Consider the following 60,948-nt stretch of genomic DNA (forward strand, 5'->3'; position numbering starts at 1 on the left):
AATTATTCCAGTTTGGGTCAGCAATCTGTTGAAACTCCTCCAGGAAATGCCTTACCACTCTACATAGATTTCAACACGGATTACAATGATGAAAGACAGATGCTGGACATTATGTATTCTGCCATAACCCACTGAATGGACTGGGAGAGAATGTAATCTACAATGTAAACTATTATCCATGCGGTGCAGCAGTGCTTCAGAGTGTGTTCACCTAGTGCAATCAATGTGCGACTAAGATGAAAGAGGTTGATGATGTGGGAGAAGTAGGGAAATGGACTGTGGGGAAGGTGGGAACCTCATATTTTTTAATGTAACATATTTTGTGATCTATGTATCTTTTTTAAAAAGACTATTAAAATTAAAATAAAATAAATAAATAATATATAAATTTAAATTGATAATATAAATGGTAAACATTTAAAATTACACATATGTTGGAATTAAAATAGTCATTTTCCAAAAACGGGAAACGTGTCTAGAAAAGTGCAGATGTTTGAAATTAAAGATTCAGTTTTAACAGTGCATTTATTTTGTGAAAATTCAGCAAACTGAATAAATATATATAATATACTCTTCAGTGTAAGTTACATTTTGCTTCAGTTATTTTTATTGTGATGTGAGAGTAAGGAGATTATAGGATGATTTAGTAAATATAAAGATTTTCACTCACATACCATTTAACATTTGAGACAAAATGTGTAGAGAAAGGAGACATTTTAATTAAAGAAATGGAAATGCCATGTATTTTGTCAAGCAAAAAATTTCAAAACATGCAACCCAGTCCTGCCCCCAGGGTATATATCCCATAGCATATGAACATCTATATTGCTTATTTCAGTGAGGATATGCTAATCATCAAACACAATTCTTATCTACAGTAGTGCAATGTATGATTTAAAGTTTTTCTTCATCTGATTTAAGTGCATATCTGAAGTTAGGGCATTTCTCAGTCCATGAAATGATCATAGATTTACAATTTCTGGCACTGAGGCTTTCAGCTGTAATCACAGGTACTTTCTCTGCTCCATAGGAAATACCAATTTTATGACTTCCCTTCCAAAGAATGTTTTCTGAGCCCTCATCATTTCTTTATTCCTCAGAATGTTGATAAAGAGGTTCAACAAGGGCATGACCACAGTGTACGTCACTGATGCTGTTGCACTTGGGTGTGCATTTGGCGATGTAGTAGAGCTAACATACACACCTAGGAGTATACCATAGAATGAGAAGACCCCTGAGTGGTGAGATGCACAGGTGGAAAAAGCTTAATACTTCCCCTCAACTGATAAAATTGCATATAAAGAGGAAAAATATTAGAGTTATAGAAAATGTTACCAGTGATAGTATGCAAACCCAGCAGCCCACCTGTAAAATGCATCGTTATTTCATTGAGGAAGGTATCAGAACAGGAAAGTTAAATGATCTGATCAACATCAAAGAAAAAGATGGGGATTTCTAAGTGTTTATGAAAGGATATTTGCAACACCATTACGTTTTTGATAAGGAATGCAGGACACTTATGGTCCAGGATCCCAGAACCAGCAGTCTACAGATCTGGGGGTATATGATGGATGTGTAGTTCAAGGGAAGACAGATGGCCATGAAGTAGTCATACTCCATCACAGCTGGAAGGAAGACCTCCAGCCCCCAAAGAGCACAAAGAGTATATCTGGGTGAGACAGCCAGCATAGCTTATGCCTCATATCTCTGCCACTGTGTTCACAATCATCTTTGGCATGGTGGTGGTTGTTAAACAGATGTCTCTAATGAGAGCCCCTTATGCTTTTTTATGGTTTTTTAATGTTTTTTAATATAATGTTCTTCATGATCTATTAACTGTAATTAAAAAAAGGTGTTAAAAAAGGACAGGTTGGAGATTGAAGAAGTACATAGACTTGTGAAAGTGGATGTCAATGATAGTGGCCAATATCATGAGCAGGTTCCCAAGCATGGTGACAAGGTACATGGACATCCAAAGATGAAGGACTACAGTTCTGGTTCCTCTAGAAATACATAAAGGAGAAATTCAGAAATTCCTGTATTATTTCCTGGTTCCGTACACTTGATGTTACTAACTGGAAAGAGAAAAATAAAATGTCTAATTTTCAAACAAACAACCATTACTTCCCTTCATGTAATTTATATTTTTGAGTCAGGAAATTAATTTCTGGCTTTGTTTATAAAATCTAAACAAAGAGTGCCATCTCTGATTAGCAGTTGCTTCCTCTCTTTCAAAATATTCCCCAATCTGTCATGCATTGTAAATTTTTTTATGGAAATTCATTCATTTACCTGTGGAATAAATATTCAGTCTACCTCTGCTGCAAGCACTTGACTAGTCAATGGTAATATTATGCAGAAAATAAAATTTACCTCCAATCTGATGATGGAGAAAGAAAATAAAATCATGTACATATAATGTGCCATGTGGTGACAAACGATAAAATGAAATGAAATCTATTAAAAGTGAGAGCTTCATAAGGGTACTCGATGTTAATGCAAGGCTGGCTGTGGAGGAAACATTTTAAAAGACCTCAGGACAGAAGGTAGAAACCAAAAGGATATTATACCTTTATGACCACCAGAATGAGTATCCATGGCAAAGGCCTGGGCAAAGGACTTCACTAGATGTTCCTATTCAACAAGGTACACAGAGTGACAGGGGAAGAGAAAAATGGAGGGGTTTGAGAGATGTTTTCAGAGAAGTTTAAGAACAAAGTGTTTACTCAATTTTGAAATTACAAGACATAGGTAGTCCCTTATCTATGGGTTATACTTCTTTCATTTTATTAAGTTGGTTGCAAAGGTGTATTAGTCAAGGTTCTGCAGAGGATTGAAACTAGCAGGATATTAGATAGATAGATGATAGATAGATAGACATGATATATAGAATTTAAATACATACATATGTAAATACTAAGAGATTTATAATAGGTTATGGGTTCCTAGCTCATATTTAAAACTATCTCCTTCTACACATTCCATAGTCACTGTGCTCTCCATAAGCACCTCACCTAGTCATGACTATTCTCCTTGTTAGAGATCCAATTCTTCAATCCAGATAGTGTTGTCAGCCTGGTTTGGGTTGTTGCAGTTTCCATTGACTTTAACCACAGAGAATATTGTATTAAGAAGTGTTCTATAATCAGGATCATAACTGAGTCTTCTAAAGGCCATTCCACCATTCTATCAATTCAGCTGCTTCATGATGAATGGGAATTTGTTAAGACCAGTGAATTCCATGACCATATGCCCACTCCCATATTTCATTTGTTGTGAAGTGGGTTCCTTCATCACATGTGATGCTGGATGGAATACCATGATGTTAGATAAGGTATTCTGCAAGACTACAGATGGTAGTTTCACAGAATCATGGCATGCATAGAAGACAAGTCCATATCCAGAATACAGATTTATCCCTTTAATAAAAAAATAAATAAACAAACTTTGTCCCTCCCATAATGAATGCAATCCAGTGTACAAAACTTTCCACCAATATCAGACCCATCACATGCAGTTATGGTGCCATATCAGAGATTGATTGTTGTGTCCTGCTGCTGGCAGATTTGGCACTAAGCTATTGTTTAGCTTAGTATGCCTTGTTGAGTGGAAGTCCATGTTGCCAACTCCTTGCATAACCTCCATTCTTACCACCATGCTCAGTTTGTTCATGAACCCAAGGGGTAATGACAAAACAAGTCATCTTGTGCACAGATCTTTAAATCTCTCCTCTGCTAAAGCAAAATTCTGGTAAGCAATCACATGGGAGACAAATATCTTCCTGTTTTTGACTACTCAGAAAGGTCTATCAACATTCTTCTTCCCTAAATATCTTTGTCACCACTTTTACTATCATCTTCCTTCCAAATCCCAGATCATCCACTAGACACAGCTCAGGAATCATTATACAAATAATACATGACTGGACATTTCTCCTTCCAAACAGAATGAGAAATCAGGAGCACTGCTTGAAGTTCTGCCCCACTGTTAGTATTTCCCTTCACCAGTGTCCTTCAGGGTTGACCAAAAAAGGATCTGTAGTGTGGAGAATTTCCCACTTATGGGTGTTACCTGTATATCAGGCAGAACCATATCAAAAGAAGACCAAAATTTTCCTTTTGTAATTGGTCATAGCGATTTCCACTTGAGGCAATTGCTGTTGTCTTGGAAACAAAATTAAATGAGGCAGGAATTGTGGTCATGGACATTTGGGTGGCTTTCCCCTACAACTTATTTGTGTCATTAGGGCCTGCATGAGCCATATCTCATATACTCCAGTCCCATTTTGTGATGAAGTACTGCTATGCACACACAAATTTATGGGATCAGAAAACTTCTAGCTGTAAAGGATGTGTTGGTAACTTGTTGGCCCATGGTTAATTGAGTGTTCAGCCTCTACTAAGGTTCAGAAGCAGGGAAAAAGGTGTTTCTCGAAAGGAAAGTCATTACCTACAGAGGATAAGAGGGACTTTAAGCAAATTCCTTGAGGTCAATATTGTGATTCTACAATAGGGTAATGCTAACGGCCTTTCTCTTTGCCCCAAAAATTTGGGGCACCAATGGATCACGTGATCCAAGTTGCTGAGGAACTAGCTCAGCATCCTGAAATTTTACAGGCCCTTTTCTTGTCTAAATCATCACTCAAAACTAACAGCTTTTAGGTCATTTTAATAAACACACTGGAATACTCTCAGAAATGAGGAATATATTGCCTCCAGAATCCAAAGAGGGCAAAAAGGTGTTATGTTTCATTTTTCTGTTGTAGGAATAGCCATATGCAACAATGTATCCTTCACCACAGAAGGGATATATTAACATGCCCCATAGCAACTGGACACCAAAAAATTTCATTGAAGTGTAAGGTCTGTTAATTTTTATTGGGAGAGCTGGGGCAAGGTGGCGTCTGAATGAGTGCACCTCATAATCCTTCCTTCAAAAAAGAGGCTGAGTAAAGTTGGAATTCTTCTGGAGTGAGATGTTTCTGGGACTTGCAAGGTAGGTGTATGGATGTCGATTTGGAGAGAGTGTGACAGAATTAGTGCTTGCTAAATGTAGAATTGTGGGTTTCTAGCACAGAGGTCAAAAGTTGTTAGGAGATGGGACTCTTCCCCCCTAGGGGTGGCCACCACAGTTTTCCCTAAAAAGTGTCAATTGTGCAGTGACTTTCCCAAGCCCCGTGTTCCCCAGATGCATGGTAGCCACGTCCGTGTCCACTTAGCCCCCATTGCCCACATACCTTGAATCCACAATATCTCAGACTTCCCTTTCCCCAAACCAGCATTCCTGAGGTACTGGATTATGCTAGCCCTCTGGTTTTGAACTGACTCCGTGAGTGTGAGGGATTTGATGGGAGGGGCAGAATGGCCAAATGAGTGTGGGTTCAATTTTCTGGTCTCCCCCAATATTCTTTTAGGGTTTGGAGGAGCATACCAGTTGGCTTGGGGAGAATCTGGGATGAAAGGAGAGGTGAATCTGCTGAGAAAGGCCAAATACCTAAACACTCTGGGATAGGAAACTTGGTCTGGGAGAAGGTGGAGTCAGAAAATCTATTATCCCACCCCTAACATACCTAAGGGAGAGGGACTGTAGAATGTACTTTCCAAGCTTCCAATACCATATTTGGGGGTCCTGATGAGGTGCGGGTGATCTCTTTCTGGAAATAAAAAGGCATTGTTTTCTGTGGTAAGCTGGTTTACCAAGGACCCACTCCTACCAGACTGCTTATACAGATTTCCTGCTGCCCTGGGAGAGAAGGAAGTGAGGAAGGGAAAAAGGGGGAATATCAGATTCCTAAGCATTTTATTTAATTGCAAAGAGGATTCCTTGATTGAAACATTGGTCTTTATTTGGTGGTTTGTCTTCTTGTTTTTCCTTCCTATTTATCCCCCCAAGTCCCTTTTCTTTTCTTTTTATCTCATTTTCTTTTCCTTGCTTGCTCCCCCCTTTTTTATACCCCCTCTTTTTTCTTTCTTTCTCTTCTTTATTATTATTATTGTTTTTACATTAGGTGCTGCAGGGTGTGTTTCACACTTGCTGTGTTTCCTCATCCTCCATTTCCTCTATTCTGTGTGTATTGATTTTGGCCACCAACACTAATCCCTTTGCTCTATGTTTTTCTATCCTCCATCATTTATTGTTTCTCTTACATTTCACCTATTTTTTTTGACCCCCAATTTTTCAGACTTTATATTTCTAATATCTTTATTCTGTTTTCTGTCTTTCATTCATCTTTGTATTATTGTCTTTTCTTTTCTCTTTCCCTCTCTCCTTGTGGGAGAAGATGGAACCAAGGGTATCGGGAATGAAAGATAAAGAAAGACTGGGTTCAGGGGATCTGCGAGCATTGAAGCCTCAAGCTCATCAGACAAGTTTATTAATCTCAGGGGCTTCTTTATATACCCTAAGCAATTGTGAGAACCAGCAAATATTCTAGCTAACTATTCCCATTACCTCATTCTAAATAACACAGTGCACAGTGGATAAGATAGTTACCAAAGCTCATAATAGTCTATTATATTATTGAAGCAAATATACTCATTAATCTTGTTGCCCAGGTTACTTGAAATATCAAGTCTGGGTTCTGCTGGAATGTTATGTTTCCCAGAGAGATTAGCCACCTGCATATACATCTCCAGGGACAGCATGACCCAGTGGTCAGAAAGTAACTTGCTTCCATGGAAACAACATGCCTTTGTTTCCCACATATCCCCCTTTTTGTTTTAGTCAGGGTGACAGAGCCTGTTTTAGGTTACCATCCTTTGAGAGTCTTACCCATCATTGACTACCAGCCAAGCACTCTGACCATGGGGAATTATATCAGGGTTTTTAGCAAGTACCAAATTATTAGCTTGTCCCATCACGTCGACATGGTGCAGTCTTTGGCATATTTCTTGTCCCAGACAAACAACCACAATAAGCAACAAGATTAATACACAAAGTCCTATTCCGAATGCTGATAAAAAATGCTGAGACTTCCACCAATCTACTGGATTAAACTTATTAATATGAGAAATGAAATCATTAAAGATATCCTTATCGTCAGCTACATAATTCTGATTATGAGACATTTCTAATATCTTTTTCTGTAATTCTTCTATTTCTAATGACTTATTACTTTTATGACCTATTAAATGATTTTAATCTTTTCCTAATCAAATATAGAATTATTATAAGCAAGTGGAGTAATACAAAAGTTACTTTCATTCCAATCACATTTCAATCCCCTTAAGTTTAAATTATACAATTGATCTCCAATATGCAAAACTGCTTATTCTAAATTATTAACTCTACAGTTTAATTCTCCATCAATATATTCTTGACTATGCCATAAGTCACTAGCATTCTTATGCCATTCATGCACGTATTGTTGAGTCTGCACCATCTCATGCAAGGCCAAAGTAGCTGTAGTGGCAGCTGCAAGGACACCAATCAGTCCTAAGATGCCAGCTATTATCAGTCCCACAAATTGCTTCAAGCGCTTCAGGATTTCTCGAGTCATATGGAACAGCAGTTGGTTCTCAGGAGACGATTGCCAAATTCGGTTCAGTCACACTGGGATCCACACTCCCTGCCGTCTTCGAGCCATTGTAATGAAATCTCCATTCTGTAAAATGTTCTCAGACAAATAAGTATGCAAGGCCCTACTTTTATAAAATAGAGCACTCTTGGTTATAGTTAATTTTCCAACCACAAACACATAAGGATCTCTTACACATGCCTGAAGATGATGAATTTGATTTAAATGCAGATATTGACCATTCTTACTATTATTCCCAATCCATTCTATAGTAGGAGCTATTCCTAGAAAAACTTTCCACAAATTCTTCTGTTTGTGCATAGATGTAATATTACACCATGGAGACAGGATCCATTTTCCTTTCTATTTTCCAAATACTATTATTTTTAGTAAAAATTATTTTTTGTTGTCCTTTACTGTTTAGACTATGCCAAATAAATCTTTCATTATATTCAATGTGACTCCCATAGGGGCACTTTCCCACACTATTCCATAGGAACCATTAAAAATGACAGATCCTCTTCCTATATGGCACTGTTGCCATCCTTCTTTATCCCTACTGTCTTTTTTGCAGACAATCATAAGTAGGATTTTTGGTCATGAATAAATTGGAAGAGGGAAATAAAGTCACAATAAACTGAGTATTATTATTTTTGAAGATAGTTATGGCCCGATTTTTAACATACATACAGGAAGGATGGTTACTCATGCATAAGGGTTGATAATCAAATGGTAATACGAGATTATCGATTCTTTGTCCTTCTTCATAGGGTTTAATTGGCAATCGATCATCAATTGATCCAGGGAATATATAGGTTTTATTCAGATATATATGAAAGAATAGATCTTTCCAGGTTAACCCTTTAAGTAATGGGGGGTTAGGTATATAGGCCCAATAAGTGTAATTACCGGCAGCTTCCTCATTACTTACAATCACCATCATCAGAAGTTGCAGGAGACCCCATCTCTTCATTCTGGGATTTAATCCTCTTTGCAGGTAGCCAAATTTGTTCTCCATTTTCTGAAATGGTAAGAACATAGCTTCGCCCCCTTACTTTAATCCTGCCTTTTTTCCATTCATTGCTTAAAATATCTTTCCAGAATATTGGTTGATCTTCATTTCCTGCGTCCACTGTAGATATTTGACATTTTCCAAAGTGACATTCCGCAGGTGTCAATGAATTATAAACATTAAGAAAATTTAAAGTAAATAAAGCTTTTGCTAATTGATCTTTTGGTGTTATAATACCATCATCTCCCCCTTTTTGTTTTAAAAGCATAGTTTTTAGGGTATGATGGCTGCATTCAACTATGGCTTGACCTGTAGGAGTATAAGGAATGCTGGTAACATATTCAATACCATATTTTGAACAGAAAGATTCAAAGGATTTATTAATATAAGAATATCCATTATCAGTTTTAATTTTCAGAGGGCATTCCATTACAGCAAAAGCAGACCAGAGGTGTGAGTGAACATGATGAAACCATTCTCCACTTTGAACAGTAGCCCACAAAAAATGAGAATAAGTGTCAATATAAACAAGAACATATTGTAGTTTACCAAAGGATGGAACATGAGTAACATCCATTTGCCATAATTGATTAGGAGTCAGGCCTCTGGGATTAGTTCCAGCCTGAAAAGGCACCACTGGTAGTGGTCCACAAGTAGGACAAGTGTGAATAATTTCTTGTGCCTGTAGTCTTGTTAACTTTTGATATTTTTTTTTCAGGCCTTTAGCATTAATGTGAGTTAAAGCATGGTAATCATGAGCACTTTGTAAAGACCCTACTAATAAATCAGCCCGAGCATTATTTGCTGTCATAGGACTAGGCAAAGAAGTATGAGAGCATATATGAGTAATGTAAATAGGTCTTAACCTAAAGAGATGTTGCAAGTCAGTGAAAAGTTGAGATAACTAATTAGTAGCAAAGATATGAGCTGTTTCAATATGCTTGACAGTAAGACATACATATTCAGAGTCAGAGACTATGTTCAAGGGCTCTCAAAACATTTGTAAAACCTTAATGATGGCTGAAAGCTCTGTGCATTGAGCAGATGAATAAGGAGTTTGCCAAATCTGTTATTTTTGAGAAATAATGTATGCTGCTTTTTTATTACTATTACTAACAGTAAATACTGTACAAGATGGTTGGGCTATGCACATAACCCTAAAAAGCACTGCAAATGTTTACTGTTGGGTTTTTTACAGATAGAGGAATGCAGCTGGCTTGATTTGTCTAAGAAGACACTAAAGAAAGTCTTAGCAAGTTTTAAAACAAAGTGATAGCAATACAGCTGGACATTAACTTTATGCAACATACTAGCAGTGTTTGGGATTGCTGCATACTACAGTGTTGTTACTTTAATCTATGACAAGAGGTTGTTTCTGTGACACACACTCTTTTATAATAATTAAAACCATAATTAACCACATTGTACTTTTCTTTTTAATATTATGTTGAAATACTGGTAACTTTATACACTTTTAAGCATTTATAGAAAACTTTTACTCATACAACTTTAATTAACAGAGAGTTAAAGGAAAGAAAAAACTTGGTAATTCTATAACACTTCAAAACACCCCCCATTCAACCCACAACATATTAAATGAACTTAATTATAAAAGAACAAATCTCCCACAATTAGCTTGGAACAAAAGGCCACCTTCCAGGATTTGATTCTGAGAAAGCAATCCCCAACATTATGCTCCTTTAAAAGAGATAAAACTTTTCCTTCTTGGAACACCGAGGAAATGATGAGGTTAAAGCACAAGAAGCTATTTTGATAAACAGACTTTCTTTGTATACTGATTATTCAGGAAACTTTTACCAAAACAGATTAATGATTTGAGAGGCTTTGAGAAAGAACAAAATTTTAATTTTGCATTAGTATACTACTTGATAATAAAGCTTTTAAAATTTTATAGACCCATGAAATCTTATTCAACTTTAACCATAAAAATTCCTTTTCCATGAAACTTCTTCACTTTCAGTATTCACTCAGGTTTTGTTCCATATTTTACTCTTTCTTAATAACCAATCATTTTATCTTGGGACAAATCCATTTCCTGTTTCTTTAATAATAAAAACACATTTCATATAGCCTACATACGAAGTTATCAAGCAAACTTCTTATAACATAATACCGTCAACACTAAACAAGCTTGTTAAAATAATAAACTTTACTTTACTTTAAATACTTAGTAGCATGCAATATCAGAAAGAGTTTCCTAGAAGCAAGTTGTCAAGGGAGGCTGGCTGCAGCCAAGCTTTTCTGTTATAAAATTACCTTTTATTATTATTATTATTATTATTATTATTATTATTAATTCAGGTTTGTTTAATAATTTCCTTTTGGAATTAGCCACTTAAACACTTTAATTTAAACAATGCTTCATAAGACCTTTTATAATTATTTATAACCATATAGACTATAATTATATTATTTTAAGACACATTTTACTTTTACAGAACACATTTCTTTACTTAAAGTTACCACAAAACTTTCTATAATTTGCCACATGCATTTAAGTTCCAAGAGTTTATGAAAATTAGTCATCCTACTTTAGGACAAAACACAACTTTTTGCAAAAACGTATTAAATTTCAGTTAGCATTCTCACAAACTTTCAACCTTTTTAATATTCATTTAAGTTTTACATCCTTCATATTATCCTGTGAAGAAAAATAAGCTATTCATTTCAATCTAGGCAAGAACAACTTTTTATAAAAAGACTTAGAGTAATTTTGTTAATCAAGACTTACAATGTTTATCATAGTAGAGATTTTATTAGCATTTAAACTTATGTATTAATATAAGCACTTATTTAATTTTTGGCCATTTGAATAGAGCTCTTTTATGAATTTTTATAAATTTATATTACCATCCAGAGGTATCAAAGTATACACTGACATTGAACGAACAGACAAACACAGAACAATCACAACACAGTACCAGAAACATACAGTTTACAATTAACTCATAATTCTTACTTTCTTGGTATAGCTGTTTTTAAGTTCTTATTAAGGTTTCTTCTGGAATCCATGTTGCCTGTAACATGCAAGCTTGTGCTTGGAAACATTTTTATTAGTTATCAGCGAGCAGTTAAGATAACTTGAGACAGACCATTAACACACATTTTTGGATTATTACTCTGTAAGACTATACTGAGACTTGAAGTTCAGGAGTAAACTATTGATTTAAAACTGAAAATTCTTTTTTAAACCTTGATAAAAATTTTGTACTAATTTTAATATCTTGGTTAAATAAGCCCAATTAGAATTAGCATGGAAATAAAACAGAACACCAATGTTGCCATGTTTTTCTCTTTTTTCAGTGGCTTAACTCTATTAACCCCCACTAGCCCACAGCTACATTGTCATGTAGACAGTAGGGGGTTTGCAGAGGTGCTGCCAGAACAGTTTCCTTATCTTAGTTAACACTTTAACAGAGAGTTTTCTTACAAGCCTGATTTCACTAACAAGGACTTTATTTAGTATCTTTGCCCATTTTAAATCTTTCAATAGTTTAAAAGTTTTTGGCTCAGGATGAAACTTGACACCCCCTTGCAGATTCTTTGAATCTGGTGGTATCTAATGTAATGTTACTGGGAAAGCAGATAATAATTTTTTAACATAAGGCAAAGCATCGGTAACATCTGAAAGCATTTCTAATTTAGGCTTAGTAACAGAAGGCAATTCAGTAGGTGCAGAGAGTAGTACTGGCTACACAGAAGATATTTCTTTAAGACACTTCACTGAGCTTTTATTGATGAAAGGGTTAATATCAGGATGAGGGGAAAAAACATGATGGTTCCCCATTCGCCTCAACCTCCTGTTTTTGTTCCAATTTACTTTCTTTCATTTTAAATTTACTTATGGGCTTAGAATATATAGTAATTTCATTTTTCTCTCCTTCTTCAGATCTAAGGCAGGATCTAAGGCAGCAGCAATTTGCTGGCACAAAGCCCACACAGATAAAGGAATGGACTCCCCTCTTTGATATACTCTTCCTAAAGCTTTCATTACACATTTCCACTGTTTCAAATTTAAAACATTAAGCCCCTGAAGCTGAAACCAGTAACAATGTTTCTGAACTAAGGCAAAAAGCTCAAGTAAATTTGCTGTTTTTATTGTGACGCCAACCATATGTAAAAGCATTTTTAAAACTTGTGAATATTCTTCCCAGCGTTCTGGCTGATTACCCATACCCTGATGCTAGTGGAAACAATATTAAAATGTATTTATACACGGCAATGCCAAACCCGTGTTACTACTTTTGAAGCTCTTATCTTAAAGAAAGCTTTTCTGTTTCCGAGTTCCCAATACTGTTGTGGAAGAATTTCTGCTAAAGTTATTGCCTCGGGCCCCATGTTTTAGGTGCCACTTGTGGGAGAAGATGGACCCGAGGGTATCAGGAATGAAAGATAAAGAAAGACTGGGTTCAGGGGATCTGTGAGTGTGGCCGCCGCTGCGGTACCGCAGGCGGGTCGCCGCCGAGCGGGCGGGTCGCTGCCGCGCGGGCGGGTCGCTGCCAGGAGTCGGGCCAAGCCCATGGCCGGACTGGGGCGGCAGCGGGCGGCTCAAGGCTTGGTGGGGACGCGCGGTTCGATGGAAGAAGAACCACGGAGACAAGGTCTATGCGCAGGTCTGATTTTATTAGGGAAGTACATGGGGTTTTATAGTCTCGAGGGGGCGGGGAGGTTGTGGGAGGGGCATGTCCGTGGGGCAGCTGAGGATTGGCTGCAGAGGCAAGGGCGGGCCTGCGGTGCCGGGGCGGATGCGGGATGAGGGCGATTGGAATGAGGCGGGGAGAACAGCAATCGGCTGGGAGGGGGAAGATAACAGTGGCTGGGAGGAGGGGTGGAGGGAGGCAGCAGCGTAAGCTGCTGCTGAGAAGGACCACAATACAGAGAGGTTACGAAGAACAGTCGGGTAAAGTATAGGGAAGCGTAGAGCAGGGTGGGAGCAGGGGACAATTGCTCCCTTTTTCGAAAATAAGGGACATTGATGGCTTTGAAGAAAGCGCAGGTTTTACAGGATTGACATTTTGTGGGGAGGAAAGATGGGGGGGTGAGAGGGGAAATAGGAGAGAAAGGAACGAGGGGGGGCTACCAGCAGGGGGCGTGGGGGGCACAAGGGGGGCGTGAGCAGAGGGGAGGGTGGCTGAAACGCCCGATTCCCCATGCAGAGGGCAGAGAACCCGTACCCGCAGCTCGAGGTGGCCACGATGGGCCCTATCAATGGCCGCCTCTTGCCACCCTCGTGAGCCACACCTGGACGTGCCGGGCTTCCTCGGGAAGGGGAGAACTTTGGGAGCTAAATGTGGGAGGTGCAACACTGGGAGGGATGGGGGCGCCGAGTGGCGCGTGGACGTGGAGGGTTGGGCTCTGAGGTGGCTAGGCGTTGGTAGTGGACTTGAACGAAGGAGGAAAAGACACTGTTAGCTTGGTCTTTAGCAAGGCGAATGATTCGCTGAATGGCCCAGGGACCGATGGTAAGGCCTAGGACGAGGAGTAAGACTGGGGTCAGTAGAGGCAGGAGGTATGGGAGGAGGGGCTGCAGGAAGCCCCAAGAGCCAGCGGCCTGGGCTCGCTCACGTTGGGGTTGGTTAAGGCCTTTCTCGAGTTCTTTTAGGCTGGAGTCTACTAAGCCGGTGTAGTTGGCATAGACGCAGCATTCTTCTCCTAGAGCTGCGCACAGGCCACCTTCTTTGAGGAGGAGGAGGTCAAGGCCTCGACGGTTCTGTAGAACAACTTCAGAGAGGGAATTGAGAGAGTCTTTAAGATACTTGACTGCATCTCGGAGGTAGATGATGTCAGTATTGACTGCCTGTCTGAGGTTTTGGAGGGCGGAGGTTTGAGTGGCGAGGGCCGCGACACCAGTGGCGGCTCCAGCTGCAGCTAAGAGGGAAGTGACAGTGAGCACAGCAGTGATAGGTTTGCGTTTGTGAAGATAGATAGCTTCTTGGGTGTGATCGAAGGCTTCAAAGAAATGTCTTGGGGTGTGATAGATGACTCGGGGCATAAGGAGAATGAGGACACACGTCTCATTGGTCGTATTGAAGGTAGCAACAGATAGGCATGGGGTGAGTCCAGTAGAGGAGCAGAGCCACTGGGTGGTGTTTAGGGGGACTAAGTATTTGGTGGAGGCATTGGGGAAGGTATAGTTGGAGCAAACGGGAAGGTCAGGAGTGGGGGTTGAGAGGGAGTGGACGCATAGGCCTTTGGAAGAGATGTGTGTGAGAGTAAGTGGGACATGGGTGGACTTATTCCAATTGCAGGAAGAAGGGGCATCGTCGTCAGAGGAATTGAAGAGTGGTGAGGGGATTGCGAGTGGATCGTAAAGGGGGAGGCTGGGGGAAAGACACAGCCAGCAGGAGTGGGTGAGGTTAGGGTGGGAGGCGTTGAGGGAGGAATAGGAGGCATTTAGGAGTTTGAAGTAGGGGCTGGAGTGGAGGAGAGGGTGCGGCTGCATACGGGGAGCGGGGGGGGATTAAGGCCTGTAGAGGGTATGGCAGTAACCAAGGTGGAAGAGGTATTGGGAGGAGCGGACGGGGATGGAAGACGGACAGCGGGCGTGGGGGGAGGGTTAAGAATTTGGTTGGGACCAATAGCTGAGGGTGGGGTGGAGACGGGGCGCTTTTGGATCTCAAACAGAGCTCCGTAATCGTAGTTGTCCATATACAACCGGAGCCCATAGGGGCGGGCGGACAGCCAGGTATCGTCATGTGGGTTTTTAACAGTCAGCCAGATGAGGTCCCAACGGGTGCTATTGGCGATTCGGAAGGAAAGATTTGGGTCTCTGTTGGGGGCACCAGACCAACCATAGGCCATGGTTTCACATCCCCAGGAGGGGCAGTAGAAGTGCGATGGATCATTACAGCCTCGAGCGCTGGCAGGGCAGATATAAAAGCCAGTGATGGCGTTATTGTAGGGCCCTGAAAGACCATCAGTTTGTCGGTCGTTGGCAGCGCCGGAACAGTGTAGGGTGATAACGCCGCAAGTGGGGGCGCCCGGAGAGCCAGTGTTGGAGAATCCGGGCTGCTTGCACCGATAGTAGTAGGTGAGACCTGCAAGGGGGCAAATGTGCGAGAAAAAGGAGGGGGCAACACTGGTAACATTATAGGCAAGAATGCGTTTTTCTGGGAATGTTTGGAGGGTCCAGTTGAATGGCTGGTGGGAAGTGGAGCTCTGAGCAGAGGAGGCTAAAGACAGCATGAGGATAAGGAGATGAATGAGGTGGGGGAGGGTGGGGGGACAGGGGGTGTGGGCAGCGTGGGCTCGATGGAGGAGCTGGAGAACTTGCTGTTCGACGGGGTCATCATCTTCAAGGGAGAGGCGGCTCAGGCGACGGGCAAGGAAGCGGCGCCGACGCCGCTCGCGGCGAGAGAGAGCTGGCGTGGTCCCTACGGGTGATGGCGCAGGAAGGGCAGACTCAGGCGGGCTCGACTGGGCAACTGGAGGCATCATCTGCAATGACAAAAGGAGAAAAACCTCACGGGGGGGTGAGGTGCGGAGAGGGGGCCATCATTACAGCAGGGGGGAGTTATCAGGGGGAAGGGGGTCGGGAGGTGGAAGGTCGGCAGGGCCGTGTGGGGTGAAGGACTTAACAAGGCGAGCAGGGATCCAGACAGGCTGGGGTGCGGATTCCGGGAAGACACAGGCAAATCCTCGCCCTTGGGTGAGAAGGGGCGCTGGTCCGGTCCACTTGCTAGTGAGCGGGTCGCGCCAGAGGACGAGAGGGGCTGGAGTGGGCTGGTAAGAGGGCCCCCAGTGCTTGTGGACGGGCAAAAGCCCCTCAGAGTCAAAGGTCATCAGGTTGTGCTGGATGAGCACCTGCGTGACTGTTTCACGTGGGGTGAGACAGGGTTGAGTCTCTCTAGTCTTCTGGATGAGGGTCTTGAGGGTTTGGTGAATTCTTTCAACAAGTCCTTGGCCTTGTGGGTTGTACGGGATGCCGAAGTGGTGGGTGATGTTGTAGAGCTTCACAAACTCGGCAAAGGCGGCGCTGCGATAGGCGGGGCCATTATCTGTCTTTATGTCCCAGGGGACTCCCATAAAGAGGATGGCCTCCCGGAGCGCTTGAGTGGCATACTTGGCAGACTCTCCTGGGAGGGCGACAGCGTAGCAGAGGTGTGAAAACGTATCGATGGCAACATGAAGGAACTTCCATCGGCCAAAGGAAGTGACATGAGTGACATCTAATTGCCATCTAGAGTTGGGCCGCAATCCGCGCGGGTTGACACCCTGGGGCTGGAGTGGCCCCAGGGGCAGCAAAGGTGCGCAGGAGCGGCATGCACGCACCAGATGTTTACATGTCTTGATGGGAAGTTCTGGGAGGAGTCGATGGAGGGCGGGCGCACCAAGATGGAAGTGTGTATTACACCAAAAACATATAGGGGATGACAGACTAATAATGAAAACCATAAGACAAAACATAGGATAACTAAAAAATTTAGAAAACTGTACAACCTAAAGTATGGACCACATAGTAAGCACAAATGTTACCTTGTTTGAAAACTATAGTTTCGGAATCTGTACATCAGTTTCAGGAAATATGATATGAATAAGTTAAAAGATTATTGCTGTGGAAGGGAAAAGGTTTTATGGTGGATCTGGGGAAATACTGTATATTGTATATATGAATTTTGGTGATCTAAGACTCTTCTGAAGCTGACATTATGTTGGGATTCACTTTACGGGAAGTTTTGGCTCACAGAGTGGTTCAACAATGGCAGCGGAGGAATACTGATATGGGATGTTATTGACAGGATATATATGGTTGACAGGGAGTTATACAGGGCATATGCCCAGGGTATATGGTAATGTCTATATATACTCATAGTGGAAACAATTAATAACAACAGCTAGGGGGGTACTGGGCTCCTGGCTGGGGGGTCACTGTTGTGGGCCCTGGGAGAGCAGCGGCAATCCTCCAGGTGCAACGGCAGGAACCAGGAAGGAAGGAGGGCCCAACAGTGGGCTCTTGATACTAATGGCTACACTTTTGAGCCTATGCACCTGCAATAAGAACAAGGCCTAGAGTAGCATTGTGCCTGGGGGTTTCCTCCTGACAGCCTTCATGTTACTCAAATGTGGCCACTCTCACAGCCAAACTCAGCATGTAGATGTGATGCATTCCCCCCAGCGTGGGACACGACACCCGGGGATGAGCCTCCCTGGCACCGAGGGATCACTACCACATACCAGCTGAAGAAGCAACTAGAAAATGACCTTGAATTAAAGATTCAATGCAGAACAGCAGAATATACCTGTCTACATATAATAACATGACTTCGGGAAGTGGTTTGACCTAATGTAAGGGGGAAATGGAAAGGAGAAATGAGATTATAAGGCTGTGAGTCTCTAAAAAAGAGTCTGGAAGTTGTCAGAAGGAATACCCCTATGTATAACTGAACAGAGTCTAAGAGACAGATAAGGTGGATACAACCCCAGGTATTGGTTCTTTTGAGGGATAAAGAGACCCACGGGTTCTATGGTCATGGCAGAAGGGGTTCACTGCCATGACAGATGGCCCTTCTTTGGAGCTGGTGTTTCTGCATGATGGAAATGGACTCAGAGGGGATCTCTTTTCACAAGACTTGCATGCTACTTTATTGGAATTGTAGTTGGTGCTGAGTTTAAGATATATGTAGGGGATTTGAATCTCTGGACTGATAATATGACACCCAGGCCCAGAGCCTCAACAGACTTCAGCTCCTACACTTTGACTTATTGGACTTACCCCACTCAGCTAACATGGAGTTGAAGAAGGTCAACCACCACAACATGGAGCCTAGAGTGTCTACAACTAGAAGCAGGAAGAGTGCATCCAGTACCCATATGCAATCTAAGCCCTCACTTGACATAGGTGTGCAATGGACACAACCAATCCAATGTCCACAGAGAAAATGTGGAATGGGTGTGGGAACGGTAGCCATGGGGGCTGCTGGGTGTGGGGAATGGGAGGAAGAGATGAGATGTGGAGGCGTTTTCGGGACGTGGAGTTGTCCTGGATAGTGCTTCACGGACAATTACGGGACACTGTAGATCCCCCCAGGGCCCACTGGATGGAACGTGAGAGAGTCTGGGCTATGATGTGGACCATTGACTATGGGGTGCAGTGATGCTCAGAGATGAACTTACCAGGTGTAATGGATGTATCACGATGATGGGAGAGAGTGTTGCTGTGGGGGGAGTGGGGGGCGAGGGCGGTGGGGTTGAATGGGACCTCATATATTTTTTTTTATTGTAATTAAAAATAATAATAATAAATAAATATTAAAAAAAAAAAAAGATGGAAGCGTGCATGCAAGGTCTTTGCCTGGTTGATAATGTCTCCTACGGCAGCTGCGGGGCTGAGGGCATTGATGGAAGCACCTTGGGCGGCCTGGTCAGCGAGATAGTTGCCGTGAGCCAAGGGGCCTGGGAGGCCTGAGTGGCTCCTAACATGGGCAATGAACCAGGGTCGTCGCCGCCTCTCTAAGAGGAGTTGAAGGTCAGCTAAGGCCAGGTTGATGTCCCGGTTGCCGATGCTAGCAGGCGGCAGGAAGGCCACGAAGGCAAGGATACGAGAGACCTGCAGGCAGTAGAGACTGTCCGTGAAGATATTTACTGGCTGGTCCTGGAGGTTTTGGAGAGCCAGAGTGACGGCTTTCAATTCGGCCACTTGGACAGAGCTGCTATGTTGGCGGGTGTGGCAGAGGGGTTGTGTGGAGTTGGGCTTGTAGAATATTATAGTAAGGCAGTGTTTGGAGGCATCGGTGAAGGCGATGGCGGCGTTGGGGAGCGGCTTGGAGGACGGGAACGGGAAATGGTCAGGAGCTGTGATGGGGAGCGTGCTGAGGCCTTGTATGAGGCGGTGCTGGGGGAAGTGATTATCGAATGGGCTGGGGAATAGGAGGAACAGTGCCTGCATATATATGGAGTCCTTTAGCAAGTGAGTGACCTGCTGAGTTGTAAGGGGCCAAATGATGACATCTGGATGACGCCCGTAATGGTGGGTGGAGCGCTCAACAAGGGCGATGGCGAGCTGCGCGAACAGGATGGATTGGGGGGTGATTTTGCGAAGCTTGCTTTTGGCTAAATGGACCCACAGGAGTGGACCGTCCTGCCAGATGAGGCCAGTGGGGGTTCCACGGGTGGGAAGGACGAGTCCTGCAAATGGCTTGTCTGGGTCTATTCGTTGGAGCAAGCAGTCCATTAGGGCAGAGTTGACACAGCCCAGGGCGCACTCCGCTTCATATGACAGGGTGACCCTCTTTGTGGGTGCCTGTGACGGTGGGCCAGTGGTCTGAAGGAGCTGGAACAGAGGCTGCAGCTGATGTGTGGTGACTGGCAGCGACGGGCGCAGCCAGTTGAGCTGGCCACAAAGCTGTTGGAGATCATGGAGCGTCATGGTTTTGGGGACGTTTATAAGCAGCGCCATGGGCGTGATTGTCTCCGAGATTTCAAAGCCCAAGAATTGAAACGGCGGGTGGAAAACGGCTTTCTCTATGTTGATCTGAAGACCGATATCTTCCAGATTGGAGAGAAGACTGGCAACTATAGCTTGTAGTTTTGGCTCGCTCGGATGGGCTACAAGGATGTCATCCATGTAATGCACGATAGTGGCCTCGGGGGTTAAGGGCTCAATAGCAGTAGCCACAAACAGCTGGCAGATGGCAGGGCTGTTCTTCATACCTTGGGGGAGGACTTTCCACTGATATCGTTTGGCAGGCCAGTGGTGGTTGGGCCGGGGAACAGTAAAGGCGAACCGTGGGTGGTCATCCGTGTGCAGGGGGACAGAAAAGAAGCAGTCCTTGATGTCGAGGACTGCCACATACCAATCTCGCGGGAAGGCTGACGGGTGAGGCATGCCGGGCTGAGGGGAGCCCATGGGTTTGATGTGCTTGTTAACCTCTCGCAGGTCATGGAGGAGGCGTGGCTTGCCAGATTGTTTGATGATGAAAAAAATGGGAGTATTGTATGGACTGGTGGAGGGCTCAACATGGCCAGCACGGAGCTGCTCTTCCACGAGGTCCTGAAGAATAGCTAGTTTCGGGGCAGTCATAGGCCATTGCTCCACCCAAATGGGTTCCTCTGTGTCCCATTGCAGAGGAACGGGTGCTGGAGGTTGAACGCGAGCAACGGCCAAAACTTTTGGGGGGGCAGTGATGGCTGCGAAGTAAAAAGAACGGCTCCTGACTGGTGAAGAATGTCGCGCCCCCAAAGGACTTGCTTGATATCCCTGAGAACCAGGGGACGGAAGAACCCTGACCGTCCATTGGTGTCATGCCAGGCAAGATCTTCAGCCGCCTGTTGCGAGGAGGACTGGCCTGTGGCGCCTATGACGACGGGTCCGGCTGTGAGTGGGAAGTCACAAGCTTGGGAGAGTGGGATGCAGGAGATTTCGGCGCTGGTGTCAAGAAGGCCTTCCATCCACTTTCCATTGACTTTGATGGTGAGGCGCGGCTGTGAAGCGGGCGACATGGGAACGGTCCAGTGGATGCCTACGGGCGGGGCGGCGAGGGGCGACTGGAGCCTCTTGGTGGCGGGGCTGAGGCTTGCCCCGCTGCCCGTTTAAAGGCTGTCTCGGAACACGGCAGTCGCGAGCCCAATGATACCCTTTTCCGCAGCGTGGGCAGGGGGTGGGGGGCGGCCGGGCGGCAGGAACAGGGCGCGGTGGTGGCACCATAGGCTGGACTACGGGTTGCAGCGGAGCCAGAAGGTTGGGGCACTCACGAGCGAAGTGGCCCAATTCGCTGCAGTGGAAGCAGGTGTTGGTTGTTTGGACTGCCGCAATGATAGCCGCTGCAAGCGCAGATGTTTGCCCAGAAACCCCGGAGCATGCGAGGACCCAGTCTTGGAGCGGCTTGTCACGAAGGGGACGAATGATGGCTTTGCAAGCTGGGTTAGCCCCCTCCTGCAGGATGTCCTTAACGAAGGACTCGCGGGCTGCATTGCCGACAACTCGCCTCTCTGCAGCGGCCTGCACACGAGCTACGAACTCGTTAAACGGCTCCTCGGGTTTTTGGAAAAGCTTCACGAGGGGCTCTGGGGCGGCCGCGGCGCATGAACGGAAGGCTCGGAAAACACAGTCACGGAGCTGGAGGAAAAACCCAGGTGGGGTGGCAGTGTAGGCGCTGGGATCGCCGTAAGGGCCGAACCCAAGAAATGCGTTTGCAGGGTAATGCACACCCTGACGTGCGTTGTCAGCAATCTGATTGTCGATTAGGACACCGAGATGGGCTCGCCAGTCAATGAATTGTCCGGGGGAGAGAACCGCTCGGGCTAGAGAGATCCAGTCGTAAGGGATGCAGCGAGGGATGGTCATACGCTTGAGAATGTCTTGGGCATGAGGGCTGGCAAGGCCATCCTCTTTTATCGCGTTGCGGAGCATCTGGATGTCTTTGGGAGAAAAGGGGACCCATGCTTGTGGGTTCTGCGGAGTGCGAGCAGGATTGAGGGGGAACATCTGAGCCAGAGGCGGAGTGGGAGGGGTGAGAAACGCGGTGTCGTACGCTGGCGGAGGAGGATTCACGATGCTCCCGCTATTGCTGGGGCAGGCGGGAGGTGAAGTGGGCCACGGAGGTGAGGCATCGGCGGTGCCACTGGGTGCCAGCCAGGAGGGCGCGGCTGCAACTGTGTTTCTGATTGGCCAAGATGGTGGCACGGAGACGTCACGTCTGACATCACTTCCGGCTTCGGGCCAAGATGGAGGAGTGGCCGCATCACTTCCAGGTACAGGCCAAGATGGCGCCAGAGGCTCTGCCGGTTTAGCCGAAAATGGCGGCCGGCAGGCATCCGGGACGGGACCGGATGGCGACGAGACAGGAAGAGGCGGGTAAGGGCGGGAAGAGGGCGCCGAGGAAGAAGAAGGAGGAGGTGCGCCATGTTGGCATTGTTTGCAGGGCGCGGTGGGGGGGGAGAAGGCGGAGGGTCGCCATGTTGGTTGGGGTCTGGATCGGAGGCTGTGGGGGGATTCAGCTCGAGCGCGGCCTGGAGCTGGGCGGACAGAGAACGAGCATCGTCGTCTCCATCAGGATCGCAGGTGAGAGGGTGGCTAGGCTCACAGGCGAGAGCGGAGGCAGGGGAGGGCACACCTTTGAGACAGGCGCGAATAGCGACGAGGGTCGGGATAAGGCCGGGGGGAAACTGCTTGTGATCGTGCTCCATAGCGGACGTCACCCGCTGAATTAAACGTTCGTAGGTCTCTGGGCTCCAGAGAGCACAGGTGACGAGCCAAGGGTTAAAGGGTAGGAGAAGGTCCCAATACCGCTGTAGCTGACGGAGCGAGACCTTCACGTGGTGAGTTTCTAAAAGGGCCGCGAGTAAACGTACTTGAGGGACTTGGCGGGATGAGAGAGAGGCTCCCATTGTGACGGGGGGTTCAGGAGGGGGGTAGACTCGCTGTCGCTGAGGGCCGGGTTAGGTTTACGGATGGGCTGGGACGGCGGAGAGGAAGGGAACAGCGCCAGAGAGTCCCTACCTTGAGCGGCGGCACGGGAGGACGGCGATGGGTCCCGTGCGGGGGGTCGAGCGGCTGGCCGGCCAAACAGGAATGCAAAGGTATCACTCCACCGCATACGGAAGGGAGCGGGGGTCCCTGTTTGGGCGCCACCTGTGGCCGCTGCTGCGGTACCGCGGGCGGGTCGCCGCCAAGCGGTCGGGTCGCTGCCGCGCGGGCGGGTCGCTGCCAGGAGTTGGGCCAAGCCCACGGCCGGACTGGGGGGGCAGTGGGCGGCTCAAGTCTTGGTGGGGACGCGCGGTTTGATGGAAGAAGAACCACGGAGACAAGGTCTATGCGCAGGTCTGATTTTATTAGGGAAGTACATGGGGTTTTATAGTCTCGAGGGGGCGGGGAGGTTGTGGGAGGGGCATGTCCGTGGGGCAGCTGAGGATTGGCTGCAGAGGCAAGGGCGGGCCTGCGGTGCCGGGGCGGATGCGGGATGAGGGCGATTGGAATGAAGCGGGGAGAACAGCAATCGGCTGGGAGGGGGAAGATAACAGTGGCTGGGAGGAGGGGCGGAGGGAGGCAGCAGCGTAAGCTGCTGCTGAGAAGGACCACAATACAGAGAGGTTACGAAGAACAGTCGGGTAAAGTATAGGGAAGCGTAGAGCAGGGTGGGAGCATGGGACATGCGAGCATTGAAGCCTCAAGCTCATCAGACAAGTTTATTAATCTCAGGGGCTTCTTTATATACCCCGAGCAATTGTGAGAACCAGCAACTATTCTAGTTAACTATTCCCATTACCTCATTCTAAATAACACAGTGCACAGTGGATAACATAGTTACCAAAACTCATAATGTTCTATTATATTATTAAAGCAAATATACTCATTAATCTTGTTGCCCAGGTTATTTGAAATATCAAGTCTGGATTCTGCTGGAATGTTATCCTTCCCAGAGAGATTAGCCACCTGCACATACATCTCCAGGGGCAGCATGACCCAGTGGTCAGAAAGTAACTTGCTTCCATGGAAACAATATGCCTTTGTTTCCCACATCTCCTGAAAGCACTGACCTTATGATTCATACTATTTTCCTTTCTATATTCAGTTTACTGTTTCATTATAGATACTCTACTTTACTTAACTGTTATAACTCTACACAGCTTACATGACTCTAATATCCATTCTCTTAGATCCCCTATGGTTCCTCTGTTAACATTTACTATCAATACTACTATTATACATTTTCTTTTCTTACTCCTTTTGATTTCTCTGTACTTATTATTTTCCTTCAAGTGTACTTTGCCAACAAGGAAATAGAATAAGAAGAAAAAAGGGCAAGGAAAGTCTTAACATGTATGCAAAAACAACAACTAAATAAACCCCAAGACTAGACAAAGAAGCTAAGGAACTGATTAAGCCCATCAAGATGAAATGATGATCATACAGCGAAAAAAAATTACAAACCAAACCAATAATCAGGAAACCATGTCCCAATCCAATGAACAAACTAAAAACCAGGAGGAGGAGTAGAAAATTGAGCAAGTAATTAAAGCTCTCAAAACATATATTAAGTACCAATTTGATGAAGTGAAGGAAGAGATTAAGAATATGAAGAAAACATTTGAACAGAATAGAGAAGAAATTGCAATCATACAAAAAGAGGTAATGGATATGATGGTGATGAACAGCACAATCCAAGAAATCAAAAATACACTCTAAGCAAATAATAGCAGATTAGAAGAGGCAGAGAAAAGAATTAGTGATGTGGAGGACAGTACATCTGAGCTCAAAGAGATAGCAGAACTAATCGACAAAAAGATAGAAAAAATCCAGCTGGGAATTAGGGACCTGAATGAAAATGCAAAATGCCCAAATATATGCATTATAAGCATCCCAGAAGGAGAAGAGGAGGGAAAGGGGACCAAAGGGGTTGTAGAAGAAATAATGGTTGAAAACTTCCCAAATATAATAAGGAAGATGGGTGTGCATGTTCAGGAAGCATGATGCACCCCAAACAGCATAAATCTCAACAGGCCTACACCAAGACATATGCTTGTTAAATTATTGAATGCTCAAGACAAAGAGAAAATACTAAAAGCAGCAGGAGAAAAGGGAACCATCACTTACAATGGATTCTCTATAAGATTAAGTACTCATTTCTCATCTGAAACAATGCAGACAAGAACTCTGTGGTATGACACAGTCAATTTACTAAAAGAAGAAAGAATCCAACCATGAATACTCTATCCAGCTAAGCTGGCATTCAAAATGATGGAAAGGTCAAAATATTCACAGATAAAAAGAAACTAAGAGAGAATGCCAACATGAATCCTGCCCTTCAAGAAAGTTTAAAGGGAGTTCTGCAGTAAGAAAGAAAACAAACATACAAACAAACAACAGGATAGGCAGAGTTGGAGGAGAGTGTAAGAACAAATAAAAGACAAAAAGAGAAAAAAAATGAAACAAATATGGCAGTCACAAATCAAAAGAAAATATGGCTAATATAAATAATCCCTTGAAAATAATAACACTGAATGTCAATGGATTAAATTCACCTGTCAAGAGACTCAGACTGGAAGATTGGATAAGGAAACATGATGCATCTACATGCTATCCACAAGAAACATATCTTAGAGGGATTGAAGGGATTGAAAGTGAAAGGTTGGAAAACAATTTACAAGGAATCAATAACCAAAAAAGGACAGGAGTAGCTATATTAATATCAGGCAAAATAGACTTTAAGTGCAAAATATTGTGAGTGACAAAGATGAACACTACATATAAGTGAAAGGAATAATCTTTCAAGAAGACATAACAATCATAAACACTTATACTCCTAACAAGGGCACCTCCAAACACATGAGGCAAACACTGGAAAAACTAAGTGAAGGAATAGATGCTTCTACAATTATAGTGGGGGTCTTTAATACACGACTACCAATGTTGGACAGAACATCTCAAAAGAGAATCAATAAAGCAACAAAAAATTTGGACAGTATATTAGGGGAGCTGGACCTAATAGACATGTACAGAACATTACACCCAAATATAGCAGGAAATACATATTTCTCAAGTGCACATGGATCATTCTCCAAGATAGACCTCATGCTAGGCCACAGAAAAAGTCTCAATGAATTCAGAAAGATTGAAATCATACAAAATTATTTCACTGACCACAGAGGAATGAAGCTGGAAATCTGCAAGGGCCAGAGACCCAGATTTGGCAACAACATTTGACAGTTAAACAGCACACCCATAGAGTGGGTCAAGGAGGAAATCTCAAAAGAAATCAATAACTACATTGCAACTGATGAAAATAATAACACAACATATCAAAACATGGCATGCTGCAAAAGCAGTAGTGAGAGGGAAATTTATAGCCATAAATTCATATATCAAAAAAGAAGAAAGAGCTAACATTGAAGAACAAACTCACACTTGGAAGAATTAGTAAAAGCAACAACAACAACAAAATAACCCTGAAGGAAGAATAAAGAAAGAAAAACAAAGATCAGAGCAGAACTAAATAAAACAGAAAATAAGAAAGCACTTGAAAAAATAAAACCAAGAGCTGGATCAATAAAATTTTCAAACCCTTAACTAGACTACCAAAGGAAAAATGAGGGAAGATGCAAATACACACAATAAGAAATGAAAAAGGAGATATCATGACTGAACCCACAGAAATAAAGATGATCATAAGAGGATACTTTGAAAAACTATATACCAACAAGGACAATTTAGAGGAAATGGACAAATTCCTAGAACACACAAAAGCAGCCTACATCCACAAAGAAAGAAATTGGTGATCTCAGCAAACCAATCACAACTAAAGACATGAAATCATTCATTAAAAACCTCCCAAATAAGAAGAGCCCTTAGGCATGGGGTTTCTCAGGTGAATTCTACCAAACATTCCAGGAAGAACTAACACCAAACATGTGTAATCTCTTCCAAAAAATCAAAACTGAAGGAACATTCCCTAACTCCTTCAACGATGCCAACATTTCTCTAGTATCTAAGCCAAACAAAGACACCACAATAAAAAAATAAATTAGAGACCAGTCACTCTAATGATCATAGACCCGAAAATCCTCAACAAAATACTTGCTAGTTGTATTCAACAACATATTAAATGAATTATACACCATGACCAAGTGAGATTCCTTCCTTGTATGCAAGGATCATTCAACATAAGAAAATCAATTAATGAAATACACCATATAAAAAGAGGGAAGAAAAAAATAAAATTATCATATCTATAGATGCAGAAAAAGCTTTTGAAAAAATACAGCACCCTTTCTTGATAAAAACACTGTAAAAGATTGGAATAGAAGAAACTTTATGAATATGATAAAGGGTATATATGAAAAACCCACAACTAACATCATTTACAATGGTGAAATGCGGTCACCCCTCGGGCTGAAGTGTGGTTTGCTGGCCTGGCAGGGGAGCGGCCGCGGTAGGCCTAATTCCACTGCCCCCATAATAGGGTGGCTGGTCGGACTCACCGCCACCCCTGAAGGAAGCTCGGCATGGGCGCAGAGTGCCCTCGGGTCTCCCCTTCTCGGCAGCCATGCTTCCGCGGCCGCCCCTCCTCCCAGATGGCGCCACCCGATGCCTTGTGGGGCGGCACCCTTCTTCTTCCTTCTCCCTGTGCAGGCGCAGGGTGGAAAATTCCAGTCTGCCCTTTTTCCCTCCCCCGACAGCAGCAACAGCCAGGCGTGGGTGGAGAAATCCAGTCTGCCCTTTTCCCCTCCCCCGACAGCAACAGTCAGGTGTGGGCGGAAAAATCCAGCCCGCCCTTTTCCCTTCCCCCGACAGCAGCAACAGCCAGGCGTGGGCAGGAAACTCAAGTCTGCCCTCCACCCCAGCAACAGCAGCCACCAATCCCTAAACCCTGCCCCTTCCCCCAGCAACAGCGACAGCCAGTCCCTAACCACCACCCCTCCCCTGTCCAGTACCGCCCACTGACTTTTCGCCGGCAACCAATGAGAACAGGGCATGGCTTCGACCAATCAGCCTTCCCCAGCCCCTATAAAACTGTTGCCTCTCCCTCAGTAAAGTGGACTTGCGTGTTTACCTTGTCTCCGCGGCAGTTCTTCTGCCATGCGCCCTCCAGTCCTGAGAGCCCCCGACAAGGGCCTGGCCTCCCTTGTCCCCAGTTCATCGCCTGCTTCTCCGTGTGACCCCTTCGTCGCCTGCTTCTCCGGGCGACCCCTTCGTCGCCGGCTTCGCCGGGCGACCCCATCAGCTGAACCGCGCAACCCCTTGTGAGACTGATCCCTCGTCTGCTGCCGGACCGACCCCTCGTCCCAAGTGGGACCGACCCTTCGTCCCAAGCGGGACCGACCCCTCGTCCAGAGCTGGACCGACCCCTCATCCGCAGCCAGACCCCACCTCTACCGACCGAGCAAGCCGCCGCAGTGAAATTCTAAAATCTTTCAATCTTGTGGGAAGCTGCCTCCGGCACCGGTGTTGTATTGGCAATCTTGTTACTAAGCTCTATTGTTAGATACTAACCCCGGCTAAGTTTCTGTTTCCCCACCCTCGCTGTAGTAATTAAGTTTCTATCCTCATGCCATTCAGACGGTTGTTTTGAAATGTCCGCGAAAAGACTTCGTGACGTGGACCAATCAGATCTGTGGCGTGAAACCTCATTCATCCCTGTCTATAAATACACTTGATTGACCATCAATAAACGAGACTTGATCAGAATCCTGTCTTGTCTCCATTCTTTGTGTCTCTTGTCCCTTTTCATTCCCAGTCCCTCCCTCAGGTCTTGGTTCAACTGATCCGCTGGTCGGGTCACCCTCTAAGACCCGGACCAAGACAAGTATGCCCAGTATCACCACTGCAGCTTAACAAAGTCTTAGAAATACTTGTTTGAGCACTGAGGCAAGAACCCGATATAAAATGCATCCAAATTGGAAAAGAAGAAGTCAAAAGTTCATTATTTGCAGATGACATGATCCTATACATAGAAATTCCTGAGAAGTATAAAAAAAAGTTTGTAGAACTCATAAATGAATTCAGTAAAGTTGCAGGTTACAAGATCAATGCGCAAAAATCAGTACCCTTTCTGTATACCAACAATGAGCAATCTCAGGAGGAAATCAAGAAATAGATTTTTTAGATTTACAATGGTAAATCTAAAAAAATCAAATACCTAGGAATAAATTTCACTAAAGATGTAAAAAACTTTTACATAGAAAATGACATAAAACTTGTTCAAGGAAATCAAAAAAGACCTAAATAAATGGAAGAATATTCCCTGTTCATGGATAGGAAGACTAAATATTATTAAGATACTTATCCTATCAAAACTGATCTACACATTCAATGCAGACCCAATAAAAATCAATACAACATTATTTAATGGACTAGAAAAACTAACTGTGAAATGTATTTGGGAAGGAAAGAGGCCCCAAATAGCCAAAGACACATTGAAAAAGAAAAATGAAATTGGAGGAATCAAGTTACCTGGTTTCAAAGCATACTACAAAGCTACAGTAGTGAAAACAGCAAGATATTGGCACAGGGATAGACATAATGACCAATGGAACTGAACTGAGAGTTCAAATATAGATCCTCATATATACAGTCATATGATATTTGACAAGGCCACCAAATCCACTCAACTGGGAGAGAATGGCCTCTTCAACAAATGGTGCCTAGAGAACTGGATATCCATATGTAAAAGAAAGGAAGAGGATTACAAAATCACAACTTATACAAAAATCAACTCAAGATGGATCAAAGACCTAAATATAAGAGCCAGGACCCTAAAGATTGTGGAAAGCAATGTTGGACAGCATCTACAAGAACTTATAATAGGAAATGGCTTCATGAAATTCACACCAAAGCATGAGCAGGAAAAGAACAAATAGATATAGGGAACCTCCTCAACATTAAAGCCTTCTGCACTTCAAAGAAGTTTGTCAATAAAGTGATAAAGGAGCCTACACAATGGGAGAAAATATTTGATAACCATATATTTGATAGGAGACTTATATCATGCACATATAAAGAACTCCTATATCTCAAAAAGAAAAAGACAACCCATTTAAAGATTGAGAAAAAGACTTGAACAGACACTTCTCCAAAGAAGAAATACAAATGGCTGCAAAGCATATGAATAAATGCTCAAAATCACTTGCTATTAGGGAAATGCAAATCAAAAGTACAATGAGAAACTATCTTATTCCCATAAGACTGGAAACTAGGAAAAAAATAAACCAGAAGACTACAAGTGCTGGAGAGGATGCAGTGGAAAGGGAACACTCATCTAACTCTGGTGGGACTGTAAATGTTCCAGACATTCTGGAGGACAGTTTGGCAGTTTCTCAAAAACCTAGATATACATTTGCTATATGACCCAGCAATTCCACTGCTGGGTATATACCCATTATAATTGAAAATAAGGACACAACCAGATATATGGACACCAGTGTTCATAGCAGCACTATTCACTATTTCCAAAAGTTGGAATCAACCCAAATGTCCATCAACAGATAAATGGATAAATAAAATGTGGTATATACATACAATGGAATACTACCCAGCTCTAAGAAAGAATACAGTACAAACATATATGATAACATGGATGAATCTTGAAGAACTTATGTTGAGTGAAGCAAAGTAGTCATTGAAGGACAAATACTACACAAAATTTCTGATATGAAACAAGAAAATCAGGCTGTCTCGAGAGCTTGATAAAAGATTATAGGCTTAAAGGAAGTTGCAGGGTAGAGGAAGGTTGTGACCTGACACCTACATATGTGAATTCTATGATAAGCTGAGGTAAGTATTTTTACAGGGAAGGGAGAAAATTGGTCTTGGGGATAGCTTTGGGTGGGGTTTTGCAGGCTTCAGGGGGGCGAGGGAAGGGAGATGCATCAGATGGCCCAAAAAATTGGGGGGAAATTGAGTGGAATACTTGGACATAGGATATTATCAGGTATATGTTTGAAACCATAATGTTGAGAAAACTGTTTCGAAAATATAATAAGGAAGATTACATGCTTAAGATGCTTAAGGGGGAGCATCTGACACAAGGCATACTTCTAAGGAGTGTGTAATTGCTCATTTTGTTATAGTGGGTTATATCATTGGATGGAGACCCATAAAATGAAAATGGAGGTATACCCACATCTTGGGGAGGACTGATGTTCTCAAATAGAGGGTACTTACCAAATCCAATGGATGTGTCATGATGATGGGAACGAGTGTTGTTGGGGGGGGAGGGGGGGGGGTGGGGGAGTGGGGTTGAATGGGACCTCACATATATATTTTTGATGTAATATTATTACAAAGTCAATAAAAAAAAAATAGAGGGAAATGTATCTCTCAAGAGGAATGGAGCCTCCCAATGGGTTAGGAGAGTCAAGCATGTCAAGCCCTCAACATTGTTGCAAGTATCTCTGAATATGGTTCTTCAAGTAATGGAGATTGACTGTCACTGTGGGCCCTGAGGGGAGGGGGAAAGAAGTATTGAATAGATGGAATCAGTGTGACTGTGGGGCAATAGAAGTATTCCACAAGATCATGCAATAATGGATATAGGACATGTTAAATTACACCAAAAATGTATAAAACTCTACAGGCTAAAAATTAAATCATAATGTAAAACATAAGGTAAATAAAATCTTAGAAAATTCTATAGTCTAAACTATAAACCATAATGTAAACCAAAGTGGAACCATGTTTGAAAGATATTATTTCAATATCTGTTCATGAGCTGCAACAAATATAATATGAACATGTAAAAAGATCATTGCTAGGGAAGGGACAAAGTGTTTCATGTTGGATATGTGGGAGTACCTTATATTGTATATATGAATTACTGTGATCTCAAACTTTTGTGAAGACAATCTTAATAATTAGAAAAAAGAAAGAAAAGAAAGAATGTAGATGCTGAGGAAGAAATAGAAGAAATTGCCTTGCCATTTTACATACAGGGCAACACTTATTGCCATCATGAAAGAAAAAAACATCAAAAGTGAAGCTTTTTCTTTTTTTTCATTTTTTGATACCCCAATTTATTTTTCCTTTATTGAACTTTTATAAATTAGTATGTTTTCTATATCTAATGTTTAAACACATCACTATATTCCATTTTTCTATTCATGGAACCTGGACATATATTAGGCTTCATTTTTTAAGAAGTTTTGAACCACAGAGAGGTTCAACTATCACAGGAGAAGAACACTGGTGTGGGGTGTTATTGAGAGGGGTCACATGGTTGGCAGGGAGTTCTCCAGAGCATGTATACAGGGTACATAAAAATGTTTGGATACCCTCATAGTAGTTACAGTTAAAAATGAAAACTGAGGGAGTGCTGAGTTCCTAGCTAGGGGAGCTCTATCATATTTCCCAATGGAACAGCAACAATCCCCAAGTGCAATGGCAAAGACCAATAAAGATGGATGGTCTGACAATGAGTGCTTGATACTGATGACTATGCTTATGAGCCTGTGTGCCTGAAATATGAACTAGGCCTAGAGCTGCAGCATGCCTAAGAGTTACCTCCTGAGAGCCTCCATTTTTTGCAAATGTAGACACTATCTAAGTCAAACTCAGCATGTAAATGGATTACCTTCTCCCTAGAATGAGGCATGACTCCTGGGGATGAGTCTCCCTGGAACTGAGAGATTACTACCAAGCCCTACCTGATGATGTAATTAGTAAAAGACCTTGAATAAAAGGTTCAACTCAGACCTTCAGAATGTCTCAGCCTACATGTAGTATCAGGTGTTAAAAACTGCTTTTTGACCTTGAATAAAAGGGGGAAATGGAAAGGACAAATGAGTTTATATGGCTTTGAGTCTCCAAGAAAGAGTTGAGAGGTCATCAAAGGGATCACACTTATGCATGCCTCAGCAGGGTCCTAGAGACAGCCAAAATAGGTACTAGTCCAGCTATTGGTTCTTCTGAGGACTACAGAGACCCACAGGTTGTGTGGTCATGGTACATGGGTCTGGAGTTCAGTGCCATTGCAGATGTCCATACTTTGGAGCTGTTTACCTGATACTTTGCAGCTACCCATGTAGAGAAAACAGAGGAGCTGAGCCCAAAATAACCCAGGAAGCATGAAACTTTACAGATTTCGGCAGCCATCTTACTCCAACAAGTGAAAATAGACTTTGGTAAAGGAAATAACTTATACTTTATGGCCTGGTATCTACTCCTATGCTCCTACTCTAAATAAATACCAGTTATAAAAACTAACCTTTTTCTGGTATTTTGCATCAGCACACCTTTGGCTGATTAATACACCCCAAAAGAAAAAGTAAAATAAAGTAAACCAAAAGGGCAATATTATAAAATACTAATCATAATTAAACATTTATGTATTATTTATAAAACACTAATGATGATTAATCATAAAGTCAAAGGAAGCATGTGGTACTCAGGACAGGGCTCACCTGAGGCAGTTTTCTAAGGAATGTGTGAGTGTTCATCTTGCCATAGTTTATTATGTCAGTGGTTTGAGACCCACAAAATGAGGGGCAAGGTTGTGGGCTTCCATCATGACAAAGCCTGCTATGTTCTCAAATAGTGGGCACGAGTCTCTGTAGAGCATAGGTGGGGTCTAATAGGGAAGGGCAAAGCATTCTGTCAAGCCCACAGTGTTGTTGCAAGTAACAATGAATTTTTTCAAACAAGGAGTGAAGCCTGACTGTTGCCATGGGTCCTGAAGGAAATGGGAGGGAGTAATAGAATAGATGGAAGAGGGGACATTCTGGGGATGAGGGAAGTGTTCTAGGTGATACTGCTATGATGGATACAGGCCATGTCGAACTGCGTCAAAATTTATACAAGTGTGTGGTTCAAAACCTAAACCATAATGTAAACCATTGACCATGGTTGGTAGCTATGTTTCAGGATTAATACTTCAATTGTCACAAATGAATCAGCCACATATAAAAAGTTATTAATAGGGAAAGGGGGAAAAGGGGAGGATATTGTTTATATGGGATTCCCCTGTATTTGGTACATAACTTTTCAGTAACCTAAATCTTCTTTGAGGACAGAATGAAAAAATAAAAGATAAAAAAGTAAGCAACTGGGATAATATATGAAAGACAATGTTATTGTACATATAGGACAACAGCTGTTACAGTGATGAAAGGGAAAAAGTAAAAAAATATATAATATTTTAAAATTATCTTTATTATCCAAAATGTTTAAAATTATTTTTGGGGAAACGGACTTGGCCCAGTGGTTAGGGCGTCTGTCTACCACATGGGAGGTCTGTGGTTCAAACCCTGGGCCTCCTTGACCCGTGGTGAGCTGGCCCATGCGCAGTGCTGATGCGCGCAAGGAGTGCCGTGCCACACAAGGGTGTCCCCCGCCTACCGAAGCCCCATGCGCAAGGAGTGCCCATTAAGGAGAGCCACCCAGCGCCAAAAGAAAGCGCAGCCTGCCCAGGAATGGCGCCGCCCACACTTCCCATGCCAAGGACGACAACAGAAGCTGACAAAGAAACAAGACGCAGCAAATACACACCAAGAGCAGACAACCGGGGGAGGGGGGGGAATAAATAAATAAATAAATCTTTTAAGAAATATATTTTTGTATTTTATTTCTTATTTTTAAACTATCATTACTATTTTTTTCTTATTAATTATATTTGGTTATTTTATTGGCTTCATTTTGATGAAGTTTTTGATTGTGGAAGGATTACAACTGTGGCAGAGGAGTCCATCAGTGTGAATTGTCAGGGATGGGGGATACATGGAAGGATGCACACCTGAGCATATACATAAGGCATATAAATGTGTTCAAATGTTCATGGGCCATTTTCATGGTGGGTGTACATTCATACAATAACTGAAGGAATATCAAATCCCCATCCTAGAGGGTTCTGGCCCATTATCTAATAGATCAGCAAGAATACTCCAGGTACATGCTCACTGACTATTGAAGGAAGATGGTCCGTTAATGGGCCCTTGGTTTTGATGACTGCATATGAACCTGTTCTCATGAAATTGAATCTTAGCCCAGTATTATAGTGTGCCTAAGAATCGCCTCCTGGGAGCCTCCTTGTTGCTCAAATGTGTCCATTCTCTAAACTAAATTCAGCATATAAATTCTTTACCTTCCCCAATTGTGGAACATGTTTCCCTGATATGATCCTTCCTGGCAATGAGGGATTACTGCCAAGCACCAACTAGCAATATAACTATTAAAAGACCTTAATCAAAAGGGAGAAAATATAAAGATGAATGAGTTTATATGGCTGAGACTTCAAAGTGAATTGGGAGAGATTTTGAGAGTCCACACTTATGAACATCTCAGCAGGATCTCTTTCACTGACAAAGTAAATACTAGCCCAAATAGTGGGGCTCCTGAGTGCTCCGGAGACATCCAGAAACTAGTCAGGGCAAGTAGCTCAGGAGTTTTGTGCCTTGTCAGTGTGTCTTACTTTGGAATTTATGCTCCCCAGAGTGACAGAGTTGGACTCAGTTTTGGTTTCCCTACACAGGGCCCTTCTGTCCTTCTATTCAAGCCTATTATTAGTATTAGAGTTGGTAAATGTACATCCAAGAGACTTAAATCTTTGGACTCTATATGTGCCAGCTAGGCCTTGAATTTCAATGGATTTACAATACCTACACTTCACTTCATTGGTCTCACCCAGGACAACTAACATGTAGGTGATGTTAGACAACTACCATACCAAGGTACCAAGAAAGTCAACAACTGCAAGGAAGAGTGTCCCAACCATTGGTCCTGTGAGATGACATCCCCCTCTCAAGTACTGGTGGAGTCGACAGCATGATCCCAGAATTCTCAAGTTTGGTGAATTGACTATGGACTAAAGTAGACTTACTGATATTCTACTGTAGACTTATGATTCAAACAATAGAAGAAAGTGTATCATTGATGTGGAGGCAGTGGCTACTGTAGGTTCTGATGGCAGAGCAAGGGAAATACATGTGTACTACAGGAGCATTTTTGTGACTTGGAAATTTGCTGAATGACTTAGCAACAACAGACAAAAGTTATCATAATTCTTGACATAACCTAGAGAGTTGGGTGGGTGAGGGTGTATATTAAAATGTGAATTTTACTACACTTAATGGCAATGCTCCCAAAAGTTTTCTTCACTTATCAATGTACCTCAGTAATGAAGGATATTGTCAATGCAGGAAAATGTGGGCAGTGTGGGGAGCGTTTGGGCATTTGGGAATCCCCTATATTTTATGTGACATTTGTATGATATTATTATTTTCAAAAAAATAAAATAAATTAAATTTTAAAAATAAAATTGATTGCAGTGATAAATGCACAACTCTTTGTTTATACCAAAAGCAATTGAATGTACACTTTGTATGTATTGTATGCTATGAGATTACTGCTTAATAAAATTGGTTTCTAAAAAAAGCACTACAATCCATTTCACCAGATAGGTAGACATGAGTGTTTATAATGACATGGAGGCTTGTGCAGTAACAACTTTCCTTATGTAAATCAGAACACTCCATTGAAAGAGGTATGATAGCCAGAATTTCAACCTCCTGTGTGTAGTTATATTTAATTAAGAATATACATTAGAAATTGATAAATGTAGAACTATGTGATTATACTAAATACCATTAATTGCACACTCTGGATGGATTGTATATTTTATTAAGAGTTATCAAGAAATTTGATTTTTTTTCAGAAAATAATATAAAATAGAGATATGAACATACAAGTGATAAAGTACTGCCTGATAGAGGAAAAACATAGGTTGCAACTTGTCACCTCTTTAAATTTTATGACAGTTTTGAACAAGGGCAGATAATCTAATCAGAGGAAATAAGGAGTCATAGTCATATGAGACAATGGAAGATTTCAAGCAGGAACAGGAAGAGGATCCAATAAAATAATTCAGAAAATGAAACTCATTCTTCTACACCATTGAAAAACTCATTATATATGTACATGAAGCTTGCATACTTCAAGGAGAACACTTTCATTATCAAAAACAAAATATTTCTAAAGTAACACAATATATGATTTAAAATGTTACCTCATCATATTTCAGGTTATCTTGACACTAGGCAGGTCCACATGCACTTTCTAAACAAAGAAATGAAATGTATTGCTCTGAGGGTTAGAGAGCTGCTAAAACCAATCTTTCAGCTGCTGTAAGACAAATGACACTTCAAGCCTTTCCTCCTTTTTTTTTTTCAGAGCCCCCTTTATGTCTTTATTCCTCAGACTGTAGATGAAGGGGTTCAGCATGGGTGTGACCACAGTGTACATAACCGCAGCTGGTGCACCTGAATGTGTTTTGTCTGAAGCAGCAGGACTGAGGTACACTCCTATGGTTGTACAATAAAATAAGAAGACTACTGAGAGGTGAGATGCACAGGTGGAAAGTGCTTTATACTTCCCATGAGCTGATGAGATTGCACGTACAGATGAAACAATCTTAGAGTAGGAGAAAATTATCACAGCTAGGGGAACCCCACCCATCACTCCGGCTATTAAATACATTGCCAAGTAATTGAAAAAAGTGTCAGAACAGGCAAGTTGGAGCATCTGACGAAATTCACAGAAAAAGTGTGGGATTTCTTCATGTGAACAAAAGGACAGTTTTAACACCATTAACCCCTTTAAACAGGATTGCATAACCCTCATGGCCCAGGAACCTAGAACCAGCAGTACACAGAACTAGGGGTTCATGATGACCATGTAATGAAGGAGGTGACAGATGACCACAAAGCGGTCATAGGCCATTACAACCAGGAGGAAGTCATCCAACCCTGCAAAGGTCATGAAAAAGTACATCTGAGTGAGGCAGCCATCATAGGTTATGACTCTGCTCTGAGCTTGGATGTTCACCAGCATTTTTGGGACAGGGGTGGAGGATAATCCAATGTCACAAAGGGACAGGTTGGAGAGGAAGAAGTACATGGGCATGTGGAGGTGAGAGTCTGAGATGATGGCCAGGATGATGAGCAGATTCCCAGTGCAGGTGACCAGGTACATGGACAGGAACAGCCCAAAGAGGAGGGGCTGCACTTCTGGATCCTCTGTAAATCCCAGGAGAATAAATTCTGAAATTTGTGTTTCATTTCCAGGTCCCATATGGTGGATGCAACTAACAGGAATTATAAAATGAACTTGGCTATTTCTCATAGAAAGAAGCAACATTATACAAATAGAAATGCTGCAATTGTCCCTTTTTGTGAAAATTTTAATCCCTATATTATTATATGGATATCATCTCTGTAGCATTTTTCTAGTGCTACCTCTGATTAGGAATTCCAACCCCAAATCTCAGCCATTCTCAAGCATTCATGAATTCTACAGATTTTTTTAGAAATTACTTCATTTGTGGAAAAATATTGACTTGTGACTAACAGACAAATATAGTCCAAAGCAATGAGCAGAGAGTGCTCTAACTCAAAAGCCCAGCACTTAGAAGATAGAGAAATAATATATGGAAACAAAAACATAACTATATTACAAATAAGCTGATTAGAGGTGCTGTAAGGAAAAGAAAATTGATCAATATGTCAAGCCCTCAATATTAATGCATGCAACTATGAATTCAATCATTCAAAAATTGAAACTTCCTGCTTACTATAGGTTTCAAAGGGAGGGTTACTAAAGAATATGTGGAACATAGGACATTTTTAGGGCAGTGGAATTGTTCCACATGATCATGCAATGACAGGTACAGTACATTATATATTTTGTCAAAACCTATCCAAGTGTATGGTGCAAAATGTAAACCATAATATAAACTATTGACCCTGTTTAGTAGCAATGTTTCAATATGTGTTCATCATTTATAACAAAAGTACCAAACTCAAGTAAGAAGTTATTAAGAGGTTAAAATGTGAGAAGGGGAGGGGCATAGGTGGGAATGACCTATGTTTTTTCTGTGACTTTTCTGTAGACTAAAGCTTCTTTGAAAATAAATTGGAAAAATTAACACACTGGAGGAAAAGAAAGAATATATGGAAATATAAACATAATCATATTATAAACCAACTGAATACAGTTGCTTTAAGGAAAAGAAAGCAGTTAAAAACAGAAGAAATGAACGTGCCATATTTCACTCAGTGTTCAGGAAAGACCCATCTATGATGGGAAAATTGAAGAGGCACCTCAAGGAAGAGAAGGCAGGAGACATGAATATATAGATGAATTTCATGAGCAGAAGAGAGAACATACAGGACAATTCAGATTTTCTGGGTGAACAAGGAATCTAGTGTAGCAGGGAAATGAGTAAGAGGAAAGGGAAGAGAAATGATTCAAAGAAGTTTTAAGAGCAAGGCAGCCTCATTGCTGCTGAAAAATTAACCAGGAATTCCTTTAACCTTACGGTGTGCATCTCATACTTCATTGAACTGCTTGCAAAGCTGTCCCATCAAATGGAATGGAAACAGTCTAATTGGCCTTTTTTTTTCATTTTTTTTGCCTTTATTTTTTAAAATATTACATTCAAAAAATAGTAGGTAGACTTACATGTAGACTCTGTTTTGTAGGAGACATTCTTAGGAATAAATGAGCTCAGATACCCTTTTCTGAGGACTCCTCATACCCCATAAAACACACACATGCACACAAACACACACAGGATGCACATTTTGGCACCTTGGGGCTGAATTATCACCATGTTCTTCTAACACCCAGTTACACTGATTAATCCAGAACTAAATACAATCCAAGCTGACAACATCATATTTTCTATTCCCAAAATATTTAGAAATTGTCCTCTGAAACTCCAGGTGACAAGCCTTTGGACATGTTAGCATGTTGCTCACTTTTGTAGTGGTCACTTTCTGCCTTTGTTTAAAAAAAAACATAAAAATCTACTCAATAATGAGAGAGGAAAGAATTAAAAGTACTTGAGGGAAAATAAAATACATAATCTCAGTATTCCCTGAGAGATTGTGATGAGGAAAACCTTCCTTGGTTCTGACGGCATTCCAAGTCCAGTTAAATCCCCTTGAAGCCCAGAAAGACTAATCAAAGAACAAAAATGAATTCCTCCAAAAGACAAAAATAGTGATATCTTTTTACAATGACAAGACACTTTATAGATTGAACACTACAAGTATAAACTTAACAAATGAAATAAACAAATATTCCATAATTGAATATATATAACAAATTTAAAATGTTGTGATTTTTTCAGGTGAAGTATTTGAAGTCTTTTATAATGATATTAAATAAAAAGTTTCTGGAATCAGATAACACTGATTTTGAATCTCAGATGTGCCATATATTAGGCGGTAGGTTTTGAATCTTAAGATTTTCACCTGTATAGTAGACATTATGGAATCCACCATCCTAAGGCACTTAGTACATGTTCAAACCTCAGCATCACTCCATCCTCATGGTAAGGAATTAGTTATCACTGCTGATAAGATAAATACACATTTTTCAACTGACTGCCAAATGTGTGATCATTTTGGCATCCCTGCATCTACAACCCCATTTCTGTTCTTCAGGATCCCTTCAGGAATCACATAATCTAGATTATGAAAATAATAAAGGCACCCTGGATTCATTGGAAAGAAAAAATGCCTTCCAAATGATGGAATAAGTTGATGCAATTTCAAAGGTAGATCTTACCACAAAATTCTAAAAGACAAATTATGGAAAACAGATATGAAAGACATGTGGCAATAAGTATAAAATAGCGATCTATTATTAATTTAATGGAAGCAGAAATTTTTAAGTTTGAAAAACAATGTGATAAACTTCATATGTTACACTGAAAAACATTCCCACATTTCCACAATCATGTCTATAAAGACATAGAAGAACTAATGTCAAAGAACAAAGTTGGAAAAAAAAAAGCCGCAGTTCACTGATTAGATTTTTTAAGATAAAGAAGAAAATCAGAGTAAAGAATTGAGTGAATAACTTGCAGTGAGGATAGTAAATGACCAATGAAAATACAGGGAACTTCACCTATAAAAGGATAACTGTAAAGTAAATGTTACAGTATATTCCATGACACCTCTGAAATAAAAAATAGCCTTTTTATGTGAAAATCCAGTGTAAGTGTATATATGTCTTGAGAAATGCTGTTGCAAGGAAATATCTTACTCAATTGAATATTTTCCATCACTTCAGACACTTGCTTAAATATAGCTCATGTGAATGGCTAATGCAACGCCTCACTTCATTGCACATTCTAGCATTGCTAATACTCTATTTCCCTAATTCCAACTAACTTCAGAGATTCTTGGGCAGGCATTCTGCTTTTTCTGGAACTGCTTTATCCCTGCAATTCCTTTTTCTAAATGTTCTTCCATTCCCATCACTAACTCATCCAGAATAAGCCCTGCATTGCTGACTCAAATGGACACTTCCTTTTTAAAACAATAATAATATCTTTGATCAACTGAGCAAATGGAAAACAAATGTAAGCTTTTCTCATTTCTGGAATAGGCAAGATTTATTCCCAGCCCAGATGAGCTCAAGTAAAAGCTCTTGCCTTCCATCAAACCTGAATCTTCACTGCAGGATCTGATGGCCTCCCTGACTCACCTAGATAGAATCTGTATGAAGGTCTTTCTGAGGAAGTACAAATACCTCCCTGTGTGGTTGGTGAAGTAGATTGAAGCTCTATCCTCATACAACACAGCAGAAAAGAGTCAGGCATCAATTCCTGAACCAGACTTAGGACCCCAAAAAAGCAACCATGTGCTGTCTGCTCAAAGGTTCACAAGATAAAGGATGGTAGCAGAAGAGATAGTTACAGCTTCCATATATCTGTTCATTAGGCAAAGTTCCCTCTTGTTGCTCCAATCCCTTAATAGTCATTTCCCTGTGGGACACTGATCTGGACAGAATGAAAGTTTTTCTTATTGATTCGTTATTCTCCAAAAACCAGGTTATGAATTAGGGTAAACCAGGTTTTATAACTCTTCACTGAAGAACTCTCCTCTATTCCTTATTTCTAACCTGGTAGCAACTTAACCCATCCATTAACTTAAAACTTACTCCATAAGTTAACACTGGAGGTGCAATCTTTTTTTTTTTTTTCCATTCATATTTTTTTTATTGACTTTGTAATAATATTACATTAAAAATATATATGTGAGGTCCCATTCAACCCCACCCCCCCACCCCACCTCTCCCCCCCCCAACAACACTCGTTCCCATCATCATGACACATCCATTGGATTTGGTAAGTACATCTTTGGGCACCTCTGCACCTCATAGACAATGGTTCACATTATGGCCCATACTCTCCTCCATTCCATCCAGTGGGCCCTGTGAGGATTTACAATGTCCGGTGATTACCTCTGAAGCACCATCCGGGGCAGCTCCATGTCCTAAAGACGCCTCCACCTCTCATCTCTTCCTGCCTTTCCCCATACCCATCGTCCACCATGTCCACTTTTCCCAATCCAATGCCACCTCTTCTATGTGGACATTGGATTGGTTGTGTCCATTGCACCTCTATGTTAAGAGGAGGCTAGGATTCCACCTAGATGCTGGATGCAATCCTCCCATTTTCAGTTGTAATCACTCTAGGCTCCATGGTGTGGTGGTTGTCCTTCTTCAACTCCATCTTAGCTGAGTGTGGTAAGTCCAATAGATCAGATTGTAGGTGCTGGAGTCTGTTGAGGCTCAGGACCTGGCTATCACATTGTCAGTCCAGAGATTCAAATCCCCTAAATATCTTGACTAGTCTCTTTGATTTCCAAAGCACCGACATGGGCTGAGGATACAGACATAGTAGTTGCCATCAGAAAATGTTTCTTCTCCTCTTTAATGAAGTGGATAAATATAGTCACTTGACGTAAAGCCATGGATTCATCTCTTTAGTTGTCTTTGCTATTTTAAAGCAATTAGGAATATTATGGTTGTAACACAATTAATACATGTAATATATATATGTGTGTGTGTATGTTTTGTAGAAACATGAATACAACCCAAAAGTTGGATTTTTAAAACTTGCAAGTACACAACTTACTGGTGAAAAAGTTTTCACAATATTACTCTAATAACAACATGTATTACATATAGATAACATCATACCCAAATGCAAAATCGGAAATGTATGAGAAATCATTTTCCATTCCCCTTGCCTCAATCTCATGGTAAATAGTAATCTATTATTTTTCTGTAGGAATTTGCTTCCTCTTTTTCACATGTGCAGGATCATACAACAGTTCTCTTTTATATCTGTATTATTTCACTCAGCATGATATCTTCAAGGTTTATCCATTGGGGAACATCTTATTTCATTTTCAAAAAAATTATATTGAGGTGAAATTCACATAACATAAAATAAACCATATTAAATTGAGCCATTCAGTGGCATTTACAATATTCACATTGTGTTGCAACCACCACATCTTCCTAGTGCCAAAACATTTTAATCACCATTAAAGGACATACCAGATGCATTAAGAATGTACAACCCATTCTACCCTTTTCCTAGAGCTTAGCAATCACCAATCTGCATTTTACCTCCATGGATTTATCAATTCTAGTTATTTCATTTAAATAGAATCATATAATATTTGACTCAGTGTCGGGCTTCCTTCACTTAGCACAATGTGCCGAAGAATCACCAACATTCTAGTATATATCAGTACTTCATCTATAATGACTACAGTTGTTGAGCATCTTTTCATGTGCTTATTGGCCATTTTTCTATCTTGTTTGGAGAAATATTTTTTTCAAATCCATTGCCCATTTTTAAATTATATTGTATGTATTTTGTGGGTGAGTGATACAAATTCTGTATTTATTTTGTATATTTAACACTTATCAGTTATATGATTTCCATGTAGGTTGTCTTTTCAGTTTTTTTTAATTCAAGAAGTTATAGATTTTTTTTTACAGAAAATCATATAGAAAATAATAATTTCCCATATACCTGCTCTGTTATTAACACCTGCATTACTGTGGTACATTTGTTACAACTGATCAATTATAATAAGAATATTACCTACAGTCCATTCTTTACATTAGGGTTCAATTGTGGAGTTGTACAGTCCTATAGTTTTTTTAAAATTTTTATTCTACTAGCACATATATAACCTAAGTTATCCCCTTGTAACAGCATTCAAATATATGTAATTAAATTACTTCATACGTATTTTATATTTATACTCTGAAAGTATGGGATGTACTCCTATTTTGGAAATGTTGCCCTGGGTGCTCATTAAAAAGATACATTCTGAGGTTATGAGAATGAAATCTACTCAACGATTTCCCAGTTTTCATCTGGGTCACTTTCCTTGAGTCACATTTACTTTACTGAATTTTTCTTCTCATCCCAGTATGTATTTTTGTATTTCAATACTATAAATCATTCATCTTTGTAACTACCATATTTATTAAATATATTTCATGGAATACCTTTTTTCAAATTTTCCCTTTTAACTTTATCCTTTCTTGTGACACAGCTGACTCATTTTTTTTAATTCTCAAAGCGTTTATTATGATTATTTTCATTCATACACAACAGTAGAGAAAACAGTAATATGAACCTCACAATTTCAATGGTTGTCAATATTCCACCCTCCTGGACTCAACTATACATCCCCTCTTTGTTGTTCTTATTTATTTTCTGTGGGAGTATGTTGAAGCAAATTCAAGACATCTTAAAACTTAGCACATAAATTTTTCAGTATGTATTTCCTACTGAAAAGGACTATTATTTAGAGTAATCATATCATTTTCAGACCTAAAAAAATCATTTAACATCCAGAGTGTGTTCAATTTCCCTTGTCTCAAGAAGTCTTTATACAAAATTATTGTGCAAATCATGGTCCAAACAGGTGCACAAGTTGCAGAAGGTTGGTTGTTGTATTAGTCAGCCAAAGGGGTGCCAATGCACAATATCAGAAATGGGTTAGTTTTTATAAAGTGTATTTATTTGGGGTAGGAGCTTACAGACACCAGGCCATAAGACATAAGTTACTGCCCTCACCAAACTCTATTTCCATGTGTTGGAGCAAGAAGACTGCTGATGTCTATGAGGATTCAGGCTTCCAGGATTCCTCCCTTCCAGGGTCTTCTTTCTCCCTGGGTTCAAGGTCTGTTTCTTCCCAGGGCTTGTTTCTTCCTGGGTCTAGCTTCTCATTCATCTGTGAGCTTACTTCCCAGGGCTCCAGCTTAAGAGTTCAGCATCAAACTCCAACATAAAAAACCATCAACTCTATTCATGCCGTAGATATTTTCTGTAAGTCCCAACCCACCAAGGGTGGGGACTCACCACCTAATCATACCTCAATCATGCACAGGTACAGATCAGACTACAAACATAATCCAATATCTATTTTTGGAATTAATAACCATATCAAACTGCTATAGCCACTCTCTTAAATCTTCTTTTCCACCCTAATAAAAACTTAAAATTATGCCCTTCTTCAACTCCCTGTTAGCTGGCCGGGGTAAGTCCAATAATACAGAGGGTAGGAGTTACAAGTCTGATGAGGTTCAGGGCCCAGTTGTCACATGGACAGTTCAGATTTTCAGGTATGCTGAATATACACCAACCCTAGCACCAACCGCAGGTCCAGTAAAGTGACAGAAGAGACATGTGTAGAAAGGTCCCACCTGAGTCCAACTCCATCACATTCAGGAACACAAACTCCAAAGTAGGGCCAATTGACATGGCACTGAACTCCAGAGCCACCTGCCATGACCATAGAATCTGTGGGTCTCTGTTCCCTTCAGCAGAACCAGCACCTGGGTTGTATCTACTTTGGCTGTATCTGATACCCTGCTGAGGTGTGCATAAGCATGACCCCTCTGTTGACATCCCAACTCTTTTTTGGAGATTCATAATGGAGTGGATATAATCATCCTTGTGTCCACAGGATGGAGGAATAGTGTATGGATTAGAGTGGACTTACTGATATTCTACTATGGAACGATTGTGATTAGTAATGGGAAAAAATTTTTGCATTGATGTAGAGAAAGAGGTAGCTCCAAGTCCTGAAAATGCACCCATATCATGTCTTGTCTTCCCTCACACTAGCCTTAGCAGCTACCTTGCCCATCCTTTGGTGATGCCAAGAGTGATTAGTGCGTCAGTGCGTCAGTGGAGTGTCATCTTGTCATCGATATTAATAAACCCTATCACCCTTTCTTATCAGAGTTTTAGAAGCTTTTGTTCATCATTATTTGTATCCATTACTTCATCATTTAGCCCCCAAGTCCTTTTCAATAAACCACAATTGGCATGGAGGCCTTGCTAACTGGAAAATGGTGCTTCATGTTAATTCTCCACATTTCCCGACCTAATACCTGGAACCAGTCATTTCCCCAAGGATCCTTGTTTCCTTTTAGTAAGAGACATTATTTAGAGACTACAGTCTCTGGCACTAAGTTTGCTTATTGTTAATGGGTTGTCATAATATTTAGGCTTTTTCAGTGGATCTAGCTAGGAAATATTATTTTAGAAAAGGAAAATTCATGAGTTCTTTTTGCTATTTCTAATTAAAATGAAATATTACAGGGTAAGATACTTCTTTGATTTTACATTTTCCTCTGTGTTGGTTTGGTGCTATATACCTCCAAAAAAAAAAACAAGTACGTAAACTTAATCTATTCCTGTGGTTGTGAACCCACTGTAATTTAGTTAGAATCATGATGGATAATTACTCCATTACTGAAGTTCTTACAAGGAATGGCACAGCGATAAAAGCACAGGGAAAGCAGCCAGTGCTGTACATCAAAGGAATCCTGAGAAGTGAGGAGAGGCTCCATGTGTATTTTGATGTGCCAGAATAGCTAAGAATCAAGGATTCTTGATAGTGAGTCTGAGAGCCCCAGCCTTGTGAGAGAAAGCACTGTCTGGATAACACCTTGATTTTGGACTTTCCATAGCCTCAAAACCATGAGAAAATAAATTCCTGTTGTTCAAGTGAAAATAAATTTAAAAAGATCTTAATACAGATTTCATGTTGAAATAGTATTTGTTGAATGGAGGGACAGATCTATTGGTGAATGGGTAAATGAACATTGGAGTCTGGACCTGAAAAATACAGATATATTCAGTTTCTGAAAGTCCTTCACCTGGAAAAGAACTTCAAATAATGACTAAAAATGACCACACTTCCTATTGTTAGCAATGTTTAATTTTTTAATACCGATTATCGGATTTAATTTTTGTAACTCTGATGAAATTTGTATCATTTTTCCTTTGTTACAGATGAAAAAGGAAAGACAGAAATTTGGTAATTAGATCAATATCACAGTGGAGGTGAAGAGGCAGAGGCAAGGTTCAATTGAGCCTGTCTAAAGTGTGGACATTTCCTAAGGCATAATGTTGTTTTCAGCCCAGTGGAATGTGACAGTAATAGTTAAACCTCAAGGTACTCTGGAGAGATTTTGAATTTAAACTTCTAGATAGATACTTCCAAAAGAAGGAATTTTCAGTCTCTGGTGAATGCAGCCTGAAAACAAACCAAACAAAAGGGTAAATACCCTTATTCAACAAGTCATCTTCCTTTGGTAATTCAGTTTTATATTTTAACATATTCTCTCCACCTCTGGGCATTTGTAATTTATCTGTCAAATTTCCTATTGGGAAATTAGTTTCCCTGGTTATTATCGTTGCCCTTCCATTGATTGTTAGTGAATCTGAGAATCTTTTTTCATGGGCATTGTTGGAGGCGCACTATTCTGTTATCCTTCCATATGCTACATATTTGGCCACAGAGATGTATTCTGCAGTCATTTATAGTAACTATTTAAAAACATGTATGGTCTTATTTTAAAACAGAATTACAAATATAATGTTACATAAATCATCCATACAAATAAGAATATACAATTTATGATTCCATTTCTATAAATATCAGAAACACAAATAAAACATCTGGTCTTAATATTCTGAAACTTGGTTTGCCTAAGGGTGGAATGGATAACAGTAACTGGGCAGAGATCCTCATTGGCTGGCCATATTTTGTTTTTTGGTGGGTTCTGATTACATTGACTAAGTTCGTTATTTTTATTATTTTAAATATTCTTTGAGCTTATGGCACTTTTCCTCATACGTTATACTTCAGTAAAGGGAATTTTGAAGGAGACCCATTCAGCGCTTCTCTTTTTATGACATCACTTAATCTCTTCCAAGTCTTTTTTCCTAGAATGTGAATTAAGTTTCTGCAAGTACAGCAGCTAGACTGTGGCTATGAGGTTAAAAAGCACATATTCAGTAAACTAAAAGAAGATAGATTTCTTACTAATGTCATTAAGCTACCATCACAACCCTGGACTCTATAATTTTAGTCCTGTGTGGAATGGATAAATAAATCCCTAAGATTTTTAGCATTTCATTTTATCCATCTATCTGTTAATTGCATTTGATTGACAAACCTGGCTAGATAAACTAGGTACACTGTTCTGATATATTTTAGTTGTTTTTTTTTTTTCCAAATGACCCACTACTAACTGAGCTGCATAAGGATAAAATAGGTTCCATATCATTTTGTAATATTCAGACCAGTGATATTCCATTTTATCCTTTGATCATTTCTGCACATGAAGAAATGCCAAAGAGAAAGTAGATGACAGCTAGAAGAGAGCTACAAAAATAAGCAAAGTCCCAAGACTCTGCCATTTTGGAGCCAGTAACTTAACTGAAACATGTTTATAAGCTTATATGAGGTCTGTTAGGACAGGAAAGCTTCTTGACCTGCAAAGCGATATATAAATGCGGACAATCAGGAATCTGAGCTATGACAAATATCATTTCCACCATGATCATCAACTGGATATTGAATAAGTCCATGTATGTGATGGATAATAGGGTGGGTCATCTTGCCTGCTGGACATCAGTCTTAGAATTTATTTTTAGACTGATGTCCAGTCTAAAAATTTTTTTCCCCAACCAACCTTATTATTATTAGTTTTATATCATTTATATAAGAACATACATAATTAAATAAGTATATAGTAAAAATTATGAACTTATAAAGCAAACATGCAAATCATTATATAGGGGCCCCATATATCAACCCTCCACCAAAACCTTGAGTGGTTGTGAGACATTTGTTACAAATTATGAAAGAATATTGTCAAAATTTTACTACTAATTATAAGCCTTATCTTACATTTGGAAAATTTTTCCCCCAACAAACCCTACTAATATTTTTAAAAATATTTTTTATGACAGAAGTTGTAAACTTATAAAACAATCATGCACATGTGCAGAATTCCCAAACAACACCCCTCCATCAACATACCATACTATGGTGGAACATTTGCTAGAGATAAGATAATATGATCTGATTGTTACCATATTCAATAGTGTAAATATGGCTCACATTCTCCATACTGCCTCATTATCAATACATCTTTCACATAGATGGAAGAATATTATATTTTTACTAGTAACCACAGTCCACAAGTCACTCCAGCTCAATTTTCCCATGCTTTTCCACATTACCAACACCATAGAATAGTGATGTATTTGTACTCTAGCTCACAAAGGACACTATTGCATCTGTACCATCAACCAGAATTCTCATCCACCTCTTGGTTTACTGTGATATTCAGTTCCTAGATTATTCTCTAGCATTCTGTCAATTGCATTTTACAGCCCTAAGTTACCATTTTCAGCCACATCCACATTTTAAATTAGCTGTTACTCGTTATGTTTCAACATCGTTATGTTTCAACATACATTTCCATATTTTTACATTAAAGCCAATTAGTCTGGAGATGAGGGTTTGCTTTGCATTTTTATGATATTTTTGGCTATTCAGGTCCCCTTATCCTTCCAAATAAATTTGATTATCATGTTTTCAATTTTTCTTTAATGCTGATGGAGTTTTTATCAGTATTTCATTGAATCTGCATATCAATTTGAGTAGAATTGACATCTTAATGATATTTAGTCTTCCAATCCATGAACATGGCATTTTCTCCAATTATTTAGGCCTTTTTCTTTCTTATTTTCTTTTAAATACTTCAGTCAAAAAATATGAGGTCCCCATTTATCCCCTAACCCATCCACATCACTCCTCCCACATCAGCAATCTCTTCCATCATTGTGGCACATCCACTGCACCCGGCAAATACATTCTAGAGAAATGCTGCATCACAAGGACAAAGGTCCACATTGTAGTCCAAACTCTCCCCCAGTCCATCCAGTGGACCACAACAGAACACACAACATCCAGCATTCTCCTTTTTTGATTTATTTTAAAATTGAGTTGTAGTTTTCTGAATACAAGTTTTTTACATCGCTGATTAAGATTATTCTTGGCTATTTGAGTTTAATCTATCATGTTTTATTTTCGCCATTCTTTTGACACTTTTCTAGACTCTCTTCCAGGACCTTCTCTCCTGCCTTTTCTGTTCAGGCTCTAGCACACCATTCAGTATTTCTTGAAAATCTGGCCCCTTGCTTAGAAATTCTCTCAAATTCTGTTTATCTGTTAATATTCTAATCTTGCCCTCCTTTTTGAAAGACAGCTTTGTTGGATATAAGATTCTTGGCTGAAAGTTTTTCTCCTATAGTATCTTAAATATATCAGACTACTGTATTCTTGCCTCCATGATTTCTGGTGAGAAACCAGCACTTAATCTTATTGGGTATCTTTTATATATTATGCATTGCTTTTCTCTTGCTGTTTTCAGAATTCTCTCTTTGCCTCTTGCATTTGACATTCTGATGAGTATGTGTCTCAGAGTTGGTCTATTTGATTTTTTCAGATAGCAGTATGTTGGGCTTCTTGCACTTGGATATCTATGTTATACCTAAGTGTTGGGAAATTTCCCACCATTATCTCTTCAAATATTCCTTCTTCCCCTTTTCTCTTCTCTTCTCCTTCTGGGGCACCCATGACATGTATGTTTCAATTCTTTTTGCTGTCATTTAGTTCCCTGAGATCTTGTTCAATTTTTTCCATTCTTTTCTTCATATGTTATTTTCTATGTTCACTTTTAGAGGCCATTTCTTCAGTTTCACAAATCCTTTCTTCTTCCTCCTCATATCTGCTATTATATGATTCCAATGTTTTAAAATTTCATTTATTGTACCTTTCATTCCCATAAGATCTGCTATTTTTCTATGTATGCTTTCAAATCCTTCTTTTTGCTCATTCAGTATCTTCTTAATATCTTTAATCTCTTTGGCCATCTCACTGAATTTATTAAGGAGATTTGTTTGAACATTTATGATTAGTTTTCTCAACTCTTTTATGTCATCTGGAGGCTTACCTTGTTTCTTTAACTGGGCCATAGCTTCCTGTTTCTTGGTGTGGATTGTAATTCTTTGTTGGTGTCTTGGCATCTTTTGCTTTGAATTTCCCTAATAGCTAGTGATATTAAAATTGTATCTCTTGAGAGAATTGGGGGCTCACAATGGGTTATGGCAGTCAAGTATTTCAAGTCCTCAACATTTTTTAAAGTATCTCTGAATATGGTCCTTCAAGTAATGAAGATTGATTATCATGGTAGGCCTTGAGGGGAGGGTGAAAGAGGTGTTGAATACATGGAATTAGGGTAACTGTGGGACAATGGAGGTGTTCCACAAGATCAAGCAATGATGGATATGGGACATGTTAAATTAGACCAAAAATGTGTAAACGTCTATAGGCTAAAATGTAAACCATAAGGTAAAACATACCTAAAAATTTAGAAACTTGTATACTCTAAAATATAAACCATAATGTAAAGTCAAATGGAAAGATATTTGAAAGCTATTGTTTCAATATCTATACATCAGCTGCAGCAAATATAATCTGAACATGTAAAAAGATCATTGGGAAGGGACAAAGTGTTTCATGTTGAATAGGTGGGAGTACCATATATTGTATATGTGAATTACTGTGATCAAAAACTTATGTGAGGAAGGGCGGCAGACTTGGCCCAGTGGTTCGGACGTCGATCTACCACATGGGAAGTCCGCAGTACAAACCCCAGGCCTCCTTGACCTGTGTGGAGCTGGCCCATGCACAGTGCTGATGCGTACAAAGAGTGCCGTGCCATGCAGGGGTGTCCCCTGCATAGGGGAGCCCCACGGTCAAGGAGTACGCCCCATAAGAAGAGCCACCCAGCAGGAAAGAAAGTGCAGCCAGTCCAGGAATGGCGCCACCCACATGGAGAGCTGACACAGCAAGATGACACAACAAAAAGAGACACAGATTCCTGTGCCACTGACAACAACAGAAGTGGACAAAGAAGATTCAGCAAATAGACACAGAAAACAGACAACCAGGGTGGGGAGGGAAGGGGAGAGAAATAAATAAATCTTTAAAAGAAAACTTATGTGAGGACAAATTTAATAACTAGAAATAAAAAGAAAGGAGGTAGACATTGAGATAGAAATGGAAGAAATTGCTGTGCCACTGTACATACGGGGCAACACTGACAGCAGTGATGAAAGGCAAAATGTCAAAAACAAAGCTTCTTCATTTTTTTCATTTTTTTGATATCCCAATTTATTTTTCCTTTATTTAATTTTTCTAAATTACTATGTATTCTATATCTAACCTTTAAACCCATCACTATATTCCAGTTTACTCTTAACAGAACCTGGCAATATATTGGGCTACCTTTTTGAAGAAGTTTTGGACTACAGAGAGGTTCAACTATATCAGGGAAAGAGCACTTATGTGGAGTGATACTGGTAGTGGGCACATGGTTGGGAGGGAGTTCCCCAAGGCATGTATACAGGGTACATAAAAAGGTTTGGGTATTTTCATAGTGGATTCAATTGGAAACTACAGATGAGAAAATACTGAGCTCCTAGCTAGGGGAGCTCTATCACATTCCCCAATGGAAAAGCAACAATCCCTCAAGTGCAAGGGCAAAAACCAACAAAGATGGATGGTCCAATGATGAGCCCTTGATACTGATGGCTCCAATTATGAGCCTGTCTGTCCAAAATATGAACTAGGCTTGGAGCTGTGGGGTGCCTAAGAGTTACCTCCTGAGAGCCTCTATGTTGCTCAAAAGTGGCCACTCTCTAAGCCAAACTCAGCAAGGAGATGTATTGCCTTACCCCCATTGTGGATGGGACATGACTCCCAGGGATGACCCTCCTTGGTGCTGAGGGATTACTACCAAACACCACCTGATGATGTAACTAGAAAAAGACCTTGAATAAAGAGGTCAACACAGACTGGAAGAATATCTCAGCCTACATGTAATATCACGTGTTAAAAATTGCTTTTTGACCTTTGATAAAATTAGGAAATGGTAAAGACAAATGAGTTAATATGGCTATAAGTCTCCAAAAAGGAGTTGGGAGGTCATCAGAGGGGTGATGCTTGTGCACACCTCAGCAGAGTACCAGAGACAGTCAAGGTAGATAGAAACCCAACTGCTGGTTCTCCTGAGGGCTGCAGAGAACCACAGGTTCTATGGTCATGGCAGATGGCTCTGGAGTTCAAGACCATGTCAGTTGGCCCTACTTTGATATTTGTTTCCCTGAGTGTGATCAAGTCAGACTCAGATATGACCTTTCTACACATGCCTCTTCTGTTACCTTTACCAGAACTGTGGTTGACTTTTCGGATAGTGTATACTCAGGAGACCTGTATCTCTGAACTGTCCATGTCACGGCCAGGCCCTGGGCCTCAGTAGACTTGTGGCTCCTCCCCTCTCATTCCTTGGACTTACTCTGGCCAGCTGACAAGGAGGGGTAGAGGATTAGCCACCACACCCGGATGCCGAGTGTGTACAGCTGCAAGCAGGAGAATTGCAACCTTCATCCATGTGGAATCTAAGCCCTCTCTTGATGTAGAGGGCGACTGGCCATGGCTGTCCCAGGGCCAACAGGATGGAGGAATAGAGTATGGATTAGAGTGGCCTTACTGGTGTTCTGCTGGGGAACTATTGTGATTAGTAAGGGAAGAAATTGTACTAGTTATATGGAGAGAGTGGTCAAAATGCCTGCTGATTATAAGGAAACAGAAGAAGATATATGGTGTGGGGGCATTTTTAGGATTTCGAGTTGTCCTAGGTGGTGCTGTAGGGATGGATGCTGGATGTTGTGTGTCCTGCCATGTCCCACTGTGTGAACTGGGGAAGAGTGTGGACTACAATGTGGACCACTGTCCATGTGCTGCAGTGGTACTCCAGAATGTATCCACCAGGTGCAGTGGATGTGCCACAATGATGGAAGAAATTGTTGATGTGGGAGGTGTGGGATGGATGGTGTGGGGGTATATGGGGACCTCATATTTTTTTAATGAAACATTTAAAAGAAAATGAAGAAAAAAATTTTTCTTTACATGTGTTATTTCACCATTTGTTTTTCCATTTTGGAAAAATGTCCACTTAAGTCTTTTGCCCATTTTTAAATAGCACTGCTTGTCCTTTTATCATCTAGTTGTGTGATGTCTTTATGTAGCAAAAAAACCCACAATCATTGTATATGTGTTTTTAAATAATTTCTCCCATTGGGTTGGCTGCCTTTTCACAATCATTATTTTTTTTAACTTTTGTATTTAAAGAAGCAATAGATTATACAAATGTTATATAAAAATATAGGGGATTCCCATTTATGCAATCTAAGTATCTTTAAAAATAATTAATTAGATAAAGAAAAAAATATAAAAATGCATGGTGCAAAGTGTAATGTAAACTCTAGACAATGATAAATAGCAATCCTTCAATACTTGTTCATCAGTTTTAACAGATGTACCACAATAATGAAAGATTATATTAATAGGGGAGAATGTTAGAAGGGAGAGGAAAGGGTATCTCGGAATCCAATATAATTTTATGTCAAATTTATGTAATGCAAAACTTCTATAATATTAAGAAAAAAATGACAAAATTATAGGTATTTCCATAAGCCCACCACTTCCCCCTCCCACACTTTCCCACATTAACAACAACATGCTTTCCTATGGTAAATTTGCTGAAATTCATGAACACAAATTGAAGCATTGCTACTAAGCATGGACTGTAGTTTATATTATAGTTTGCACTCTATACAGCACAATTTTGTAGATTATGAAAAATATATAATGGCCTACATTTTTTATTTATAATGTATGAAATCTACAGCTTTTTTAAAAATACAAAATTTTAAATCAAAGAAAAAGAAACAGAGAAAGCCAGGGAGAAATATAATATGTAACACTGGTATTATTGATTTGACCACACAAAATGTATAAATTTAAAAAAATCCCCCTAAAAACATCTAAACATATATAAAATAACTAAAATGCAAGCAGCTAAAATATGAAAGAAAGAAAGGAAAGAAAGAAAGAAAGAAAGAAAGAAAGAAAGAAAGAAAGAAAGAAAGAAAGAAAGAAAGAAAGAAAGAAAGAAAGAGAAAAAGAAAAAGAAAGAAAAGAAAACCCTACAGTTCTATATGTGAAAGCTTTCAAACAAAGCAACAATTAAATCACTCGGACCCCAGTATAGTGAACAAGTCTTGAATAAACAATTGCCTAAATGGACAAATTAAAAGACTAATAAATTTACACTGATTTAACTTCACAAATAAAAGAATGATTGCCAAGAAAAAATTTCTGTATACCACCTTACAGCTATTAAATAAAACTGACCTTTTCTCATGCATTACCCAATGTAGTAAAGTTCATCTAATGAAAATCTGAGCAAAGTGACATCTACATCCAATGGGCAAGGCCTTTACCATCAATACAGAAACATGCTCCAAAAAAGCACTCTTAATAGAAAATCCTTACTTCTGTACATTCCTCCACTGCTAGTACCCCATTTTCCCCTACTTCCAATTAGTACAAGCTCCATGGACAGATGTTGTGCTTTTCCTGGAAGCACTTTATCCTACGCATTCCCTCTTGCTGCTGCACTCCAATGTCCGATAGAAGACAAAGTAAGAACCTGTTGATTGTCCTTAATGCTCTCAATTCTGTGCACAATGATTATTGGATCTTTTAGCTAGGGCTGCATATAAATGAATCCCCAAAAAGGGTTTAAGATAATGCATTTAATATCACAACTGCACCTATGTTCTTGAGTTGTGTTGATCTCTGCAGTGCTCTTCAAAGATCTGCAGTTAGCTGGCAAAACTCTTGCTTGTTCTAGCTCTGATCTTTTATATGTTTGGGCTTTTCTGGACATAGGTACTATACAGTGCAATTGGCTGAGGCAACTGGCAATTCTTCCACATAGTTTGTTCTCTTTCAGGGTGTTCCATGGAGCAGTTTTTTGATTCTGTCCATGAAATCATGAAGCGATGCTCTGTTGAGGTCACATTTGATTTGGGAAATTTGTATGAATCTCAGTGAATAGTGTTCTCAAATCCTGTGTCTCATCTGGGGCTCTGATATATTCCTTTGTGTGGGCCATTTCTCCCATTTTCTTAATATGGCTTGTGATTTCTGTTGATTTACAAGCAAATGAGTATGGTGGTGAGTTTATTCTGATACTGGATATATCTCCTTTTCATAGGGATTTAGTGGTGGAAGGCTGCGTGCTACTGATGTTCTTTGATCCTTAGTTTGGCCAGTTCTGCAACTTCAGGATAGTTCCTCTTATCTGCTCAAATATGAGTCCTGGACTCAGTAATGAGTTGCAGACACACTTCCAAGGGCGTTGGGGAGGGAGGCTGTAAAGCCTGGAAAAGCATCTATTATTCATTTTTAATTTCCACACATGCATTTCTTCAGTCAGCCAGCAGATGGTGACCTTTGGCAGGCATGTCAGTTCAAAGTCTGGTTGGAGTGTATTTGCTGTGCAGAGTCCAGTGCTGGCAGGTCCTGGCAGTGGGGAAACACAAAAGTGTGGGTTTCAGGTCACATTTGAAATGTAAATAAATAACAGAGACACACACAATTGAAAAAGAAATAGAAGTATTAGGCACATTATTCATATGCATAATAAACTGAATTTCTTTAACTAGTTACCAAATGTCAAGTTTTTGGATTTTGCCTTATTATAGTATTTTTATTTTGGAGGTCTTCTAATATGTCAAGGCATTCCTTCATGTGCAGCACTCTCCAAAGAATGAAGTACAATATTATGTATGACTACTACAAAATACATGTGATACCTATTTTTATCCTCAAAGAGCTCATCCTAAGTGGGAAATGCTACTATAATTCTAAAATGTTTCATGAATAGCAAATGTAGTTATGGATAGAATTAAGCTGCTAGTAACAGAAAACCAGTCAAAATAGTGCATAAGGAAATTTAGGTTTATTTTTCCACACATCACAGGTCTAGATTTAGGCAGACCAGGGATGGTATAGCAGCTCAGGGAAGTTAAGCTGTGATAAATACTTTTATTTTTGAACAGTTGCAGTACTTGCCGACATGAAAGCCATATCATATTCAGAAAGAATGGAATTCAGTGATGTAGTATAAAAGTATGTGCAAGAGGAGAATTTTAAAATTTATTTTTTAATAAATCGGCTTATTTTTAAAGACATGTAGATCACAAAAAAAATTACATTATAAAATATGAGGTTCCCACATACCCCACATCCCAGCCCCCCACTCCTCCCACATCTACAACCTCTTTCATCATTGTGGCACATTCATTGCATTTGGTGAATACATTTTGGAGCACTGCTGCAACACATGGATTGTAGTTTACATTATAGTTTACATTTTCCCCCAGTATGCCCAGTGGGCTAAGGCAGGATATAAAATGTCCAGCATCTGTCCCTGCAATAGCATTTAGCACAACTCCAAGTCCCAAAAGGGCCCCCAGATCTCATCTTTGCTTCCCTCTCCCTGCCATGAGCAATATAACATACATAAGGACTGACATATCTTAAGCTCAATGAATTTGAAAAAAATTTCAATTAATCCACGGAAACAACTGAAACCAGAACAGAACATGGCCAGTCCCCAATGATCTTCTCTTTGACCAAGGTAATTTATATACTAAATGTAATATTATTCAGCAGCAAAAAGGATACAATTTCTGATGCATAGTAAAACATGGATGAACACTGAATACAACATGTTGAATGATCCAAGCACAAAAATCACATGCCAAATATTCTTGCTTATATGACATACATGAATTGGATATTAGATTGCATTACCAAGGACTGAGGTAGGGAAGTCATGTAGCTTACTTTGTGCAGAGATTCTGCTTAAGTTGATGTATCACTTTAGGCAAATAGTGTTGATTATATCCACAGGTTGTGTACATAAACTTTACCGGTGAATTACATCCTTAAATATAATTAAAGCACACATTCTGAATTGTAATTGTACTTATGTTATAACTATGTAAGCTTTAAAAATACATGAAGTTTTTATTTTCTTGTTTATTCTTACGTTTACAGAGATATTAATAGGTCTTTTTAGGAAATAAATTGGGCAACACTCAAATATATACAGGAAAAATAAATGAGACAATCCATTCATGTTGCTAGATTCAGACACTAGTGCATAATAAGGTCTGAAAATATTTTTTACAATGAACAAACATTTTATAAATGTGGGCCATCACAGGTGGTAATTTTTGTCACAAGCATGATGTTCTTAATTGTTATGCCAAAATGGCATCAAGCAAAGAAATGTTGTATCCATGGTTTCCATGGCTTTATAGCTAATAGATACAGTTCTGCTCATTATTAAATAAGAGAATAGTAAATTTCTAGAGGTAATATCAAGTGCTGTATCCTCACCCCATGTAACAGCTAAAGGACATGGCACCTCAGTCAAATTTGGAATAAACTTTAAGTCAATTGAACGGGTAAGTTGCTAGGAAGTTGTATCTGTGGAAGGCAGGGCAGTTCATGGAGGAGAAATCATAAGAATGGTATTACCCTGACTCAGAACCTGGGCTATTGGGAACAGAGGATTAGAAGAGAAAATGTCCTTTCTTTCCAGACAAGTGTCCCACAAGGAAATGCAGGCTCCTGGCTAGAAGTAACAAGGGAATGTGTTTATGAGTGTCCATACGAAGCTGAAAATATCTCCTCTGCCATTGTCCCACAACCTGTGCAATCCTGGGCTGAATGGGAAATGCGGGTATCCATGGGAGCCTCAGCTCTGCCTGTGGGGCCAATGCCTGACATGTTACTGCTTTCTTTCTTTTTCCCTCTTTATTTATTTTTTAATGTTACATTAAAAAAATATGTGATCCACACATACCCACCAGCCCCCTCACACCACTCCTCCCCCATCAACAACCTCTTTCATTATCATGGGACATTCATTGCATTTGGAGAACATACCTTGGAGCACTACTGCACCACATGGTCATTGGCCTACACTGCAGTCTACACTCACTGCAGTCCACCCAGTGGACCATGGCAGGACAGAAAATGTCCAGCACCTGTCCCTGCAGCAACACCTAGGACAGATCCAAGTCATGAAAATTTTCCCACCTTCTATCCCTCTCCCTGCCCCTAACAGCCACTGTGGCCACCTTTTCCACATCAATGCTACAATTTCTTCCATTACTATCACAATAGTTCCCCAGCAGAACACCAGTAAGTCCATTCTAATCCATATTCTATTCCTCCATCCTGTGGACCTTGGGATGGTCATGCCCACTCCACCTCTACATTGAGGGGGCTTAGACTCCACATGGATGATGAATGAAATTCTCCTGCTTGCAGTTGTAGGCACTCTTTGCTCCCAGTTTGGTGGCTGACCTTCTTTACTTCCCTGTTACCTGGCTGTGGTAAGACCAACAAACCAGAAGGTAGGAGTTGCAAGTCTGCTGAGGTTCAAGGCCTGGCTGTCACATGGACAGTCCAGGGTCTTTAGTCTTCTGAGTATACACCAACCCCAGTGTGAATCACAGATCTGGTAAAAGCAATAGAAGAGACATGTGTAGAAAGGTCACACCTGAGTCCAACTCCATCAAACTCAGGAACACAAACTCCAAAGTAGAGCCACTTGATATGGCATTGAACTCCAGTGCGATCTGCCATGACCATAAAACCTGTGGGTCTCTGTAGCCCTCAGGAGAACCAGTATCTGGGCTTGTATCTACTTTGACTTTCTCTGGGACCCTGCTAAGGCATGCATAAGCATTACCCCTCTGATGACTTCCCAACTCTTTTGGAGACTCATAGCTGCTCTCTTGATGGTTAAAGAGGGTCAGTATTAACAGCAGTCACACAGTGAGGAATTTGGGCTTCCACATGGAGACATTCTTCTATGTGACCCTGTCCCCAAAAGTCTGAAAGCTCAGCACAATTTGAAGGAAAATAGTCAATTAGAATGAAAGCCAAGAGCTTATATGTGAGGTCATCTGAGGGGCAGTCTAGCCTAGCTTGGAGCTGAGAGATCATCCTACTTGTTTTCCTGTTAGTATAGTTAACAAATATAATTACTTCTTAAGTTTTTTTTTTAAAAGAGCTGTCCATTGGACGCAACTACGCAGAGGTCCTTGTTAACAATTTAGTTATGGTAATGGAAGTACAATCATAAGAGGGAATGTGTAAGACAAAGTGGTTCCAGGAAAAGCAGACCATATGTCTAAGAATAGCTTGTAGTAAATGGGAGTAGGGAAATATGATACTAGCATTGGAGGAATATGTAGAAGCGAGGACTTTCTCTTAAAATTGTATTGGGGAATATTTCTGTATTGATGGCAAAGGTCCTGTCCAATGGAGGCAGATTTTGCACACATTGGGCAATGTGTGAGAAAAGGTCAGCTTTATTTAATAATTCTAAGGTGATACACTAACAGTTTTTCTGGGAATCATTCCTTTAGTGGTGAAGTTAAATCGATGTAAATTTATTAGCCATTTAATTTTTTCACTGCTGGCAATTGTTTATTCAAGGCTTTCTCTGTACACTGGGGCTAAGTGTTTTAATTATTGCTTTATTTGCAACATTTGAAATGCAGGCTGTAGGATTTTCCTCTCTCTCTCTCTCTCTCTCTCACTTTCTTTCATATCTTAGCTGCTTGCTTTTTAGTTCCTTTATATATGTGTACTTTTTAGTTCTTTATGTGTGTATATTGTTTTAGTGGCATTTTTGAAAGTTCATGCATTTTGTGTGGTCAAATCAATATTACCAATGTTTCATATTATATTTATTCCAGTCCTTTATTTCTTTCTTTTTCTTTAACTTAAATTTTTCTTTTTTAAAAAGCTCTAGATTACATAAATTTTACATAAAAAA

General features: G+C 40.6%; 1 pseudogene; it reads right to left on the reverse strand.

Annotated features, from left to right (window-relative positions):
• Window positions 1-37,071: 37,071 nt before the first annotated feature.
• LOC139437893 (olfactory receptor 7A10-like) lies at window positions 37,072-38,040 on the reverse strand (annotated as a pseudogene).
• Window positions 38,041-60,948: the final 22,908 nt, after the last annotated feature.

Source organism: Dasypus novemcinctus, chromosome 30 (genome assembly GCF_030445035.2).
Source record: "Dasypus novemcinctus isolate mDasNov1 chromosome 30, mDasNov1.1.hap2, whole genome shotgun sequence".
NCBI lineage: Eukaryota > Metazoa > Chordata > Mammalia > Cingulata > Dasypodidae > Dasypus > Dasypus novemcinctus.